Source organism: Elaeis guineensis, chromosome 13 (genome assembly GCF_000442705.2).
Source record: "Elaeis guineensis isolate ETL-2024a chromosome 13, EG11, whole genome shotgun sequence".
Taxonomy (NCBI): domain Eukaryota; kingdom Viridiplantae; phylum Streptophyta; class Magnoliopsida; order Arecales; family Arecaceae; genus Elaeis; species Elaeis guineensis.
The window spans coordinates 6,665,250-6,737,338 of NC_026005.2; the positions used below are offsets into that span (position 1 = coordinate 6,665,250).

At 38.9% G+C, this 72,089-nt stretch overlaps 5 protein-coding genes across 14 annotated transcripts in view; all 5 read right to left on the reverse strand.

Annotated features, from left to right (window-relative positions):
• The window catches only part of LOC105056828 (protein LNK1), a 16,644-nt gene extending 3,091 nt beyond the window's left edge, over positions 1 to 13,553 (reverse strand). Inside the window, exons 1-8 of one of the 3 annotated variants that reach the window (XM_073247532.1) lie at positions 13,353 to 13,553; positions 13,154 to 13,231; positions 8,351 to 8,687; positions 8,060 to 8,168; positions 7,642 to 7,936; positions 7,438 to 7,530; positions 1,567 to 2,292; positions 1,065 to 1,204 (exon numbers count right to left, since the gene is read on the reverse strand). In XM_073247532.1, the coding sequence (XP_073103633.1) occupies positions 1,065 to 1,204; positions 1,567 to 2,292; positions 7,438 to 7,530; positions 7,642 to 7,936; positions 8,060 to 8,168; positions 8,351 to 8,687; positions 13,154 to 13,168 (1,715 nt within the window). In that variant the 5' untranslated portion in view covers positions 13,169 to 13,231; positions 13,353 to 13,553. Of the gene's footprint in view, positions 1 to 1,064; positions 1,205 to 1,566; positions 2,293 to 7,437; positions 7,531 to 7,641; positions 7,937 to 8,059; positions 8,169 to 8,350; positions 8,739 to 13,153; positions 13,232 to 13,326 lie in introns of those variants that run through there. The other 2 variants (XM_010939155.2, XM_073247531.1) reach the window with 2 other exon arrangements.
• Positions 13,554 to 17,146: 3,593 nt separating this feature from the next.
• On the reverse strand, positions 17,147 to 41,232 carry LOC105056829 (ubiquitin carboxyl-terminal hydrolase 4). The gene is given in 9 exon segments (XM_073247344.1): positions 17,147 to 17,934; positions 18,501 to 18,682; positions 18,797 to 18,985; positions 19,740 to 19,838; positions 22,816 to 22,932; positions 23,938 to 24,080; positions 24,083 to 24,410; positions 26,036 to 26,120; positions 41,213 to 41,232. Coding segments are annotated over 9 exon segments (1,548 nt in total). The 5' UTR covers positions 41,218 to 41,232; the 3' UTR covers positions 17,147 to 17,534.
• Positions 41,233 to 41,823: 591 nt separating this feature from the next.
• On the reverse strand, positions 41,824 to 44,097 carry LOC105056858 (putative pentatricopeptide repeat-containing protein At2g01510). Its single transcript, XM_029268030.2, has one exon. The coding sequence runs from the start codon at positions 44,095 to 44,097 to the stop codon at positions 41,824 to 41,826; it is 2,274 nt and encodes a 757-aa protein (XP_029123863.1).
• A 6,927-nt stretch (positions 44,098 to 51,024) lies between these two features.
• Positions 51,025 to 55,161, reverse strand: LOC105056830 (uncharacterized). 2 transcript variants are annotated; one of them, XM_010939159.4, is made up of 3 exons: positions 54,445 to 55,161; positions 51,503 to 54,364; positions 51,025 to 51,369 (listed from the first exon to the last, which is right to left on the reverse strand). In XM_010939159.4, the coding sequence occupies exons 2-3, from the start codon at positions 51,908 to 51,910 to the stop codon at positions 51,217 to 51,219; spliced, it is 561 nt and encodes a 186-aa protein (XP_010937461.1). In that variant the 5' UTR covers positions 51,911 to 54,364; positions 54,445 to 55,161; the 3' UTR covers positions 51,025 to 51,216. The 2 variants fall into 2 exon arrangements, with proteins under 2 accessions (XP_010937461.1, XP_010937460.1); XM_010939158.4 differs by having other exon boundaries at positions 51,025 to 51,372.
• A 2,956-nt stretch (positions 55,162 to 58,117) lies between these two features.
• LOC105056831 (cyclin-dependent kinase C-2) lies at positions 58,118 to 68,689 on the reverse strand. Of its 7 annotated transcripts, none has more exons than XR_012136218.1 (16): positions 68,561 to 68,689; positions 68,161 to 68,317; positions 67,193 to 67,274; positions 67,000 to 67,090; positions 66,882 to 66,911; positions 66,607 to 66,716; positions 66,446 to 66,518; positions 66,232 to 66,352; positions 65,985 to 66,102; positions 62,583 to 62,722; positions 62,383 to 62,440; positions 60,296 to 60,366; positions 59,506 to 60,099; positions 59,345 to 59,430; positions 58,942 to 59,097; positions 58,118 to 58,842 (listed from the first exon to the last, which is right to left on the reverse strand). XR_012136218.1 is itself a non-coding variant. In XM_029268031.2 (14 exons), the coding sequence occupies exons 2-13, from the start codon at positions 68,268 to 68,270 to the stop codon at positions 59,541 to 59,543; spliced, it is 1,563 nt and encodes a 520-aa protein (XP_029123864.1). In that variant the 5' UTR covers positions 68,271 to 68,317; positions 68,561 to 68,689; the 3' UTR covers positions 59,198 to 59,430; positions 59,506 to 59,540. The 7 variants fall into 7 exon arrangements, 2 of the variants coding, with proteins under 2 accessions (XP_029123864.1, XP_010937462.1); XR_012136217.1 differs by having other exon boundaries at positions 58,118 to 58,698; positions 58,808 to 58,842; positions 59,345 to 60,099; XR_012136216.1 differs by having other exon boundaries at positions 59,345 to 60,099.
• Positions 68,690 to 72,089: the final 3,400 nt, after the last annotated feature.

Genomic DNA, 72,089 nt, shown 5'->3' on the forward strand with positions numbered 1-72,089 from the left:
ATGGATCAGATGTAAAGAGAATGCACATTTACCCTCATTCCAATGATTTAAATTCCACCAGTTCGCATGGTACTGGTACAATTCAAACAGAAAAACGGTATCACTAAGGATGTGGTACATCAATTGTCTCTTGAACTGGTCCATACTGGTTGTGTATTGATAGGCCATGCCAACCATACTGGCTGCATAACAGTTGCTTCTTATTCTTGTTGATATTAATTGTCTTGGTCTGTCCTGACTCCTGACCATACTTGTACCTTACCGGTACTGTATCATTTCAAGACAAAAAAAAAAACTCCAGGCTTGGTACCAGTATCCAAAGCCCCTTGCTACATTCCATTCAAACATCTAGAGATAAACTTGAAAAGTCAGGGGACAGGATCTCAAGGCCGAACAAGAAACCAAAGAAGCTTTGAAAAGGTAAAATGCTAAAAACAACAACAAAATAACTACTTCTGCTCCCATTTCTTAGAATGAAGATAATCAAAATACTAAGGAGCTGTAGAAGTAAGTATGAGGGGTGAATAGAAATTAGTAGAAGTAGCAACAATCCCAAGGGAACAATCTGGCCAGCTTCTTGCTTTAACAATAATTAGAGATGGAGAAATATGGATGGAAGAAAAGGAGTCAATGTTAATCTAAAATTACTAGAATGAAATTCATCATGGAGTGTCATTGGAGGTCATTTTGTCACCTTTCAGAATGATTCATTTAAGAGGGATTTAATGATTATAATAGATCAAGAAACAACTAATTAATAGATATACCAAGTGAGCCCTCCATTAAGGCAGGTCTATGCAGCTTGGGACAATGCTCCCATGCAATTACTGGTATGCTTCTTCTGTGCGTTTCCCTCATTAAAACACATCTAAGCCTGACCTTTTACCGACACAACTGAAAAGGCTTCTTATTTATTTAATAAATTGATTTATTTTAGTCAACAAGAGATTTAACCAATGTGTTATAGTAACTTTTGGATTGGTTTCTGTGACCATGCAAATAATAAAATAATCCATTGGACGTAAGAACTATATATCCAGAAGCTTTAGTGGGATTGGGAAAACCTGTTTGGTTCCTCTGTATCCAAAATTCCTCCACTCTCTTTGCTGGTGTTGTTTGCAGAAGCAAAATTATATCTTTTTTCAGCACTCCTTGCTAAACGATACAAGCTATCTCTCATGCATTGTCTTGTTCCAATATCCAACTGAATTTAAAAAGTGAAAGGGAAAAAGTGAGTACCACTTGTTCATGGTGTATAACATGCTGGCAGAAGATAAAACATAGGAAATTAGAACTGATATGAAATTGTGCATTCTGGATTCGAGCATCTACACAAGCAAAGAATTGCATTGAAGCATATCTGGTAATAATGGTGAACAGATATGAAATTGTGGATTCAGATTATAAGCTTGTATGTGCCATGGGAACACATATCTATACAAGGAAAGTGTGCAAATGCTCATATACACATATATCCATTTACATGTACGAACATCCATTCCATCTGAATGTACATGTACAATGCATACAAATGATGGAAAACAGATCAAATGAGTTGAGATATACTTGAAGTATGACATCCTGAAGCTGTTGAAAGCTAATTGCTTTCAGTGAGATATTGTCAGAAAGAGCAGATGTCATGCAAGGGCTTTCTTGTACTGTTGAAGACTCTATCTCAATTGCTGGAAGTTTAAAGCTTATGTCCTCTTGTACACTGTCACCTCTAATTTCATGCTGAAATTTATGGTGCGGTTCCTGATGTGAAGTTATACTTGTTGATGAAGCCAGGTGAGCTGGATGCTTAGCAGTCGATGCAGCACATAAATTCTGTCCAAGGCATGGTTTCTCATTGATTTCCTCAGGCGTCATAGCTGCAGGCTCAGACAAAGGAACCGGCAAGTTCTCCATGCACTGTGGAAAATAATTTCTAACATGTGCAGAGACTTTATAAGAAGAGGAAGGATTATAATCACTTGTGGATAAAACACTTGGCATTGTCTGTGCAAACAGATCCTGATGCAGAGGAAGGCTTCTTTCTAGTTGTGCACAAGGACTGAAGGTGTGCATTGAGCTTGAAGAACCAGATCCCCAAATATGATTGTGCTTCAGAAGAAGTTGAGAGGAATAAGGTTGCCGAGCTGAGAAAACTGAAGAGAGATTGCCCTGATCTGCAAATTGTTGCATTTGGCCAGGGCCACAGAAAGAAGTGTTACTTGTAGATTCTGAAAGTCGTTCTTTTTCATTTCCTTCAAATAAGTATGGTCTCCCCAGCTGAGTTAAGTGCATATTAATCTGTAGACACTCAAATGAAGAAATTGCAGGATATAAAATACAGTGTGTACTAGGCAATCCATTGATGAAAAAACTCTAAGATTGCCCATTCAAATCATAAATCATTGAAAGAAAATTGAGATCATAGGTCTGAACTGACATTTAAGGGTCACATTTGGTGACAGTGATATGTCATCTCTAAATCAAATGCTTGGAAGTCTTGCCAACATGATACAAATAGACACTGACTGCATAATGTATACGCATAAACAGAATTTTTCTAGAAAATAATGTCTATAGTTTGAACGCTAGGATCCAAAACATGGCTGCCTATAACTTGCTTCAGTCCATTATACCCAATGCTTCAAGAAAGTAAAACATCCAAAAGTAAACAACTATAATAATATAATAAAACATATTTTTTGCTGGCATGCCATTTCAAGTTAATTTTTGATTGTTTGAATACACAGCATTATTTTTTATGTGGACATGAAATGGCTCCAAAACCAAGTCAACATAAAGTAAATGGTGAAATGAACAACTGGTAAATAGTAGCTATGGAATTCCACTCTCCTAATGCAAGTCCTGTTCTTTTGATCGTTTTGGTACATGGAAATGTCAGAAACATTCTCCCTTCACTTTGAAGAAGCCCTGAAGTTTCAAATGAGAAGTATGCTATGCATGAAAAAAAAAAATATTTTTTCTGTGAGATAAACTAGCATAGCCCCCATCACTTTTGGGAGATAGAAGTAGTTACTTAAGTGAGGCCAGTGGTCAGCCTGTAATATTATCATTCGTCCACTCACCCACCCTATTTCTCCCATTGAAGTCCACAAAGTCAAATGCATTGCTTAATCAAGACTGCTTCTGTAATATAGCATATATCACCATGCTGGCACGCGCCCGTATGCCAATGTGTCCATCTTATATGACTCTGTTGATGCAATGCTCTTGGTAAGTGGTACGGATAAAAAGATGCAATGTAAGGATATATGCAATGATAAAATAGCATAAAAGGATGTATACATCTCGGCAAGATTTCATGTCTGCAAGGAGAGCCAAACTAGAAGTCCACCAGCTGAAGATGATTTAGAAGTATGCATGAATCTCTGCATTTCTTCTCCAAATACATTCATAGCAGAAAAATTTCGTTTTATCAACAGAACTTTATTTTAAACTGGCAGCATCTGTATCATGACAAATTAACTCTATCTTCCTATGTTGGTTAGAGTTTTAATTTTGAAATATTTAGCTAGCTTCTCCTTGAGATTTGTGTGTAACAAGAATAGGGGAAGAGGGGAATTTTCAGGCTTTGTTATTGTTGAATACTCTTCACTTCACAACAATGCCAGCTATCTAAGGCCAGCATATTTTACTAATTTCTCAGCATCCGTATGATGACATGGAGGGATAACTGCATAAGCAATAGCCACATTGTCCTTGGTGCCTTTTTTTTGTTTATACATTTGGTTTTATTAAAACCCAATTGCCAGCCAATGAGAAAGAAAAAACAAAAAATGAATCAACCTGCACCGTAAATTTCTGTTCTCTAAGTTGTCAAGCACCAGTAAAACCTCATGTAACATATCAAGATTTGGACTGCAGGGAACTAAAATTTACTGTTGTATGAATTTCCTAGATGTTTTTTATGATTTAGTGACACATTTATGTATTGATTAATGAACTGTTAATCCATGATCTACTACCTTACATTCTGTTCTATTTAAACCTGCCCACAGATATCATGTGGAGGTGCATAGTTGGGTGGGTACTTTGAAAGGAAAAAATAAGAGGTTAGCTAAAAACATGCGGAGAACCCAAAGGAACTAGTGTCAAGACTAAAATTATTATTCAATGGACTTGATCAGCAGAACATACTAAACTTTTCAAATTTCATCAGTCTGCACTTGTCCTTGATGTGTCTTCCCTGCATCATCTCATAGTCAATAGTATCTTTGCTTTCATTGCTTAACTATTTTGTAGGTATAGCAACAGATCAAATTAGCTGTATTATTTCAGCATGTCCTTCCAGCTGAATAATCTCATTACACAATAAAACTAAAGCTCAAGTTATCAATAGCAAAAGTTAACATATTTTCCCCTTGCATGATGTATGAAAGTCTTTGATATTTCAAGAGCATTTTAAATATTATAATTCAAACTCACTTGATTGCAAGAGACTTTCCCACCAACCAAACCATTAGATTCACAACTTCCTTAGCTGCTTTAATTGCTACTATGCATCTAACTAGCAGTGTTACCTGGACACAGGATGCAGGTGTCAAGTGTCCAAGTGTGCTGAAGAATCAGACACAACAAGCTAAAAAATTTCGACACAAGGACACAACTATATAATTTAATTATTTATATATAAAATATGATCTTGGGATTTATTCAAAATTATAATGAATTTTAAGTTACTTTTGAGGGCTTCAAAATATTTAGACTATTGATAAGCAAAGGTTTTAAGTTGTAATTGATCTAAGCAACTATTTTGGGATATAATTTTGTTTGACTCCATCAACCCGTCCAATTGGAAATTATAATGGTTGTGGGTGCACCTGGTATGTTCTTTGCCCATTAACCCATCCAATTGGAATGGCAAACCCGCCACCTTCTTCTCTCTTTCTTTTTCTCTTGCTAGTCCCAATTCCCCACAAACCATAGGCCAGGAAAGAGGAGGATAGGCTGTTAGCTCAATTGTGCATTCCCTTCACCATCAAAAAGGGATCAGGAGTTTAGAGCATGGGATTTATGCCCAAGCTCTCTCCTTTAGCTCTCTCTCACACACACATCTTGTTCTTTCTTTTTCTTCCATTCCTTTGCTGGCTTCTGCGAGAGAGAGAGAGAGAGAGATGTCGTGAATGCAGAACCAATCAAACAAACCATCTCTACAGCATATGACACATGTGTCAGATATGCAGTATTGCATCCATGTCGGAACATGACAGAGAAATTAATTCTGTAATATCCATGTATCCCTGCCTAGTAGCCAGAACCATGCATCAAAGGCTCAATATCTGCTTCATGATTGGAACTAGAATAATTATTGCACTCACAAACAGTGCAGATTTCAAACATAAAATCTAGGTTAAAGGAAAAAGCAAAACTAACCTTAGTAAAAGCAAGATCTCGATCGAACAAAGCAAAAGATGATAGGTAAGCTTTTGTAGAAGGTAACAACAATCAAGGATTTAAGTGATGAAGGCATGGCAAGTTTTCCATGCCATGCCAATAAAAGAATAATAAAAAGGACTTGAAAACCATTTTTTTATTGGAAAAATATAAGGATGTCATAAGTGTCATGCCTACATAGTGTCAGGTGCTACTATTAGGGCAGCATGATATATGCCAATTGGTACAAACAGACACTTAAAAACATGATAAAGTTAAACTAAGGTGGATGTCAAATAAATAAAATAAAATTGAGTTATAAGTTCTATTATGAAGGGAAAAATTATCCTAAAGCCTCGACAAGCAAACTCAAGTCTCACCAATACCATCCCATAATGAAACCAAAGTTGGATGGCTTTCTTGCAAGGATAGATGCCTGAATCTTAGGGGCACCAACCTCACGTATGGCTTTTTCAATGTCACATTAAAAGATAGGAGACATTGAAGTCACATCACAAGTATTGTGGAGTCACATCAAAGCAATGATAGAGCCACATCATTTTTGAAGAACACTCAAGATAGCAATCAAACCGAGCTATTTTCTCAACTATTTGAGAGAAGAGGACTAGGTTGCTCCTAACTTGAATTATAATTAGACAAGTAAAACATATAATATATCCCTCTCAGTAAACTTAATAAAACTCCTATTTTCAGCAACAACCTTTCCAAATGAAGAAAAGTATGGGGAAATTCTAGAAATTAGTCAAAATTTAGGTTTAGTTTAGAGAAGGTACACAATGACAAAATTGTGAATGTCAGCACATCTTTGAGCAAAACAGTACTACACATAAAAGGCCATAACTTCTTCGCCTAACCTCCAAATAATGTAATTCAGAACATGTTGGAAAGCTGATTTGATACTGGATCTGACTAAACTAGTTTAACTTTCTAATTTCATTGGAAAATACTGGTGAAGATTTCTTTAGGATGCTACTTGTCCTTGACTAATTAAGCCTATTATTTGACTCAAAATAAGACTGGGACTTGGACCCCACTTTGGAAAGGCAGTCTTCTAACTAGATGGCCTTCTTCAAACACAAGATAGGATTTTGCTGCTGGTGCTAGTAGGTGGGAACTCCTCTACGTTCAGCAAGAATCTCTTATAAATCTCACTTCCAACCTGTCTTCATGCACTCAGTTTCAGGTCTACTGGAAAATGCAGCATCAATAAGAAGACAGGTAGTGAAGTACCAGAGCATTGTCATAAGAAGCATCTTCAAAATATGTTTCCCTTTCTAGTTTGTTATTTACAGATTGCAATGTCACTATCTTGTTTTTTCCCATTAAGTTGTCATAATTAGACCATATTTTTCTAATTCTCAATTATAAATTTCAATTTGGCTAATGGTTTTGGAATTTTGAGTGCTCGATCATTTTCTTGAGATTTCGCAGGTTGCAGAATATCAGAGCGCTTGGATCCCCTCTATTCACCTTTACTGAAACTCAACTTCTGGATGGTTTTGGGGTGGACCTGAAGTAGACCCGGCATAACCAATAGGTAATGTCATGTCGAGCCAATCTGGAGGACCTGAAAAGGGCTTTCGTTGGAAAACCATCTGCGTGCGCTCTTAAATCTCCTTGTCTTGGTCCAGGTCTACTATTTTTTCATAGATTTTACTGTTCATTCTTAGCCTTAACTCCTACTTCCTTGCTCCAAATTATTGATCAACTAAGAGTACCCAAATAATGCGTACAAATTCACTTCGTAAGTTTCCTGCTATCTAATAAACTTGTTTTATCAGACAATTTAATATAGATCCAACTTCCACCATATACACAGTTCTGAAACGAAGTGTTGATTAACCAGTGAGCCAGCAAATGCTGAAACATTTTTAAGTGCATGTCAATCAGCAAGATTTGTGGCAATTCAATAAAAACTTAAAAAATTGAGAATATGCTAATTACCATATCCAGGGCCTTGCATTCATTGAAGTTATTCTTTCTTTTAAAAAAAAATGGAAAAAAAGGAAAAAAATGAAGTATGCTGATTACCGTATTAAAATTCTCACATTCATTCAAGCTATTTTCATTGCTGACTTGCATAAGAGTTGATTTAATCTCAGTACCTCCACCCCCATCATATGCCTGCAGATATAGAAGCAAGTACTCTAAGAACTAACTTTATGTAAATGTTCTGCTTTCACTCCTATCAACCACACATAAAAATGAGTGTGCATGATGTGAATGTTTACCAACCTTTTCTTGCAGTGTACAGTCACTCTTATTTTCACCATTGCTGACCAATACAAAAGATCGATAAGAATGACTCAAGATCTTATCACTATCAGCAGCAAACAGATTGTTTTCAGGAAAAGCAGTTATTGCACCATGATGTGCTGATGTACCATTCATAACTGTTGGGTCTAAAACTGAAGATTGTGAGTCTGACTTGAAAGTATCGCCTATCCCATAGGTGCTATGTGAAGAAGATGAAAACCATGACAGCTCATCTGCAGAGTTGCTTCCTTGCCCAAATGTGGATTCACAAGTCCTCCAAAAGAGAAAAAGAAAACAAAAGGACAAATGAAAACAATTATCATGGGCTTGTGGCGGACAATTTGAAATTACTATAGAAATAAGAAGATGGTCTAGAATGTACAGCCATATGAGCTACCTAAGCATTCTATCAATATCCTCGAAACTGCCAATATCAGGCAAATCATGATATAAAAGATCATTTTCTCTCTCCATGTGTTGATTTTCCACATAAGCAAGTCTAGCATCTGCAGTGGAATTATAAAGAAGTGAGAAGTGGAAGCCTTTACTCTCCCTTGCAGCAATCCTGGATTTAACAATAGGATTCTGATTTTCTCAAAAAGAAAAAAAAAAAAAAGGATTCTGATGCAAAATGTCTTGTTTTCTGTATACATATTGCATTATTTGAAACAATAGTTTTGGAATTTACCTTCTTGGGAAGCCAAAGAATTGAAGTCATCGAAGGAATAAGGATCATAAAATGCTGGAGCTACTTTTCTTGTTGCATGAGACCATAAGTCCTCTGGTACAGTGGAGCTTCCACCCTTTGGAGAAGGGAAAAAGGCTCTCTCTTCTTTTTCCCGAAGAACTTTTTTATTCTTAGATCCTATGCTGCTTGTGCTCTTTCCAGCATTATTTCCTACTTCATACTGTGGCTTCGCGAGAAAATCACCTGATGCTACAGGTTCATTAACCTTTTTACAGCCTTGATGATGCACTATACAGTGACCGCTCTCATCAAATTCCAACCAAGTAGCATTTTCAGTCTGGACAAACCGATTAATAACTAGGTTACACAACATTGCTTAGAAGCGATAAATTTATAATTATTTATATATAAGAACAATTTAAATCTGATAGTATCCAATATTAATAACCCAATAATTATATAATACACTGAAAAGACTGGATGGAATGTATATTGAATTTGAAATGAACAGAAAGCATCAAAATTGTTGAGCATCAGATATAGATGGCCAATTTTTTTAACCATTATCGAACAGAAGATGGTCTGAAATGATATAATCCGTTTTTTGGTTTGTATTTTTCTGTTGAGTGGAAACAAGTACAGAAATATATATATATTTTTACTGCATTGAATTTTCTGAAGATATAAAAAAAATACATCTTTTAGTAATTAATTCATATGTCATAACGGATGTCCTTGCGCCCTTTATCTTCATGGTAAAGGTAAAAAGTGTATTTGTGGAATACCATTTCAATATGTAATCAATAGCACCCTTGCTCAGAAATAAGTGAGTGAAAGCATCAATTAGCAGAGATCCTCTCAGAGTGTAGTTAGATTACAGTGGCCACTGTTACTAGATTTCTATCAAAAAATAAGAAAAAATAAAACTAAATTGGTACTGCTATTGTTTTCTTATATGGACTCATGTCGCTGATCCAAACTAGTTTGGGATTAAGGCTTAGTTTAGTTGAGTTCAGTTGAGTTCGTGCCAATTGCTATTGTTCTAGAATGAACTGACATCAGTTGTCACCATCTTCACTCAACATTGCAAATATTGGTTTTGTTGGGCAAAATAAAGACTAACTGAGAAGATGAAAATTACCTCAAGTTCTTTTCTTTCCCTAAGAAAGTCCCAGTTGTCAGATGTCTGCCACCTCATCCTCACTCAAATTTGAGAATTATGTTAGAGGGGGCTTTAGGGCCTGGCTTTCATGCATGACCCAGCAGTCCACCAGCCCAACAAATCAAGAACGCAGTCAGAAATACATATAATGAAAACAAAAAGGGAAGGAAGCCTTGTAATCTGATGAATTAGGTTGGCATGAGATGGTTAAGATGTCATGTGATGAAACATGGGTTCAAGTGGCAAAAACTGATAAGGATAGGAGAATTTAGCTTGTTCTAGCCAGATTAGCAGAGATGTAATTGGAAGAAGAAAGGATAATTCACTTCTTTGGTATTGAAGAATGGAATTGCTATTAGAAAAGGTATAAAGAGACAATATGGTGCTTGCTGAAGTGATCCAATCTCATACCATGCTGGATGATAGCGCATAAATCATCAATGTGATATGTGCCAATATGGCCAAAAGCTCTTCACTCTTACAAGCAACTAGATATCCAATATTTGATATTAAGAACCTGAGAATTTTCTAAATCTAGTGATTTGTTTTGTGACCAATTAGGACTAGATTATTTAATACCACTGAACATACTATAGTAAGGGTCCATACTAGTACAACATCCAATCAGTGGAGATCAACAGCAGTATCAGTTAAATTTCCATGATAGTCAAAGCATTAGCAACAATCATGATAGTAATATGTCCCAAGGAGATGATTTTGGTGCTCTAATACAATGAAACTTGAGGAGCAAGGCTGAATGTTGCATTGAAGTTCAGCAAACCTTTAGAGCACCACATGTAGTATTTTAATTGCTCTAATGGACTATGGTTCTGCATGTAGCATGTTGTCACACATATAAAGAACTGTATATAATAGCATGTACACGTTTAGAAACTGTGAACACCACCAGGTTCTTAAAGTTACTCATCTGCTGAGATTTCCAGCCAATTTATGATCTATTTTTTGCTGAACTCGATGTGATGACAACCTGCCTTCCTAACTGCACATAGAAACTACTATTATACAATAAAAGGAAGTCCTTTTGACAAATCATCATTTTGCACTTAATAGGGTCTCTGTACGAAAATAATCAAGTGTCAAGAAGAGTACAGCACAGAAACCTTTGAGAAGATCAACATCTGTATCTTATAATTGTGCATGTAAATATGAAGCCATGAATGGACTTTGCATAAAATGTATAACCAGACCACTTGGACAATTTTATAAATATGATATCTGTTACTATATATTATGGTATACTGACAATTTTCTGTTGAAGTTTTGCATACAGATGGATCTAGGAGATGATATATTGACTTGGCAAGTTTTTAAGTGTCTTGAAGTGTCCCTTGTGTCCAAGAATCTGATATCTCAAGAAACACAAAATTTGAAGTGTCCAAGCATCAAGATACCTTAGTGCCATTGCACCACAACCAGCAACTATGAGTTATACAGACAAATGCCCCCATTTTTTCTTCTTGTTGCAATTACCACCACTCCCAAGATACTTCTCTATGTTATACCTACATTCCATGATTGGGATCATAAAAGGGTAGATATCAATCTTGTTTCCTATGACCGACAGTCCAACTATTGATGGCATATCCATTCTAGTTTTCTCCACTTGATTTGAACCCACCTTTTTTCATAGGTTGTGCAAGACCCTAAATGATGTGATGTGAATCACAAATAGAATGAGAAATTGCAAGGAGGATTGGCAAAGTTGTGATGTCGATCTTTCAATGAAGCAGCCATAAGCACAGTTGGAAGATTGACTCTACCTCTCCTTGCAATCAGACAGAACAAGCTCTATGTTCTCACTCTTCAGTCAACAGTCAACTTGGATTTTCACCTCTCTGCTGATGCATGATAATCCCATGGATGTAAAGGGGTATATTGATGGGTCTATTGACTGTGGTAAAGCTCGCATGCTACTAACTGGACAGAATTTTTGTTCTGAGACATTTCTTGATAATAACACAGATTGGCATATAAAGGGTGTTGCAGTGCATGAGGCTCCTCCTGTTGTAGGGTCTAGGAAGGGTCAGGTGTATGCAGCTTTACCCTATGTTCGGAAAGGCTGCTTCCATGTTTCAAACCCATGGTACCCAGATCATAGCAGAGCAATCTTACTGTTGCACCAAGGCCCACCCTTGGATACCATAGGCATACGCATCATTTAAATATGCATAGTGCCTTTTACGGCAATTAGACTAGAAGTCTCACCCCTCTTCACCAGCACAGGTTCCTCCAGATAAGGGAGGATAAGTATCCATTAACCATACGGATAACATTATGTTCTGAAAGAGACTCCTTGAATCTGGATTTGGGACATCATTCTGCAAACATGCAAAGTTGAAGACAGATATGACAGCACACACCAAGCTCATTCAAAGTTTATGATGTCACTGGTTACATTGATAAGATTGTAGCACCAGTAACAACATTCATTCTATCAATCCCTTCAAGAACTTCATCATCAGTTCTGCACGAAAGATTTTGACACACTGATATAGCATCTAGATTGCTCAGGTATTTGCCTCTAATAGTGCCAATGAACAATAGAAATTATGGATGACATAAGATTATCTGGATCATACACCATGATTTATCGTAACAAAAAAAACACTATTGACTTTGATGAAAGGTAACCCTCAGTCAGGACCACTCTAAATCTTCAGTCAATTTATAAGAAAATCAAGAAAGAAACATCATAAAGTTGCTCTTGAGTGCCACAAAAGGTCTGTCACATGATTACATTTAACACAGTTCATGCTCACAAATAACTTGACCAAGCTGCAAGCCTTCTGTGATTCTCATTGGTCCATGCATCCTAACAAGATAATTCACCATCAAATAACACATCATGCTTGTGACCTGCTCCAGTTTCTTGTAAGAAAAACAACTAGCTCCCGCTCCTTAGACAAGATGGATTTCTGCGTTATGGCTTCCATAAGCCATGAGATCACTCTCACTATTTCCTTCATATTTTAGATGTTATTTATTCTCAACAAGCTCAGCTTCTTTCTGTAAAAATCATGCTAACATTACATGATGCTGCCAGCATGGTATATCATAAGCTCTTGAAACCTATAGAACTTGATGACCATACCAATAGTGAGAAAGTATATGTCCTGCTACTAATCATATCTAACATTTGATCCAACATCAGCTTATAGATGCTTTCACCAGACCAAAGTGCAAGAAGCAGCTTCGTCATTTAAATGACAAGATGTACGTTGGACATCAAACACCAGATTGAGAGGAGCACTAGGGAAAACCATGTCAAATGTCATAAAATATATCTAATTGCTAAACCACAGTACTGTAATTGTGATAGAGGAAGCTCACTAGCATACATATGTATAACCTCATGATTCGGGGTTCAAAATCACGAAGAAATCCATAACTAAATTTACACAACCTAATGAAATTTTTTCAAAGTTCGCTAAATAAAATTTTTCATGATGCTATCCATAAAAGAAAATGCCAACTAGACGTAGTGAGAACTTCTTTGCTTCTAGAAACAATAACAATTAAACTTCAAATATAAAATTAAAAATCCAAATATAAACAAGAAAGCTCCGAACGTCCAAAATTTGACTTTTTTCAAGAATCCTCAAATTGTAAAGCAAATATACCTCATGATCTGACATCCCTCCAGATACTTTATCCCGGACCAAAGCTATAAAATACGGTCGAATCCGATCTCATATTTACTGCAATGACAAAAATACAGCCAAATTACTACAGTTTCAACTAAAAACAAATATTTAAGCAAAAAGACACTAAGAAAGAACGAAAAAAAGCCAACCATAAATCTTCCAAACTCCTCAAAACCTCGGAGCTCCAGACTTCGACCCGATCCTCCCACAGAATCAGCTGGAGAACTCCGAGAGAAACACCTCCGAACCACAACCGATCGATCCGAGAAGCCGGAAACTAGAAACTCTGACCCTAGTTCTCGATGGCGAGGGAAATCACTGTCCGCCCAGCTTTCTCCAGAGCCTTCTCCTCCCACTGCCGTCGTCTCCCAGACCGAAATTTTTTAGAAAAATAAGACGTTTCTCCCTGAATTTTTTTATTTTAAACGGGGGCGGAGCTCCGGGGCCGAGACCGACGCGTGGCGGCGGGACCCGCCCAACTCTTTACTCGTGGTCGAGAGGAGAAGTACTGGATCCGATCTATTCCCGGTCGCCAATTGGCCTAGAGCCGTCGGGGCCCGCTAATTAACCGGCACGTGGCGGTGGACCGATTGGGGGAGAAGTGAGAGGGGCCGGGCCCGTTCTGGTGAGGCGGCGGTGGAGTTTAGTCTTGACTGGTGGTCTTTTTCTGGCTTTCGATGTTGCCGTTTTGGGGGCTTGCGTGGGGGGATACGTACAGGAATAAATGTTGCCGCGGTGCATCTTGGGAGTTGGATGGTAGGGATATGGGACAATTGGTTCGGTAGACCTAACATTTAGGTGAATCTAACTGATCTGGACCTGATGTTGGATAAGGGTATGGGCCAGGGTCCCTCAAGATGTCAATCTTGGTCATGTAACGCTGTCATGGCCAATGGCTATAGCCAGAAATTGTTACCACCGTTATGCCAATTATACAGTCCGTTATTTGACTAAAACATTCATTGATGCCTATAATTAAAAACATTATATTACGGTAGAATTTCATCTCAAGATCAGATTAACTGAAGTTGGACGGTGGCGGCAGATCGGCGACAATAAAACTTGCAAGAAAAGTCTCTGATCGGAGGTGGCTCCGACGGAACCCTCCAATGCTTAAATTAGAATTTTGGACAACAGAGAGGAGGAGTAAACGTGTTGAAAGAAAGAAAATTTCATATCTTGGAGATCCTCTGTGGCCTTTATTTATAGGCGAGGCTAAAGAGCTCGTGAGAAGGATCGAAGAAGAATCAAACGGCTAGCTTTGCTTTATCTGAAGAGGTATTCTTCCTTCTCTAAAGAGATTTGTTTGTTATTTCTTTCTTATCTGTTCTACGATCAGCTGTCATCTCATGATCATTTAAATTTTGAAAGAGATACTGAATTTTCAGATCAGGTTGGATCCGACAAGGGAGACCAAGGATCGGCCGAAGATTGTATCTATAGCCAAGTAGGGGTTAAAGTTACCGAGGTAGGCGAATTAGGAGGGGCTGATCGAGCTTGAGGTACTTATATGCCTCATGTTTTCGGTTAGTACGAAATTACCCCTAACATAAGCCCTTCTACTTCTGAGTCCGAGTTAGAATTGGATCGAATGAAGGGAGTACTTCAACTTTGTCGAAGACATGTCATGTCTGTAGTTTTCGATGAAGCGAAGGGTCACATCACTCCGATGTTTATAACTTCTTAGTTGTTAAGATCTTCATCGTCTTCTCGTTGAATAGCGAGGGATCTTTGAGGATTTTGTAGCTTATTCTTCATTTGTTGCTGAAGTCAGTGGATTGAAGGTCTTTATAGGTTAGCCTCTGCTTCTCGTATGTCTAGAATTTTTATAATTCCGATCCCTAATGGGTGTACCACTAGACCTACCTTGAGAAACTCCTCAGGGTCCTCGACGGCGAGATCTCTAATGAATTCGAGGTTTGATCCTCCTCTTCGGTCCCTAAACTTTCTTCCTTTTTTGCTATTTTCCGGCTGTTGGTTTGGATTGAGATTTGAATGATTTGAGGGCAAAGGACGGTGCTGTTTTGGATGCTGGTTCAGGCGGAGAGTGACTCCGTGGCTGGCGAATGAGGCGGTGAGGAAGTGGCACCCCGAGATTCGGGTGTTGATCGAGATAGCCTGTGCGAGGATCCGGAGAGCTGTTTGCGGTGAGGCAGGCGTACCATGCACAATTTAACAGATCGCTTGAGGAGGATGCGGCAGCCCACACCACAGGGGATTTCCGTAAGGTAATCGCAAAGGGTTAGTAATGGATCTGTTTTGATCGTCTGTTTTGGTGCTTGATTTGTGAACTGGGTTTGGTTCCCAGATGGAGATTTTTGTTTCGTAATAGTTTAGTTTTGGTTTTGATATTCTTTTTAAAAAAATATTTTGCGTTAAAACGGTTAACTCGGCATTTTTGGACAACAGTGTATAAGTCACATTTTTATTTTATTTATTTGAAATACGTTAGGTTCAATCAAAATACATGACAAGTACAATATTAGTTACTTATTACACCTTATGGCATCTAGTGTATATATTGTAAAATAAACTTTATACATGTGTATATCACATGCAATCAATAATACGTTGAAGAGAGAACAGTAGTGCTTAACATATATTGCACATCCTCACCTTTCAAATTTGGGGTGCCTAAAACAATTAACTTAAGTGTGCAAAATCAATTTGTTATTTAAGTGGAACCTTGATAAAACATCCAACAAGTTATAAAATTGAGGAAAAAAGAAAAAGAAACATGATATGGGTGTGAAATTTAAAATCTTGCTTGGTTGTAAAGTTCTAATAGAATACATTAACACAAGAACCTAAAATAAATAATTTATGTAGAAATTGTTTGTTTATAAATTATTTGTTTGATTGCTTTCTGTAGAACTAATCTTATAAAAGCTAGTAGATCATACAACTTATAAGATAAGTTTTATAAAATAACTTATAAGACTAATTTTATTTTATTTTTTTTTCATAAAACTTGTTTTATGAAAAATTAAGTCCATCCCATTCCAATCACCCCTCCAACGACCTCCTCTCCTCCCGCCCCAACCTCCCTCTCCCCTTCGTCCTCCCCCATTCCCATCACGGCCCCCCATCCCCACTCCGATATCCCTCCTCCGCCCGACCCCCTCCTCCTCTCAACCCCATCCCCTCCTCCCACATTTCTCTCTTCCTCCTCTCTTGATCAGCTAGTTTATGATGAGTCTTAATCTTATTTGTAGCCTTGTCAACGTGGTTGGTCGAGAAGAATGTCAGCGCCCCCGGCAACGTGCGCGTCGTCCCCGCCTCACTACTGCCTCTCGAGATCACCGGCAGCGACCGTAACATCCTCTTCGGGGTCCTCCCTCTCCCCAGCCTGCGAGGTGTTCAGCTTCCTAAAGATCTGCCTTTAGCTGCTACAAGTTTTTGATTGGGGGAAAGACTTCAAATATTTTGATCCTTTCATAAACATTTTGATCCTTTCATGAGAGAGTTCGAAATGCCTTGAGCTCTGTGCTACTCTTCCACATGTCACCTACCACACCTGATGGGTTCTTGTGGAGAATGATGGGGGGTGTCCATTGTTAGAGAAGTGTAATGTGATTGTTAAAGAGTAATGTGATTCTCGAGGTCATTGAGTCTAATATGATTCGCAACCAAAAAAAACTTTATCAAGGGACAAAATTGTGGTGTTTGGTAAATGATAACATCAACAATGATGAATCAACCAATTCTTTGCAGCTTGCAGCATGTGAGAGTGGATGGATTGCGTGGCAATTGCATTGGATTCCATTTTATGCCAAAGCTAGCAAGAAAATTTATGTGGCTTCCTTAATTCATCTGCCTGCTCTTGTATTGAAAATACTTTGACAGCATATGGAAACATCTAGCAGTTCTACTACATGCTAATGAAGCATATGCTGATGACCCTAGTCGTCTTAGATCCATGTATTTGGAACCACAAGGCATTCAAGAGAAAGAAAATAGCAAAGCAAATGATATAAAGTACCAATTGTCATAGAAATAAATTTTAAAAATTAATCCAACGACTCAATTTAATTACATCCACAACTATCTGCAGGTTAATTTTCCATCTCGGTTTTCTTCATTTGCCAAAATTTGATAAAAAATGCTGCAATGCAAGAAAAGGTCCTAGAGCTCGCACGAAATACTTTCTGGTGAAGATTAAACTTTCTAGTTTATTGTTGAAGAAACAGAGAGTGCAGTTCCACCATCCACCGTATGCTGTACCACCCAAAGACCGCATATTTCACATCTCATCTCACAAACGTCCAAGAACTTATACTTGGCCCTTGGAGGGGAGAATAATGGAGGTAACAAGGGCCAGGACAGCTGATAACTTCATCGGAAGAAAACCACTCTCTCAACTTCTTCCACCAAGGCTCTCATAGAATAAGATGTACCCATGATCCGTGTTGCCTGAGTACTCCTGTGCAGACCCAAAGAATGTCTGCACAGTGGACTCATCTGTCATCTCCACATTTTCATCATCAAAGAACAACCAGTGGTTATGGCTTTTAACAAGGCTGACATAGTGTCCATGGTTTGTACCGCTTCCAACATGGACCACAACCGCAAAGAGAGAGTACTCCGAGTCTGCACCATCAACTGTGTCATTGAGCTTCAATTCCATGGGAAACACAACCCGGTAAGATAGTTTCTTGTTTCGGCCAAGCTGCTCAATATACTTGAAGCGCTTGAGATGAATCACCAGGACATGTGGAGGCTTCTTGATCTTCATCCTCTTCTGGGCTTCCTGCAAACTGCATGTAGTAATAAAAGTTCCAAATTTTAGCAAAGGTTGCCATTTGATAGGCCAGTATGCAAAAGGCAAAATAGAAAGGCCCGATGATATGTGGGGAGAAAAATTTTGAGACCTGAACCTGACATTCTCATGACCATTATAGTCTCATTGACCTCGTTTAATTTAACAATCAACTGCAATTCTAAGAAATGGTTAACATTTTTGGGAGTACAATTTTAGATGATTATGCAGTTCAGGGAAAAAAAAAATGACAGCATCAAAACCATACTCATGAAGCGCATGATTGAGAGACATTAGACAAACTCAGCACACAAAAAAGGAAGCAACTTTTTGCCTGGTTAATTGTATCGAGAAAAGAAAAATAGTAGAAGAAAATTCACATTAGATTTTGAGAATTATGGTTAGTTTCTTATATTTTTCACTAGTTAAAAAGTAAATGCATTAAAAGAAAAGAAATACGAAGCATTATAACAAAGTCCACAATTTTAATCTTTAATGGCAACTAAATGGTTAGTTTCACTGTACAACCCATGAACTAGGAAAAGAAAAGGATGACATAGACACCTGCAGCACTTGTCACAGAAGAACTTGTCTTCAGCATTTAAAGTCTCTGTTGAACTGAAGTTTTTGAGGCAGCTAGTGATAGAACTATTTTGCTCGATGTCAAGGCTTAAGTCAAAAAAAGCTTCATCCCTTGCGGTGACTGTTTCACACTGTAAGCATCTAGTTTCATTGGTCAGTATACCCTGCAAGAAAAAAAATAAAAAAATTAAATTAGCACCGCAAAATATCAGCTTTCCAGCTCCCCACACATCACATTGAACAGAAGGTGAAGAGTAAATTTGGGCTATCTAATTCACCTGAAAGCTCTTATGGACCCAAGTAACAAGTGGCTCTTTACTGACACCATTTGCTAGAGGGTGGCGTGCTGCATTAGTAATCTTTTCTGATGGTGATGAGGTTCCAGGGGAGCCTTCTGCAGCGTCAGACTCTTTCTCAAGAACTTCAACAAGTTCATTTAGCAAGAAATTCAAAAACTCATGAGCATCCTACAATATAGACATGAAGACGAGAAGAAAGTTCAAATCCCAGCCCCACAAAACAAATCAAATTACTAAAAGACAAGAAGCAGTAACTTGGCAATGCCACATCTAGCATGCTTAGCTTTTGATAATGAATATGTGATCAACATTAATCCTCAACATCATGAAAATATTGTAACTTTCTCTATTTAATGTTAATGAATACTCCAAGATCAGGGGAGATCCTTCTATTCATGATTCCAACATGGTAACCAACCGGACATTCAGAGAGAACCAAAATCTAAAACAATCATGTGGTTATTCCACTCTGAACCACAGTGATTCCATACATATATCTTCAAATTCAGATAGCATACTAGTTGGCCACTTAGCAAATAAACTAGTGTGCAAGGATGCAAGTTATCTGATGACTGAATGTCAAATAAGCCATTGCACTTCTTCCAATGACATTAGGAAATCACAGAAGGCAGTTCATCAGAAGCAATAAAACAACCAATTATTTGGCAATGAATCTGCAACAGTCCTTATGCACCTTGCATCTCAGATTAGCTAAACTTGTTTCTGATCACCACATGCCAAAAATTATTCACCATAGATGATATACTCTAAATTGATGAATCACTACGGAAGATAAACCACATTGTTAGAAAACAAAATTTGCATTAAGGCTGCTTCTTTGCCAATAGATTCTGAAAACTGATACTGCATTGCATATAATGTCTGTCAACTAACAATGCACAACAAGGTGGAGATCAAATACCTGGTGCATGTAACTACGGAAATACTCATTCTGTTTCTTCACTCTCTGCACAAAACGCTTTGGAGAAATAACACCAGTTTTTTTCTTTTGGGAACTTATCTGCACAGTTTAGCACCAATATGTTATTTATAGAAAAGAAAAGAATGCATTTGCCAAAACTTGCAATAACCCATTAATGCATGGATATAAATATACTAGACAAATATGACAGGATATGGATACGTCAATTGTGACAAATTTTTGAAGAATAGGATATGATTGGTGTAAAAAAGCATCCAGAAACCATAATGGATTAACACAATAAAATAGTCAATAACCCATCATCAATATTCACAACCTCCGTTTATCATCATTTAAATCTAGTAGCCCATAGTCCATACTACATGGTAACATTAAATTCACAAACTCTAATAGCACAAATTAGCTACCAGATCTTAATCCAATGGCTCCAAAGTTCAACCACTAGAGACTTTAGATCATAATCTAGCAGCTACCAGTGAATCATTTTTAAATAAAGTTTGTTGATATATATAACAATTGAATTCTATTTATAAATTAACGAATAGAATGAATTTCTTTAAGGTCCTTATGACTGAGGCTCCTGTCGCCATAGGGTTTGGGAGGGTTAGATGTGTGCAATATTACCCCTACGTGCGAACATGCCATTTCCATGAACCAAAAAACATGAATGAAGTTTTATATATATTAGGAAAAATGCAGAGACAGCCCTCCAAGTTTGAGCCATTTCTACTTAAACCCCAAAAGTTAAAAAAATGTCAATTAGCCACCAAAACTTTAAATTTGTTACAATATGTCCAACCATCTAACTTTGATGCATAACTTTATCATGTGAGGATCGCATGATAAATATTTAAAAAAAAAAAAATCAGAACTGCTGTTCCTACTCAACAAGAGACTTTTGTTTTGGTAAGAATTGAAGGGAAGGAGAGGGAGAGTAATGCTTTAAGATCTACATCAGTAGATGAATGACAAAGGATAGAGTGCAGTGACATCCGTGCAGTTAGATGAATAGTAGAGGCTAGAGCACTTTGAGATCTATATTGGAATGGATGATATAAGTGCTTTGAGATCTATGTAGAAGGATGGATGATAGAGGATGGAGTGCTTAGATCTGTAAAAGATAGATGGATGATAGAGGATAAATCACTATGAGATTTGTGCAAGCAGATGGATGATAAAGGATGGAACACTTCAAAATCCATATGGGTAGATAAATGATAGAGGATGATGTGCTTTGAGTTCGTGCAAGCATATGATAATAGAGGATGGAAAGCTGAAAATTTGTGCATGCAGATGAATGATAGAGGATAGAGTGCTTTAAAATCTTTGCAAGTGGATAGATGATAGAGGATAGAGTGGTTTGAGATTTGTGTAGGCGAATGGATGATAGAAGATGAAGCACTTTGAGATCTTTGTAGGTAGGCAAATAATAGAGAATGCAATACTTTGAGATCTATATAGGTGGACGGATGATAGATGGAGAGCTTTAAAATCTGTGCAGGTGGATGGATTACAAAAGTGGAGTATTTTGAGATCCGCACAAGTAGATGAATGACAAAGGACCTCTTTGAATCAAAGATATTTTTGTTTTTTTCTTCACTCTGTAATGGTGTTAGGATCTAAACAAATGGCTAGGCCACATTGCAACAAATTTGAAGTTTGGTGGCTAGTTGATACATTTTAAACTTTTGGGGTCAAACTTGAAGGATTGCCCTATAATTTTCCTTATATCGCATTTACAATATGAGCTATATGCAGCAAAATAGGAGCACACAAGGTCTAGTTCGCATTCAATTTTTCATTTTTTGACCTCAATATTGAAGCTCATGTTTAGCTTGTTTACTAATTGAGCAAGCTAATTTTGAACTGAATTATAAGCTAAACATGAGCTGCCAACTAACAGCTTCCTCACTCGACAATGCTATCTATATCCATGCAACACTGTGCAGTCCTATCATGCAGAAAAATACATATAAGGTCCACCTGTAAAATATGAATAATGCAGTTCAATCTTAGCTGAGATATCCAGATATCAATATGTCAGTCATATCGGCCGATATATCCACAGAACTGGTTATACAGATGTTTCTGAGAAACAAAATTATTTTTTATTTCATCCCATATGAAGAATGGTATTTGCTAATATCATCACATACTGGTTTTACTTTCACCTACATTTGCTTCTGTGTCAAGATATCTTGGCCAATATGTTGAATATGTACAAACATAAAACTAAGACTTGAAGAAACTAAGAAAAGCACTGATTCAAAAGGTCAAAGTACCATGTCCCAAGGAGACATTTCGAAACGAATTCTTGAAAATGCAAGATCATCCTCTCTAGAGCATGTAAGAAAGAACGAAAGAAAATACGCATTTAAATAGAGAGATGTTCAACGAAGAACCTAAATGGCCAATCATTTTAAAGGTTATGCTAACTATCTACCTGATGATATAAAATTCATGCAAAAAGTCACAACGACACTAAATATTTATCTGATGATATAAAATTCATGCAAAAGTCTCAAAGGCTTATATATATGCATATATATCTCATGGGACATTACCATGTCACTAGTCTGACACACTCAGATGGAAACAACTTGACTGGTCAACAATCTAAGCTACTCGCCAGCACAAATGGAATATCCTAATCTTGATCACTGAAACAATGTTACTAATTAAAAAGGGGCCGAGAGATAACTATCATAAGATAGACAACAAGCACCTACAAACAGGACTTTAAATATGCAGACCAATGCTAACATGCAAAGATCTAGTAAGTTGATCATTAGTATATTTGCTAACACCTAATAACATAAAGACATCCTATGTAAATACAGTATGCAATGAAGAATTCAGTATGACCCAAAAAAAAGAAAAAAAAAAAACAGAGAGAAGTAAAAGGTAAAGAGAACCTTATTACAAAAATACAGCAGCCAAATATTCCACTATTCCACAATAAAATAAGAAGGATACAACAACTTCATGGTAAAAGAATAAGACCAGTAAAGTTAAGGAGTGATAAGATATTGCAATTAAGAAGTAGATCGGTCACCTGAGTGAACAAATCTGCCAAACATATCAAAAGGTTCTCCTCTGTCTCTCTTATGTTCTTGTTATTTGCATAATACTCCAGTAATTGCTCCCTGAATGGTACACAAAAATATAATGCCTGCATATGAAATATAATGATAATGTTAGAGCTAAAATTAAGTCAGAGATGTTCAGCTTACAACATAAGCACCCAAAAAACAATGCAGAACCAATGGAACTATGCTTCACCAATTTAATTACTTCATAAATGAATATGTTAGGAACAAACTTGTACTCACTGAGAAAGTATCCTCATAAGGGCTGACACTTACAGAAGTGGAATATAGAGCAACGAAATGAGGATAGCAGGAAATTTATGTTTATTCACTAAACAATTAAACATTATAAAAATGCAACTCACTAGCTACAAGATATGATTAATTTCATCCATGGTACTCATACAACTGAATAGCTATAAAAATATGACCGGGGTCAGATGGTTGGCAAGGGCAGGGCACTTTCAGCCTTCAGGTTTTTTTGGTTAGACCAGATTACCCCAAAAAATTTCAAATAAAAACTGAACTGCAACATAGGAGAAAGAATACTACCAGAGTTCAATAGAAAACAAAATTTCTGGAAATTACTATAAGAACACTTTTCCCTTCCCACAACACAAATCATTGTTTCCAATGAACTTCTCACTTCATTATCACAATGGTTCTTCTGACGCATGACCCAAGCAATATTCAAATTCCAAACTCATTCATGATAAGTCCTGGCATCCAAAAATTTGAGTCCATCAACAACGATCATATGGAGGTCAAGTTCCAAAGTTCCACCACCTGTAACCCTCTCAGTACACACAGAGACATTGAGGACAAGAGGTAAAAGCCCCCGGCACAACATCCTGTTATAATACCAACCTACGACAGCCTATTACTTTGCTAAGAAAGTGAAAAATTTACCATTTCTAATAAGGACCCAGAAAAAAGATACAAAATATACATAATTACAACATACCAGCTTATGCCATTAAACTGATATCAAGAATTCAAGGAGATACTTCGCATGCAAAGATGAGATCAAGGACAAGAAATTACAATAAAGAAACGAGAAAAAATTTAGAATCTTAAAGAGGGAAAACCTGCAAGACGCTGTTACAGTAGCAAGTGTTGCCGAAGTTCTCGAGGCCGAAGTACCGCTCACCTTCGGGGAACTGGTCTCCAAGAGACCTCTCGAGCTTGGAACCCGCGGTTCCCATAACCATCCACTTCTCCCACCACCCCCAGCGACCCCGGCCAGATACCTCAGCCCAGTCCACAAGCCCGCAACCGCCGACGATTTCCCCCTCTCCGCCCCTCCTTCCGCGACCACCGCCGGGCGCTTCCCGTCCGCCGCAGGCCTTCTAAGGTTTGAAGCCGGCTTCTTGGGAAGGAAGAGGAGGCAATGGAGCCGGAGGGTTTCGAGTTCGGGCCTCCGACCGTCGCGCCAGGGGCTGAGGGAGCGACGAAGAAACGAGCGACGGAGCGATGGAGAGGCGTTGATGGATTTATCGCCAGCTCCTTCTCTTTCTTCGATCTCGGTGATCGCTTCCGTTGACTCCGCAGACCGCAGACTCTGCAGCCATGTTTTAGTGGGAAACGGGTTACGGGAGCCCCGGATTCCGGGCCCCCCTGGGGGAGTGTGCATGAATGAATAAGAGGTGGGTAGTTAAAAAAAAGAAACGCGTTACGGGAGCCCTGGATACCGTTTCCCGTTGGGGGAGTGTGCTTGAATGAATGAGAAGTGGGTAGTTTAAAAAAAAAAAAAAATTTTGATGATGATCCGACGGCCGATATTGATAGTAGAGATTGTTACTATTAATTTAAATTCGAAAGCAAATTCATCTCAAAAGAGAGAGGCCCCACCAACCGGTCAAAACGACCTGAGAGCATGGGTGGGCATGAATTATGTACAGCAAGAATACAGATGCGGAACAACCGAGATTAGAACTGTCCATAATTCAATTTTTAACCAAAAATCGATTCGAATCAAATCAAAAAATTGAATCCAATATAATCTGATTTATTTTTTAATTTTTATTTTTAAAAATTTTTATTTTCAATTCAATTTGATTAAAAATCAAAAAATTCAAAAATCAAATCGAAAATCAAAATTATAATTTAAATTTATATTATTTAATATTTTAAAAATTTGGTTACATGGATGGATGATTGAATATTAGATTTGATCTATTATTATAATTTATTGTGATGCTTGATTGTTTATTTGTATTGTAGATAATGTGATTTTTGATATGTTATATTTTATTTATTATCGATTTATTATTTATCAATTATCAATGTATCATTATTTATTAATTTTTAATTTTTAATATAAAAAAATATCAAATAATAAATTTAATAAATTTTAAATTTAATTAAATATAATATAACAAACTAACAATGAATCAATAATAATTATTTGAATATGTTGTATTAAAATTAGATAATTAAAAATAAAAAATTATAAAAAAAATCGAATAATCGAACTGAACCGAACCAAAATTCTCGATTTGGTTTCGGTTCGGTTCCTATCTTATTCGGATCGATTTTTGCTTGTCATTTTTCTGTTATTCAATTTTTGGATTAGATCGATTCAATGCGAATCAGATCGGATCAATTAAAATCGAATAAACAATCCTAACTGAGATTGCAAGCTATCTATCATATCATGAGATGAGTTGTAGAATCTCTATACCCATTGAATAGATAGGAGAGAAAAAAAATTAGAGCTCCCTCCAAAATTAAAAAAATAAAAAAATAAGAAGAAAAAAAAAATCATACAACTTGAACTCTTATTAAATTTTTTATATAAAAACACTGGACTCTTATTGAGTATTTGGATTTCCATAAAAACCAAACCACCAATAATTCTCATCTAACAAAAAAGAATAACAACCCTACTTCCACGTGAAAATCCATCCATTCCCTCAATGCCCAATTTCAGACTTTGGGGATTATTCTGTTCTCAATTTACCCTTCACCATTATCATGCAAACTTAGACCATTATGACTCAGAATACTTGTAAAATGTTTAAAAGGTGTGGAATTATAATGGTTTAATTGTTACCTAAGGCCTGAACTAAATTTGCTACCTTATTATATCAACATTAAAAGGTTGAGACATTATAATGTTTTTTATGTAACAATAATAATGGATGTTATCATTTATGACAATGTTTGACAATATTAATTTCTTACCTTCCTTTGACATATAGTACAATTATTTAAGGAAAACATAACTGTTACGGTCAACTCCTCGTCGTCTGTCATCGGGAACGAACACCTGCAAAACAGCATCCACGCATATCGGATTTGTATTCGACGGAGACCCTCCGATGCCTAAATCAGAAAGAAAAATTGGTGAACAGAAGTTGAATGTAAGCAATAGCAGAGTTTTGGCCCAGAGTTGGCTTACCAGCCCCGTTTCCCTTACCTTCTTTTATAGATGAAGTTTTCGTAACCGTCGGACGTGGTCCCATATTTTATGGTGCTAAATCATCGAGCCATAATCATATAGTGAATCATTAATTTCCATTGATCGCACTGTGATATGCGACCGGTAACCGTTCGTGATGGTTATAGTATATCTGAGTTGACTGACCGACCATATATCGACAGAACCGATAATATGTCGGTAGAATCCATGAGCGACCGTCGACTAGTAGTTCTATTATGTCGATAGTCTAAGTCGTCTGCTGTCGATCGGTAGTAGTTGAATCATTAGTCGGTCAGCCGGCAATAGATCGGTGCGGTTTGCTCAATTGATCGATGAACAGTCGGAACCGCATAATCAGCCGATGTAGAGTCGATCGGAGTTGTATATCTGGTCGGTCGGTTGTTGTTGAGTTGAAGTCGGTAGTTGGTTGATCTGAGTTGGAGGTCGATTGACTTATCCCAATAGTTGCCCCTTACTCCCAAGTCCAAGATGAGTCGACGTGTATATTATCGCGTAGTTTGTCACGTTGGATGAAGGGAGTTATTTTTTGTCATATCGAATCTCGAATTTGATGCCATTTTTTTCGAGATACGGATGATCGGCTATTTTGTTATGTTGGTAGGTACAATTATTTGTCACACTGATCGAATGATTCGGTATCAGTTGTCAGTGTCAGGCGTCATTTCAAAAAGTCGATTCGACGTCTGATGATATGATTCTGACAAGTAGATTTGTTCTACGTATCCGAATGTTATTGGATCGGAATTGTTCACGCGGATAGAGGTGATGTGGCTCAATCTGGGGCAAGTGCGTCCAACTGTCCGATCAATGGTGGATCCAGATATTGCCATGTGTCATCATCTGATAGATCTTCGATTTGACCGTCTTCATCTCGACCGTTGAAAGATCCTATATATAGGGTCACTCTCAGCCAAATTTTCACTTTTCACTATTTTTAGTGCTGGGACTCTATCAGATTGTTGCTCCAACACTCAAGATTATCGTTCCCAACTTTCAGGTCAACTTCGACTTTCTTTCGAGTCCTTTCCTCTAAAGTCTCTGTCTTCTTCAAAGTTGTTCTCATGGCCATGGCTTCTCCTTCTCGGGAAGATCGATCGGAGAATCCGACTGATGAATCCTAGTCGAGTCTGAATGTAGAGGCCTTTTCACTTTCGGAACCGAATGTTGAACGGCTCTGGGAGCAGTTTTGTATCCCGGAGTAGTTTTAAACTTTCGCCTCTGAGGCCAATAGTCGGATGAATAACCCACCTCGGGCCAGGTGGCCTTCTACGTTGAAGATCTTCGGACGGATCTTCGATTTTCGATCCTGAAATTTATTTGAAATATTTTGGATTATTATGGACTTTGCCCGGCTCAGCTGGCACCAAACTCGATCCGACTGATAATTAGCTTTGCTTTGCTGTGTCGGATATTGCCGACCATGCCCCGTTTTTCTCTTTTTCGGGCTTTCTTCGTCTTCCGACCTCATCCGAAGGTCCGAGGGTGGTGGTTCTTCAACCTCCGAAAAGGTCTTTCCTTTATTATCAATCTTCTATCATCCATTCATGGATGGAAGAACTAGTTTTTTTTTTTACTTTTTCTTCCCTTCCTTGGGATTTTCTTTCTTGTTAGGATGATCCACGAACCGATCTCAACGACAACAGTCGAGTAGAGGTCGACGATCAGGAGAACTTTCACCGGCTGAAAGACATGTCGGTGCCGAAACAGAAAGAGCTTGTAACCGAACAGGCCCTTTATGACATCGGCCTTAGTTTGATTCCTCGTCTAGGTATAGTATAGTTGGTCAGTTATTTCTGACTTTCCTTTTACTTACTGAATTATGCTGACCTCCGTTGTAATTACAACCATGCAGCAGAGGGTGCGAGTGTTGAATACCGACATTCATCAGCATGCTACCAAGAAGAGGGCAGCATCTGAGGTCGGGCCTTCACGACCGCTGAAGAGGCATTAAGCACCAGCTCCAATCGATGTTTCAACGTCGGCCGTGGAACTTGATGCCCCATCGGCATCGGTTCCCGAACTAGTCTTGGCACTATCAGCTCCGACAGTGCTCCCTGCGACGTCGTCCGAGGAAAGGGCGGTGAGGGAAACTACCAAAACAATATTGGTAGTCCCATCACCTGAGGAGGTTCAGGCCGAAGCAAGAGAGCCCGAACAATCTGCGGCTGCATCGGTTGCTCCTTCAGTTGGGGCACAGTCAAGCTCAAGCTTCTCCTCGCTTTCAAACATTGGGCCACCGACAACAGATCGGAGTAAAGCTTCGATGGCATCGATAGATGATGTAGCATCGAAGGGCCATGTGGTGCACTTTGACCTCCAAGTGCCCATCGATGAATCGGCCCTGGTTAATTCTGTATTGGCCAAACGACTCTTCTTCCGACTGATTGGGAGCGTCGGAGGAAATGGTCGGTGATCGAGGTGTTTTCATCTTTTTATCCGACAATCATCGGGGTAGGTCTCTTTAGTAAATTTTTTTTTCTTAAACCTGACTTATCCTCTGTCTGCAGTTGATTCACGACATTCTGATCTAGAGGCCGGCTACACAAAGTTCACCAACATCCGTAGTGCATGGAAGAATAAGGTGGCAGTCATCGGTGCTGAGAAAGCGGCTGTATTTGAACAATTTAAGTCGGCGGCAGAGCAGGAAGCCAAACTTCAGGAGGAGGTTTCCCGACTAACGGATGACTTGGCATCCTCGAGGGTCGAACTTAAGTCGGCTCATGGGGCTATTTCGGCTCTTGAGTCACAAGTCAAGAACAAAAAGCATTTTATCCACCGACTTCGACGAGAGCGAGACGGATGCATCGAAGAAGTCAAAGCCGAACATGGATGTCATCGGACCAGCCTGGAAAGGTTGGCATTGGCCGAAGAAGAATTATCCTCTGCTCGAGCCGATGCTGATTTGGCCAAGGCGAAAGTAGAATTGACAAAAGAAGCACTGGGTCGGGCAATCGAAGATTTTTGAAATTCAGAAGAATACAGGGAAGAGATCCTCAAAAATGACTTCGCTTCGTACTGTGTCGGATATGAAGATGGTCAAGATGCGGTCGAAAAATTATATTCGAACCTCGACTTGAGCAGCATCGTCCCTCCAAGATCAGAAGATGAAGTTGTTGAAGAAGAAGCTGCTCCGCCTCAAGAAGAAGCACCGACTGGATCCGAAATTGTTCAAGTTGACGATGCTACACCCGAGCAAGGGGACAGGAACGATGACGAAGCTTAGTCGGTGTATTCTTTTTTTTTTATTTTTTTTGTAATCTGATACTTGTAGTCGGACTTCGATCCAATTTTGTAACTTCTTTTTTGACAGTGAATGAAAATATTCTCCTTTTAAGTTTAGGCTCTTGTTTTACTTGTTCATAATGCTTGCAATGTAGAATAACCACCGGACATTAATTGATGACCCGATCATTCGGTAGGACTTGTAGAATATCCATCAGTCGCGTAGTCATTTTGACATATTTAATAGAAATTAGGATAACGATTGTAGGTCGAATATCCCATGCCCGACATTTAGTCGGACTTGTATGTTGAATTATCTGATAATCGATGGCAAGCTGAATATCCCTCGACTGACCGTAGCCTAGTCGGTATAATTTCAATCCGACCTTGATCATTTTGATATTTTTCGTTCCGCTTAGTTGGGATTAAGTCAGCATATTAGTCTTTCGATGATAGTCAGCTTTTACAATAGAGAGCCAACTTTGAGAATCGAGTATAATCGATGATTAGACTTTTACGGTAAAAGCCTGTGTAGTCGATGTCGATTGAGATTGCAGTCGGTATGTCAGTTTTTACATGAGAACCGAAATACAGTTGTTATCGAAACAGTTGATTCTTTGATATTTATAGTGGAGGCTAAGATAAACTTTGTGTCAAAGTACAGTAGATAGCTCGACTTTAGCAATGGAAGCCGACATATAGTCAGTAATTAATAAAACTTATCAAAGGCTTGCGATTCTGAAATTCTAATTATATTTTAAATAATATACATATCGATGATTTTATTGATAATACATCTTCATATTGTCAGCATTCCATGTTCGAAGAATCGCCGACCCTTCGAGAGTTTCTAATCGATATGTGTCCGATCTAAGGGTTTCGAATATTTTGTAAAGTCCTTCCTAGTTCGGAAATAATTTTTCTTGATCCAAGGATTTTGAGACTTCTGCTTTTCTTAAGACCAAATCTCCTGGTCGAAAGATCTTCGGCTTGACTCTTGCATTGTAATATCGGGCTATCCTTTACCGATATACAGCCATCCGAACTTGAGCTTGCTGTCGAAGTTCTGAAAAAAGATCTAAGTCGGCTCTCCGATATTCAGAGTTGCTCGACTCACTATATTGCTCCACTCTTGTTGACGGCAGTCCATCTCAAGTGGTATCATTGCTTCTGTCCCATAAACTAGGTTGAAAGAAGATTCTCCAGTCGGTATGCGAGGAATCGTTCAATACGCCCATAAGATAGGATATAATTCTTCTATCCAGAGGCATTTGGCTTCATTCAGTCAAATTTTTAGCCCGTGTAAGATTATCCGGTTGGTTACTTCTATCTCACCATTTGATTGTGGATGGCCGACCGACGTGAATTTGTACGTAATATGAAACTTCATAAAATTTTTTTTGAAATTTTGGTTGTCAAATTATTGACCATTGTCGATGATGATGATGTATGGCAAACCAAATCTATAAATGATAAATTTTTGAATAAAGTCTTCCATCTTGTTTTTAGTGATTTGCGCCAAAGGTTCGGCTTCTACTCATTTGGTAAAGTAGTCGATGGCAATCACTATAAATTTCTCTGACCAGATGCCGGAAAAAAAGGACCAAGTATGTCAATCCCCCATTGTACAAAGGGCCATGGTGCTACAATCGACGTCAGCTGACTAGTCGATTGATATTGTATATTTACATATTTTTGACATGGTTCACACCTTCGGATGAGTTCAGCTGAATCTTTTTTCATAATGGGCCAATAATATCATTATCGCAGAACTTTATAAGCTAGAGACTTGCCCCCCAAGTAATTTTCGTAAATCCCTTCGTGCACTTCTCTAAGTGCATAATCGGCATCTGTAGGTCCTAAATACTTCAGCAAGGGGAGAGAGAATGACTTTTTGTAAAGATAACCATTCATTATTACGTATTGAGAGCCGTCCATCGGAGTCGTTTAGCCTCTGAAGAGTCCGTAGGAAGGGTCTCATCGGTCAGATATTGAACGATCAGATTCATTCAGCTTGGTTCGATAGTGAGCTACAATACCTCATCGACTTTATCAATACTCGACTGTTCGAGGTATTCAACAAATATCCGACCCAGCAAGTTGAAAGCGATAGTAGCCAGTAGTGAAAGTACGTCGGCTCGAGCATTTTCGATTCTGGGAATGTGAAAGATCTCGAAATATTTCAAGCTTGTCGTAAAATCTTTCACCTTCTGAAGGTACTTCATCATAATGGGGTTGTGAGCCTCAAATTCATTTTTGACCTATCCAGCGATCAGTTGTGAGTCGGTGAAGACCTTCAAGCTGTAAATCTCAAGCTTCTTGGCTATCTTCAAGCCAGTCAAAAGTGCTTTATCTTCGGCTTGATTATTTGATGCTTTAAAGTTGAACTGAAGGACGTACTCAATGATTACCCCTTCAGAATTCATGAGTATAAGGCCAGCTCCACTACCTTGTGCATTAGATGCTCCATCAATGTGCAACACTTAGATCGACTTTAAGTCAGATTTGGGAGTTGTAGCCTCTTTTATTGTGTTGTCATTTGTATCTTCTGGCTTATTGTCAAATACAGTATATTCAGCGATAAAATCGGCTAGGACTTGCACCTTCATGGACGGTTATGGGCGATATTGAATGTCGAACTCGCCAAGCTTCACTGCCCACTTTGCTATCCGACCTGACGTGTCAGGTTGATATAAGATTGCCTTCAATGGCTGATCTGTCATAACTACAATCGGATGGACTTGAAAATATGGATGAAATCGTTATGTCGATATGATTAGAACGTAGATCATTTTTTTCTCCCTTGAATATTGAACTTCGGCATTGTGAAGTACTTTACTGGTGTAGTAGATTGATCGATGGATTCGGTTCTAATCCTTCTGGACGAACATCGAATTAACTACTTTTGCTGAAGTTACCAAATAGAGATACAATGTCTCTCCGACCTTTAGTTTTGTGAGCAAAGATGAAGAAGCCAAGTATTGTTTCAAGTCTTCGAAAGATTGTCGGCATTCATCCGACCATAAAAAATTTTTTGTCTGTCACAAAATTTTGAAAAATGATAAGTATCTCTTGACTGACCTAGAAATAAATCGACGGAGCGCGACAATCCTTCCGTTGAGTTGCTGTATCTGTTTCTTTGAACTCGGATGCTTTATATTGATAATGACTTTAATTTTTTCAGGATTAGCCTCGATTCCTCGTGAAACAAAAAATTCAAAGAATTTTTTGGAGGTTACCCCAAATGCACACTCAGTCAGATTTAATTTTATCTGATGCTGTCGGAGTGTGTCGAAAGCTTCCTCCAGGTCTTCAACATGATCTAAAGTTTGGAGACTCTTTACCAGCATGTCGTCCACATATACTTCCATATTTCATCCGATCTGTGTCTTGAAAATCTTGTTGACGAGCTGTTGATAGGTAGTGCCGGTATTTTTCAGACCAAAAGACATTACTTTGCAGCAGTATATATCTTTGTCGATCACAAAAGCTGTATGCTCTTCATCTTCTGGTGCCATGCAGATTTGATTATATCTAGCAAAGGTATCCATAAAACTCAGAAGTCAATGGTCAAAAGTCGCATCAACCAATTGGTCAATCTTCGGCAATGAAAAGCTGTCTTTCGGACAAGCTACATTTAGATCAGTATAATCGATGCAGATCCTCCACTTCCCATTGGCTTTTCTTACCATTACTACATTGGCAAGCTAGTCGGGATATATAGCTTCTCTGATGAAGCCTGCTGCGAGGAGTTTGTCGACTTCTTCATTAATGACCTTTTGTCTTTCAAGAGCAAAAGGTCGCTTCTTCTATTTCAGTGGCTTAACATTTGGGTTGATGTTAAGACGGTGAGTTATTATTTCTGAAAGAATCCCGGACATATCGGTGGCCGATCAAGCAAAAATATCGACATTGGCTCTAAGCAATTTTATTAGTTGTTGCTGCTCTGAGTCAGGTAATTGTGATCCAATTTGGACCGTTTTCTCAAAATCTTCTTTTAACGGGATGGAAACCAGTTGTTCAGCCCGTTCACCCCTCTCCTGATTTTCTCTTTGGTCTAATTTGTTAACAGACAAAGAGTCTTCAGATTTATTATTTTGGATGGAGATAAGGAAGCAACATCGGACGAGTTGTTGATCTCCACACATCTCTCCGACTCCATATCTTGTCGGGAATCGAACTAACAAATGGTATGTCGAAACCACTGCTCTTAGAGCGTTAAGCCCAGATCATCCGAATATGACATTATAAGCCGAAGGTACTCGAACCACCATGAACATTATGAAACAGTGCTCTGTTGTGGTTCGATCTCAGTGATTAAGGGGAGAGAAATTTCTCCCTCCACTGTGACAGCATCTCCTGTGAAACCGACCAGTGGCGTTGAGACTCTTCTGAGTCGGTCAGTCGATAGTCGCATTCGGAAGAAAGTCAAATAAAACAAAACATCAGTTGAACTTTCATTATCTACAAGAATTTTTTTTACATCATAGTTCGCTATTGTTGCCGAAACAACAATAACATCATGGGGAGTCTGAATTCTCCGAATATCTTCTTCTGAAAAAGTTATTACATTGTCGAGTCGTCGTCGCTTTGCCGACTCATCTTCGAAAGTTGTCCCTCTATCCAGTCATCTGGAGATCATGTTAATCACTCCTGCAGTCGGTTGATTATTTATAGCTTTCTCAGTTTACAGTTGAGGTCGTCGATCAGCAGGAGGTTGAGTCGACGGATCTCTCCGATATTTTTCGAAGTAGCCTCGTCGAATCAGAGCTTCTATCTCATCTTTGAGTTGGATGCATTGTTCGGTATCATGACTGTGATCACGATGGAACCGACAATACTTCCTCGGATCACGGCTCCTCGATAATGCTTTCATCAGTGGGGGGTATCGTAGATATTTCGCTCCTTCGATCTCCATAAGGATCTACGCACGAGAAGCAAAAAGAGGAGTATATGAGTCATACCTACCGTAACCCGATCTTGGACTTCGTCGTCGGGGTGAAGCTCGCTTATTGGACGGTGGCCAACTTGATTCAGCCGGAGCTCCTCCCTTCTTCTGTTTCTTCTTCTTCTGACTTTTACCTTCTGTCTGACGCCTGTCAAAAGCTCCTTCGTCTGCGTGCATATATTTGTATGCACGCTTCAGAAGTTTGGCATAAGTCCGAGGGAGAGTTTTATCCAAAGAATATGTGAATCGAGATCCCTTCAGATCTCTTTTCATGGTCGAGATAGCCATGTTTTCATTGAAGTCTTTGACCTCAAGTGTGGTCGCATTAAAACGAGCCATGAAATCCCAAAGTATTTCGGTCTCTCCTTAATCGAGAAGAGACTATCAGTAGTTCGTGGCGGCCTTCGACTGTTGCTGAAGTGAGCCACGAAAGAATGTTCTAACTGTCCGAAAGAATATATACTTCCCGACTGAAATTCGGAGTACCGAGCTCGAGCAATTTTTCGAAGAGTTGTCGGAAAGCCGACACATAAGAGGACGTCAGTCACCCTCTGAATCGTTATGAGAGCCTTGTAGCTTTCAAAATGGTCGATCGGATCGGTGGATCCATCGTATGGCTCCACCTGAGGTATCTTGAATCGAGATGGGATCGGTTAGTCCAAGACGTACTGAAAAATGGCTGGATGATGTGAAAGTCGTAGTCATTGGAGGACTTCCGACGTTCCACTTGAAGCTGAGCGAGTTGAAGATTGATCTCCTGAAATTTACGTTCATAATGATCGAATCGCTGTTGGAAAACTCCGGAGGTAGAACCACCCGATGAGTTTGAAGGAGATACGGAGGGCGTTCGCGGTCGTTTCCCCTTCCTAATACTATTGAGATGGGAAGGAGAGGAAAAATACCGGGAATGATGAGTGACACACCGAGAGTATCGAGAATGTCGTTGTTTGTCTCGATCGGGAAGCCGAGATGGTCGCTTCGGAGAAAGAGACGATGATCACTGTGGATGATGGTGATTGTGCCTGGATGGAACCGATTGTGCCATTGGTTGCTCCACCGATGGCTGTTGCTGTTGGAGGCTTTTGACTGCTTCCGTGAGGACATTCATCTGCTGCACGAGTGCAGCAATCTGGACGTCCGTGGTGATCACAAGACGTGAAGAACTAGGCTCTGCTACTGGAGGAGGGGGAGGAACCTCTTTCCGACGGGAAGAGTGTCTCGTCGATCCTGTTGCTAGGCCCTAATTTTTGCCATAGCGAATATAATTGCTTTCCCCCTACCTAGCGCATCAATCTGTTGCGGCCAACTCTCCGTCACCTGTCGTCGGGAACGAATACCTGCAAAACAGCATCCATATAGACCGAATTTATGTCCGACGGAGACCCTCCGATGCCTAAGTCAAAGAAGAAAGTTGGTGAACAGGAGTTGAATGTAAGCAATAGCAGAGTTTTGGCCCAGAGTTGGCTTACCTGGCCCAGAGTTGGCTTACCCCTTTTATAGATGAGATTTTCGTAACCGTCGGATATGGTCTCGTATTTTATAGTACTAAATCATCGGACCATAATCACGTAGTGAATCGTTAATTCTCACTGATCGCGCCATGATATGCGGTGACCGTTCGTGATGGTTATGGTATATCTAGATTGACTGGCCAATCATATATCGGTAGAACGGACCATATGTCAGTAGAATCTATGAACGACCGTCGACTAGTAGTTCTGTTATGCCGATGGTCTTAATCGTCCGCTATCGATCGATAGTAGTCGAATCATTAATTGATCAGCCAGCAATAGATCGGTGTGGTTTGCTCAGTTGGTCGATGAAGAATCGGAACCGTATAATCAGCTGATATGGAGTCGGTCGGGGTTGTATATCTGATCGATCAGCTATTGTTGAGTTAAAATCGATAGTTGGTTGACCTGAGTCGGGGATCGATTAATTTATCCCAACAATAACTATCCATAATGTTACTATTTTCATGCTATAAATTGTTATCAGTAGAATAGCGATACAGACATTTGGATTTTTAACTAAATGATTAATTGACTTACTCTTATACATAATTATAACAGGTCACACCATGCCATGTATCGATCATTTAGTCAAATTCAGGTTATCAACACCATATAATAAAATAATCATTGCATAAGTAGGAAAGCCATCTAAAGATTGTTAACATATAGATTAATTATGCAAAAAGTCTTGAACCATTTAGAACTTTCCAATTTCCTTCTAAACTTAAATTTAGTGGAATCAAACCATCCAACTTTCAAATTTGTTTAATTTAAATCCTAGCTATGAATTCTGTTTGATTGATGTGATGGAATTATCATATAGTATTATATGACATGCTTACGTGGTAGAATGGGATGATGTAGAAGATAACATCGTAGAATAATTTTATCACATCAGATAAGATCTATGACTCAAGTTTGAATTGAATGAATTTAAAAATTGAATAATCTGATTATACTAAATTGAAGTTTATAATGGAATTGAAAACTCTTAATAATTAAATTTTTTTTTGCATAACTAAACCTTAAAATATTAAACCTACTTTTATTTTTTTAATCTGTGAAAGTAGAGATTTCAACTGCTCCAGTTGTGGATTGCCTACGCATTTTTATAAGTGTGCACATCCGAGGGCTTAGGCCTGCATCCAAGGTTGTCTTAGGCCGAGGTATATGGTCCAAATGAAAGTTGAGGATGAGACTCAACTTGCATAACATCTTTTGAACTGGGTTTTCTATTCATCATCGGCAATCCTTCACCAATAAAAAAATTCAACGGTCTAGCTTTTAATGTACCTTAAAAAGTACATAAATTCTAGAATCTTAGATGAGATCATACGTAGAGAAAAAGAGGTAAATAATGAAGAGAATATGGTTCCACAAGACTAGGATGGTGATCCTATGTTACAGCCAAAACCATAACATCTATGATCCTATGTCAACTCTTCCACATACCTGGATTCCTACCGAGATATACCGTAGAGAACTTTGCCCATGGCCTGCCGATACTTAACCATGGCTTCCATATGGCACTTTGGTGTTTAAGTTAACAAAAGGAAGATGTTTTCTTTTTGTAAAAGTATCTTGTGATACAAGTTTTTCACTGTTGAAAATTTTTGCTAAGAATATTGTTGGGTAATGTGTGCATATATACCTAATGTGTTATTTAGCATGTACACATATATCTAATGTGTTATTTAGCATGTGCATTTATATATTTACAGTTAAATAAATAGAAAGTCACTTGACAAGCATTTATTTTTTTCAACATAAGATATTGTCCTAGCTATTAGTCTATCGGACACAAGCCCCGAGTTATAATAATACATAATATCATAATGAGCATTAATTGACAAGATACTTCCTTCAATAATTTAACGTTGTTTTTACACGCACATAAATATACATATAATCGCTAAAATTTAAACTTTCAATTACAATATTTTCATTCTATCATGATTAGTCATTATACAATATTATTTTTACTCCCTCTCTCTCCCTCCCTCTTCAACCATTGGTGCTGCCACACTTCCTCTCTTCCTCTCTCCATTCACCTCTATCATTGTGTAGGAGATATCTGCTTATAGACTTTGGTGTCCTATAGGAGATATCTAATGAAAAACCTGGATAAATTAATTAACTAAGTATAACTTTTCTCCCCAATAATCCTTATGTCAAAGTGATGGTAAATAATTTATGTAATTCTCAATTATATTGGATAATTATTCCCTCGGATGCTCTGATCAAATACAGTGCAAAATTCGATTCATTCAAAATATGTCAATTTTATTGTATTAATGATTCATGATAGTTTTAAATATCAGGTTAATTGACCATACTTTTTATTCTTTTACTTGTTAAATGTGCATTTGCAGTTGCACGTTTCCTATTTGAAAAAATGGAAAAAACAGTACCTAGAATTTAAAATCAACGTATAGAACTCAAATATGAAACAACTAAGACGGCAAACATTTTAGAATATCATTACATCAACAAGGTATCATTTAAAGTTGTGGTTGAAAGTTCCGACATCTCTTATTCAACCTTCAGTCTTTCATGAAAGTTTAAGCCTTTAAAATTTATGACCATCGAGATGCCAATTGCACCATCAAATGGTCCAATAAGCATCAGACCTACCCTAAATTCTAAAAGTAGCACCTCATCAGCATACTCCAAAGTCTTTTTTATGTTGGCTCCACAGGCTACACGATAAAGAGTGGAAAAAAAGAAACAGTGGAGTCGCGGACAATGAGAGACAGCTCCCAAACAAAAACATCAGAGAATAAGTACTCAACTATGGTGATTTATAAAGCTAAGAGTTCGTGGATAATTTGTCCTAAAATGCAAACTTTTGATGTCATCTGGTTCCATAAAAGTCTCTTGATCACAGCTAATAAGTTTCTATTAAAATAATAATATAGTAGATAATTAAAAAATTCAGATGAGTTTCTATAATCCCTTCAACAAACTTTAATAGCGACTTTAGTAGAAGTTCAAAGTCATCAATATTGGCATTAATATCGACGTCCATATGGTAAGCAGAGAACTCTACACAAGTTGTGCTTTCGTGGAAAAATTCTTGCCATTAATACCTACATCGCAAATGCTGGCTTTGTCTCTTTTCCAGCTATTCCTAAAATGTAATATAACAATATAATAAGTTATAATAGGTAGAAGGCTTCAATAGCCAAGTTCTATAAGTAATGAGCTTTAATGATGACCGAATATAAACTTCGGTCATTGATATCAACCTCCACATTGATGAATGAAGAACTCTAGACAAAAGCCTCCAAGTAGAAATCTCTCATTAATATTGGAATCAATAATATTGACCCTATGTGATGCACATCATCTCTCCCACCTGAAGCTTCAGATTTAGAAAAGAATCTCATTATTGAATGTTCTAATATTGGATCTCAATATGGCATAATCAAAACATCAAGTGGGTTATCTTCCAATAGTAGTACTGGCTCCACTTAGGATATGAACCTTGCAGTTCTTTTTTTTTTAATTAAAAAAAAAATCATATGCAAAATAGTAGGATAGCAAACTCTTCAAAGTTAATTACAACATATAATTCCATAACACAGCAAACTTGTGCGACTTTCCCCTAGGGCAAAATTCCCGGTCCATCATACTGGTTGAGTTGCAACACATGAAAAGTATCATGAGATCCACTATATCTGGCAGTACACACATGAAGAAAAGTTGTTTCTGTATGTGCTTGTGCCTTTATATCAGAAAGCAAGGATCCACCCAAAGGTAGATATCCTTTAGGAAGACCTGCCCGCACATCTAATAAACCTTAGGATTTACTGTTATAGGTGATTGCTTGCTTGAATTCTAAGGTTTAAACTACATATACTTCTTCATTCTATCGGACCGTAAAACATTACTTGTTTGCTCAAACTCTTTCACCTAATATGTCAGCTGTAAGCAATTAAACAGCATCATAAATGGCTGTGAACAATTGGATCTATTTTCAATGTCATCAAGTTCCTCCTCGTAAACTCAGCATTTTCCATATTTCCCTAACCAAAAATCAAGCTAAAAGCCTGCTTAATCTAGATCAATTATACGCCTAATCAATTACCTTTCCTTTGTCGTGGTTTTCCTTTTATTGGGAGATGGAGGTGGTGTTGGGGGCATGGTTATTACAACTTCTAAGAAGCAGCGCTATAATATTTATTTAACCATGACCCAGAAATCCTCTCTCTGGCACTTCTTGGACAGCTTACCTAAATCTAAATGAAAATTGTATTCAGAAAGCATATGATGTTTCCAAACTGAGATTCATTTCCTTTTTCTTCTGGTGAGTGCTGAGATCCATTTCCTTCAGTAATTAATCATATTAAAAACTTCTTCTATTGATCCTCACCATTATCTTCCCTTGTCTTTCGTTTACTACACATGCTTTCTTAAATTGCATTTTCAGTTACCCATTATAATGTCTTCATCTATTAGCATGGTAATTCACTTGTGTCAACAAAAATTCTCCAAGCCATTTGCAACATCATAAGACTTCCTCTAGATATCACAGGATTAATTTTATTAAGAACATCGTTTACCTCCAAAAGATTCCAAGTGAAAATAAGTTATACAAAGTTCTACCAAACCTATAAGCCCTAAGAATCTCCAAAGTTTCCCATAGTCAGACAAAAGCACACAAAACATAGTTATGACATTTGCTTGCAGATGTCTATATAACCCAAGGTTTTATGTCCGATGGGCCAGAAGGCGTCCCGACCGTCCCATTTCATTCCTATGAGAAAATGGGACCGAAATGGAGTTCAGAACTCCAAAACCCATCCATGCAGAGAGAGAAAAAGAAAGAGGAAAGAAGGAAGGGAAGGAATGATAAAGAAAAGGAAAAAATAAAAGAAAAGAAGAAGCAAAATGAAAAAAAGAGAGAGAAAGAAAAAGAAAAGACAAGAAAGGAAAGTAGAGGAAAAGAAAGAAAAGAAGAAAAAAGAAGAAAGAAAAAAAAAAAGGAAAGAAGAAGGGAAGAAAGATGGAGGATATTTATTGGGATGCATAACCAAGATTATTGTCGGAACGAAACAGAACAGTAGGGCATCCCGTTCTATGGAGAAATTGGAACACCTTTGTCTCATGGGATTTCAAACCTTGGTATAACCCCTTATGAACATAAGAACCAAATAGACATAATATGAACCAAAAGAAATAAGACCACTACAAAGAAAGAACCTGCAAAGATTCACACAGAAGCAGAATACCTCATTCTTCCCAGCAAGTTTCCGATGGAGAAGTTCCACTAAGATACCAACTGACAGACAACATGTCAGCACCAGGACCATAATCTGTAGTTCCAAGCAGCGAAATGGAGGTCTGTCACCAAAAACACAATGAAACTTAACCAGCTAGGCATGGAGAGTGGTGTATTTTGTTGAACCAGCAAGAACAAAAGTGATATGCATATGGAAATCAACACTGTCTTTGAAGGCTAATGAAGAACAGAAAATATTTACCTCTACGACAAAGTGATCACACGATATGTTAGGTTTCCACTGTGATAGCTGGAGAATGTTCGTGCAAGGCCAAAATCAGCAAGTTTCAGATTTCTCTAGTTAGTTTTACATCTCCATATTTCTCATTCAAACTTGAATCACGTCCTTGTTTTTTTCCTCCACATTTACTTATGATTGATTAACTCACCAATAACCTCCACAAGAACAAAACTCATCCTTAAAATGAAGGAACCTGCTTGAATCTCACACAATAAACACCCTTCTTACAATCTTGGATATCACTTTCATTGCAGCATCGCAGTCTGTGCATGCTTGAAGGTTTTGCATCACCTGTATCAGTGTCCTTGGTGGCATATTCATCAAGCAAATGCAATTGCCAGTCCCTCACTGTGATATTTTAATGACTCTAACTTCAGTTCCTCATCTACCAAATGAAATGCACACCCAGTGTCAGGCTTGTAGCCTTCCTTCTCCATCTCCTCACTCAAGTTCTGCAACACTGCCCTTATCTCACTTATCTGTGGGTTGGTGGAATCATTGGCTGAAAATGTGTACACTTTTTGCTTGATTTCAACCCAACTATAAGCAGGCTCCTTCCTCACTCCTCGGTCCCTCATCATCTTCTTCACCTTTGCAGCATCTTCCCATTGGCCTGCCCTAGCATAGACATTGGATGTTATAACATAAGGAGCAGCATCTCTGAGCTCCATACTAAACAGCTTCTCAGCTGCTCGTCTCGCTAACTCTTGATTCTTGTGAATCCTACATGAACTCAGAATCGAATTCCATATAATCTGATCAGCTTCAAAGGGGATCTGATCCACTAACCTCTCAACTTCATCCAAACAACCGACCCGACCCAACAAATCTATTACACAAGCATAGTGTTCCTTCTTTGGTTTTAGCTTGTAATACTCTGTCATAGAATTAAAGAATCGCAGGCCCTCATCTATGAGGCCACTGTGACTGCAAGCAGAGAGAACACTGAGGAAGGTGACTGAATCTGGTTCCACACCCCAGCGAAGCATGCCTTGAAATAGATTGACAGCCTTCATCCCTTGCCCATTTTGGGCATATGCCGAGATCATAGCATTCCATGAGATTATGTTCTGGTAGGGCATTTCCTCAAATATGCAAAGAGTTTCATCCAAGCACCCACACTTTGCATACATGTCAAGAAGGGCACACCCTGAGAACACATTCGACATGTACCCTGATCTAATTATATAGGAATGCAGCTGCTTTCCTAGCCCAAGCAAAGCAAGGCCTGCTGAAGCTCTCAGAATACTAGAAAGTGTTGCACAGTCTGGGCTCAAACCATCCCTTTTCATCTCATGGAAAAGCTCCAAAGCCTCTTCATAGCGTCCATGCTGAATGTAGCCTGAGATCATTGCTGTCCATGAGATGGTGTTCCTATCAGTTTTATGCATAAAAATCATCTCTGCCGTCTCCAAATGACCACATTTTGAGTACATATCAATGAGGGCATTCCCTACAAGATCATTGGATGCTGCATCTGTTTCTATTACTTTAGCATGGATCTGTCTCCCCATTTTGAGATTGGGGACTGCTCCAGCAACACTAAGTAGACTAGCAAAAGGGAACTGACTCTGATCAAAACCTATGAACTGCAACTCCCGAAAGAGATTTAAAAGCTCTTTGGTTTGCCCATTCCATGCATAGGCTGAGATCATCACATTATAAGAAACATTGTCTCTCTCCAGCATCTCATCAAAAAGTACTCTTGCTTCTTCCAAGCAATCACATTTCGAGTAGAAATCCAACAGTGAGTTGTTCACAAACACATTCCAGCCAAAATTTGTTCTGATCACCAGACCATGGATTTGCTGGCCAAGACCGAGATCACCTAATCCTGTCGCAGCAGTTAGAACACCAGAGAAAGTGAACTGTGATGGCTTCAATCCCAAGGCTCGCATTTCAGTCAAGAGCTCCAACACCTCAAAGTAGAACCCTTCCTTCGAGTATCCCATTACCATTGCGTTATAAGTGACCAAATCCCTCTCTGGCATCTCAACAAAATGCCTTCGGCCCATTTCAAGGAGTCCACACTTGCAGTAAGAGTCCACTAAGGTGTTGCACACCATAAGAGTGGCTCCCAAACCCAACTTGATAGCATAAGCATGAGCTTGTACCACCCAGCTAGACAGCTCTGGGCAATCGCAGGCATTTAGAAGCGTGGCTATAGTCACATGGTCAGGTTTGATGCCTGAACAGCACATCGCACTGAAAAGGAAGAAGGCTTCCTGAGGGCGGCCAGACTGGGCATAGGCATCGACCATGATCGTCCATGTGACGCAATTGCGGTCTTCGGTGCAGTCAAACAGGCGACGGGCCTCGTCTAGTTCGCCAGACTTGGCGTAGCCAGAGATCATGCGGTTGGAGGTGAAGATGTTCCTAATGGGCATTTCATCGAAAAGTTGGCGTGCCTTCGATAGTTCTCCATTGCTAAGGAAAGTCTGTAGGAGGTGGTTTGTGTGGTAAATCTGGAGATCGAAGCCAGTTTTGATCATTTGGGCGTCCACACGGTTCTGCAGTGGGCGTATGTGGTATTCGAAGGCTTTAAAAGGGAGGGAGGTGATGGCGGGAAGTCCCCTGGTTTTGAATGCTTTCATTAGTCATAGAAGGCGCCGCTTCTCTTGGCGATGTAATAGGAATAAGGTGGGTGGCTGTTCCAGCTAGTTTAAGGACTGGGTAGAGGAGAGACGAGAATAGGAGAGGCGCAGCGACGAGGCTGCCCCTCGACGCGGTGCCCCACGAGGGTAGGAGTGTCAGGGCGCCGCTAAGGATATAAACCCTGGCCCCGTTTGCTTTGGGTTTTAAATCTTCCCGACTTATCCCGGATAGATGGTCAAACGGGCTATCGAGGCACTGGTCTTGCGGAACCTGTTACCAAAAATCAGGTGCTGATGGGACCCGGCACGCGGGTGTCCGCCAGAACGCAGAACAAAAATATCACTGGTCAAACGCACAGAGCCGGACATATAAAAATAATATTTTTTTTAAATTTAAACAGATTAAAAAAATTATATTAAAATAATAAAAAATATTTATTTAAATTTTTAAAATTATTTCATATTTTTAACTATCTATATAAATAAATTTTAATTATAAAAATATAATAATAATATACTTGAATGTGAAGAAGTGTTCTTCTCAGGTGACACAAAAAAACTCATTTGAGAAGCTGAATTGGTAACATTTTAATACTTTTTTACAGAATATTATTTTATATAATATATATATATAATATGGAGCGATCTTTATAGCGTGTCACATTACTTTTAATATTAATCTTAAAAAATAATTTTAAAAATTAAATATTTTTTCTACCAATGGAGTTATTAGTCCCATAATTAAGTTATTCTCTTTCTTCTTCGTTTTCAGCATATAATGATGCATATTATATCATCATATGATATACACTAAAATATATAGTCAGACGATACATACTGTAAGCTTTTTTGATATATAACCAGCAATGATCCAATACACATCTACAGCTAAATTGATACATAATTTGTCAAGTTTTTTTTATACATATCCAGTAATGATGCAATATACACTTATAACTAAATTGATATATAGTTTATCAAACTTAATTTCATCAGTACAGAGTAGTTGATAAATACCTGATAAAATATTCATCCAATATCTCAATATATTTTTAGATAAAATAATACATAATTTTTAAAAAATAGTATTTATCAGTATACAGTATATAAACAAATGATATAGATTAGATGGTTTATTGATACATACTATCAACATTTTTAATACACACCCAGTAACGATCTAATATACACCTACACATAAATTGATATATAGTTTATCGAACTTAGTATTCACTGGTACACAGTATATGTTCAATTGATATATACTTAGCAAAATATTCATCTGATGTCTTAATACACACCTCTAGGTAAAACAATATATAGATTTCATAAACTTTTAGATACAAAGATCTTATAAAAGAAGAGAGATTTAGAAAAAGAGAAAGAACTTTGAGATATGTATTGAGTCATTGCTGGGTGTGTATCAAAAAAGCTTAGTATGTATCAATAAGTCATCTTTTATATATATATATATTTCATGAACTTTTAGATACAAAGATCTTATAAAAGAAGAGGGATTTAGAAAAAGAGAAAGAACTTTGAGATATGTATTGAGTTATTGCTGGGTGTGTATCAAAAAAGCTTATAGTATGTATCAATAAGTCATCTTATATATATATATATATATATATATATATATATATATATATCATTTGCTCATATGCTACGTGCTAATGAATATTATATTTTGAAAATTATGTATCGTTTTACTAAAAATGTGTATTGAGATATTGGATAAATATTTTGCTAAGTATGTATCAACTAGCCATGCACTCTGTATCGATGAAATTAAGTTCGGTAAACTATATATCAATTTAGTTGTAGATGTGTATTGGATCGTTGTCGAGTATGTATCAAAAAAGCTTACAATATGTATTATCTGACTATATATTTAGTATGCATTATATGATTATATAGTATGTATCGTTATATGTTGAAAACGAGGATGAAAGAAAATATCTTAATTACGAGACTAATAACTCTGTTAGTAGAAAAAATATTTAACTTTTAGATTTATTCTTTAAGATTAGTATTGAAAAAAATATGGTATACTATAAAATCCGCCCCATATGATATTTTATAGTGCTCGCCTCATAAGATTTTTGTTTTAGAATGCGTGTATGAGGTATTGTTTTGTTAATTCTTCTAAATGAGATTTTTTTTGGTAAAAGATTCTTCTAAACAAGATTAATGGGAGAGAAAAAGATGATTAGTGCCTTTCTCTTCTCCATCGCTCCCTTTCCTTCATACATATTATATTATAAAAATATATAATAATAATAATATAATGTATCACAATAATATAATAGTAGTGCATAATAATACATTAGTTTATGATAATAATGTACAGGAACATACTATTTTAGTTTTTGTTTGTAAAAATTTATGATTAAAATAGACTTAATTTCTCTCTCCAAAAACAAGTTGCTTCAACAAATGCCTATATTTACACCTTGGTTTGCTATTCACGCGGTCTTTTAAGTCCTAAGCATCTAAAGTAATTGGACTCTATTTAAAAAAAATATCTCTATTAGATGAGAGTGTCAATAGTTGCATTTTGTTAAAATTTTATTTACATCGAGTAGATTTGGATAAGATCGATCGGATTTGAATACAGAACCAATCAAATCAAAACTGGTAAGTGAAAGTCCTACATCAATAATTCAAGCTTTTAAATATGATCTAGTATCTCAAAATTGCTTGTATACAAAAAATTATATGATTTGAAGATCCCTAACCTATATATCGAGTCATCAAAAAAATATATTTAACTTAATTTTATTTAGACTGTCCAATTTTTGACTATTTGATGCATAGGCTAAGAGTTTACAAATCATATGATTTTTTCGTGTGTAAACAATTTTGAGGTAGTAAATCATATTTAATGACTTGGATTATTAATGTAAAATCTCTATTATAGAGTTTTAACCTGACCAAATCTAGTAGATTCAGTCCATTTGATTTTAGTCTGGCTCTTATTTATATTATGGTATTCATTTATCTTTTTTGCAAAAAATTTGAGAATCATTTTAAGCATCTATCCTTTTTATTCATTTTGTCATTTTAAAAATAGCTTTTGAGTTTGTTAGTCAAATATACAACAAAAATTGCTTTACCTTGAAACAGATGTTGATCTCAATATACAGCTATTACCAAAAATTGCTTTTTTGCTAAAAATTATAGCTATTATCCAAATAGACCTCTTATCTATATCTTCAACTAAATAATTTTTTTTTAAATAAAAATAAACAAAATATCAATTATCTTTATTTAAGCTATTTATTATGTCTCCCTTATTTTGCAATTCCTTGAAATTTTTTTATTATTTTTTAGCATGTGTTGCATGTGTCCATTGGTAGCATAGAATATAGTCTATATTTTGTTAAAAGATTATATAATAAATATAATATACTAATTAAATAGAGAGTACCATCATATTACTATGGCAAACATCATTTTCATAAACTATACTATTGTAATACTATAATGTGCTTATTATCAAACTACTACTCTAATTAGTGTATGTCATTTGCTATAAAATAAGTTTTATTATTATGAATTGTTGGTGCAAAAATCTGCTTGCGCCGGAGAAGCTGGAGTTGGGGAAGCCGCCGTCGCCGCCGGGACCTGCAAAGAAAGTCTAAACCGGAGGTGGGGTTGCTCCGACAAGACCCTCCGACGCTCAAGTCAGTTCTCTGCCTCAACAAGAATGGAGTGCTCGAACGGAGAATTTAGTAGAATTTTGAGAAAGGAAATGAGCTTATCGAATAACATATCTGGATCCCCCTTTTATAGGCGGAGGAAGCAACGAATTGATGGCGACGTTTGTAACCGTCTGGCAGTGGACTGCCCAGGGTCAGGCGGAGTTTGCTGCGAAGCGTAGTGGAACGGACCCGTGGCTATCGCTGGGGCGTGCCACGTGGAGTCTGCCGCATGAAGTGGGGAGGCGTTTTGCCGTCGTGACTTGCCAGTGGATGGGAGAATCGCGCAGTATCCGTTGCAGGAGGTGGAGCAGGATCGTGGTCGTTTATCGTGGCTGGTCAGGTAGTAATGGAGCCGCGCGGGATCCGTCATGGGGAGTGGAGCAGTGCTGCGATCGTTACTGCGGCCTGTCAGGGAGTGGTGGAGCTGCACGGAATCCGTCGCAGGAAATGTAGTAGAATCGTGGCCGCGATCGTGGCCTGGGAGTGCTGATCTGTCGGCTGAAGCTCGGCAGTGGTCAGAGTCCGGCCACCGTAGAGGTCCGGACGAAGACTGTCTGCAGTCGTTGGAATCGAGGACGGAGCCCGGCTCTCACAGGAGTTTGGGCGAAGTCTTCCTGCAATCAAGGTTAAAGGCGAAGTCCGGCTCCCGTCGGAGTTCGGTCAAGGCTTACCAGCAATTAACGTTGAGGACGGAGCCCGGCTCCCGTGGGAGTCCGGGCGGAGTCTGCTCGCAGCTGAAGTTATCGGCGGAGTCCGGCTCCCGTAGGAGTCCGTCCGGCTCCCGTAGGAGTCCGGTCGCAGTCTGCCTTGCAGCCGTTGGAGTCGAGGACGGAGCTCGGCTCCCGTAGGAGTCCGGGCGAAGTTTTCCTGCAGTCAAGGTTAAAGGCGAAGTCCGGCTCCCGTCAGAGTTCGGTCAAGGCTTACCAGCAATTAACGTTGAGGACGGAGCCCGGCTCCCGTGGGAGTCCGGGCGGAGCTGTCCTGTAGTCGATGTCGGCGGCGGAGCCTGGCTCCCGTAGGAATCCGGGCGGAGTCTGCTTGCGGCTGAAGTTGTTGGCGTCAAGGATGAAGCCCGGCTCCCATAAGAGTCCGGGCGAAGTCTCCCTGCAATTAAAATCAGAGTGGAGGTCCGGCTCCCGTAGGAGTCCGGACGAGGCCTACCAGCGGTTGATGCTGAGGACGGAGCCCGGCTCCCTTAGGAGTCCGGGTGGAGCTGTCCTGTAGTCGATGTCGGCGGCGGAGCCCGGCTCCCGTAGGAGTCCGGGCGGAGTCTGCTTGCGGCTGAAGTTGTTGGCGTCGAGGATGAAGCCCGGCTCCCATAAGAGTCCGGACGAAGTCTCCCTGCAATTAAAGTCAGAGGGGAGGTCCGGCTCCCGTAGGAGTCCGGACGAGGCCTACCAGCGGTTGATGCTGAGGACGGTGCCCGGCTCCCGTAGGAGTCCGGGTGGAGCTGTCCTGTAGTCGATGTCGGCGGCGGAGCCCGGCTCCCGTAGGAGTCCGGGCGGAGTCTGCTTGCGGCTGAAGCTGTTGGAGTTCTCGGTGACGGAGCCCGGCTCCCGTAGGAGTCCGGACGAAGTTGTCGTGTAGTCGATTCCACTGAGGACTTCGGCTGTGGGTATTTTATATCCAACATGAATGATTAAATTAATTTTAGGAAACATTGCAGTTTGATCTTCTCAACTTTACTCGTGTTGCAGGGCGCCCCTTTGACTTCAATTTTTTTTTAATTAGTTTCCTGAAGCTGCACTCCAAATATAATATGATCCATCCATCTCCCGTATAATGCTATAGGCGGCCATCAGCAAATGATAGCAGTTCCCTCCCTATCAGCGCCCTTTTCCCACTGGAAGCGCGCATCCACCCACATCTAGCCTTCCCTGATCTCGGTCCATGGTTGGATGGCTTAGGTTCCATCACTAGAGTTTTTGTGCACCTATTTTGCACCACATATGATCATGCATGATTAGATAAACAACAGTCGTCCATCTCGAAGATAGATGGATTTTGTCCATTTATCAATGCCTGCTTTGTATACATTATTCTGTTTGTCAACTTGATCAACTTATTATGTTAATAAACATGCTTATGACATTAACATCCATTAGAACAGATAAAATAATTATCGCCAAGTGATAAAAGCAGGCATAAATGACAATGCATAACTTTCTATTGACCGAGCAAGTTCAATCACCGAGCTGTTCAATTTTTAACAAATATATCTTTGTTCACTAAAACAGCAAAATACAAATCATTAACTAAAAGTCAGAAGTACATACATCTTACCAGCTGTAGGAATTATGACTGTAGTTTAGATGGTTGAGAAAGGCATTTCAACCTTGGAGATTTTAGGTTTTAATCCCAGGTATAAAAAGAAAGTAGCGATTGAACTATAAAAGACAAAATACTGGCCGAACTTGAGAAAAAACAAAAACATCAAAAAAACAATAATAATAGTAAAAAAAGCTGAAGGGGATTAATTATAATAAGAACACATATCCTTCCCGAATATAAATTATTCTTCACATTAGAGTTCCCACTTGATGTTTTGCAAAGGTTATCCGGATATATGATCTGAACAATATGCAAGTCAAATTGGAGGTAAATAAACTTATTTAAAAAGCATGGAATCTTCATGATGCAATCCTAAAATCTGGAAACCAGAATCCACCAACAATGATCATATGGATGCTGAATTCAAAATGCCCACCATTCAAAAGTTTGCTATGAATTCAAAATGCCCATCACTGGTAACTTCGCTATGAAACAACATATCCACTCTCAGCCCCAGCTTTCAACCAACCTATTATTTCGTTATGGAAGTAAAATATTACATTTCTATCCAGAACTCTGATGAACAGAGATAAAATCTTCATGAATCACTCAATACCAAGAAAGGAGATAGCTGATACATGCCTGAATTTCATATCAACAACAGACTGCGTAGAATAAAAAAAAAAAAAAATTCAGAATTCCGATCTTTTTCTGAAAAGGGAAATTAAGATGCCTCTATTCGCGTTTAGTTTAACTTAATGCATCCGACTTACCCGAAAAAAGAAAAGAAAGAAAGATGCCAAACCTGCATTTCCGAAGTTCTTGAGGCTGAGGAACCTCTGACCTTCATACTACCTGACCCAATTGATCACACATCTGAAGGCATTCAATTCATCGATCATTCTTTTATCATACTAAAACAATTAGTGAGAGATACACAAAAATTCCACGTTCAAGAATCGAGAAGACTTCACACGGTACACCATAGCAAGTGATGGTTTCTCCATAAGAATTGAATCTGTTATGAATCTTATAAAATAATCAATCAGCTCAACTCTATCGTGTCTACAATTGTATTAAATTCACCACATAACACAATAACAAGGCTGATAAACTTAACATCTCTCTGTCTCTCTCTCTGACTCTAGTGAGAGTCGGTTGGAGTAAAAACCACTGCCTTGGAGGTACCACACTTGCAGCACTTGAAGCTGACCTTGATTTCCACTTCTCCGGATACCTTTGTCATCTCTTTCCTCTCTTTCTCTCCCTCTTTCAATTCCTTCGCCCCTTCTTCATCCTGCTACAATAAATTCAGAAAAATACCCAAAGAATCAGATTAAGTGAAAGAGATTGATGGGATTAGAAAGAAGAAAGATGAAAGGAAGGAAAAGAAAGAGAAAAGATTAGAAAAAGACTAGGAGGAAATTAACCTTCTTCTCCTTGACTTCTTGTTTTGCCTCCGATGTCGCTGGAGATGCGACGGCCACGGCCGGCGTGGCGATCGAGGTGGTCGGAGGCGTCGGATCGGGGCGAGAATCCGGAGGCAGCGGCAGTGGAGGTGCTCTGGGGAGGTTCTCGGACGGGGCTGGGGCTGAGAGGTCGGAAGAGGTCGATGCCGGAGCGAGCGGAGCTGGCGACACCGGAGTGGGACCGGCACGGGTGGCGGTGGCTAAGGCGACGGCGGAGGGAGAAGGGGCGGAGGCGGAGCGCGCGAACTTGCCGGGCCGCGGGGATGGGGCGGTGGCGGAGTAGGAGGCTGGGGACGAATCCCAGCGCTCCAAGGCCGGCCGCCGCCGCTTGTTGCCGCAGCACGGGCATGGTTCGCTGTATCCCACCATCTCTATTTCTTCTTTAGCTCTCTCTTTCTCTCGCTAGAATTTGGGAGGCTTCTCGGCTTTCTTGAAAGGAGGAATAGGAGTAGCGAAGACTGACTGGAATCGGAGTTCGGTGGATTTATAGAGAGAGAGAAGAGGGGAGAGCCGGGTGGTGGCCGTTGGGTAAAATGAAGGGAAGCGGTTTGGTGGAGGGGTACGAAGCCGTTACCGTAACTGTACGGTGAGGAGTCTATAAGCAGCTTAATGTCGATGCGCAGGATATCGTAAGATCAGAACCGTGTAGTGGTTCGTCTTTTAGCGAGGTAATCCTAAAGGACTCTTCCGGACGGCCCTGATTGATTTCTAGCAACAACTGTTAATTAACAAGCATCAACTTGGAAGTGAAAGGAGTCAGAGGATATTTGGTTCACAATCAAAATTAAAATTATAATAAAAATTTAAATTTTTAATATAAAATAAAAATTAAATTTTAAATAGATTGAATCATTTTTATTTTACTCCAGAATCAAAATCCTTCTCAATCGTTATAACTAGAGCCATCCATTTTTATTTAGATTTAAGACACCAACTCTCTCCAACCAAATATCTACTTAATTGATTCTTAATTTTTAGAACTAAAATCAAACCAATAAATGATAAAATAATCAAATCGAGCCAATGCGTGCAATAGAACTCGTTAAGCATAAGAACATGTAGCAAGTTATGACCTCCATGGAATTTTTGGTCAAGGTTCTCCTAATCAAAACATATCTGGTCGGACATGGATAACACGACTAACTTCGCAAAATTTTCACCAATGATTAACCTTAAATCGACTTCGGATGAAGTAATTTTGGCAAAAGATTCAACTTCGGATGACTCCAAATCACCAAACTCCACACCATGTTGACACCAGACAAAGGCCCGACTTAATGCCAAATTCACTTCGGATTTAGAGCCGAAATGAATGACTTCAGATATTTATCCAAGCTAATGACCTCTACTTTGAGTTCAACTCAGATGATTCACCAAGCCGGCAAATTCTAGGTCGAACTATTCTACGACCTTAGAATCTCGAATAAATTAATAAGTAACCATATCGTAATATAGGGAGAAAAGTTTGTTTCATTGATGCAAAAGTTTATTACATGAAAAAAAATAAAGTACAAAAAAAAGATGAAGTCACAGAGCATCTTCTGGGGCAGCCTTGGCAGCAGGCTCGGTGGTGGGCTTAGCAGCGGGCTTGATGGTGGGCTTGGCAATAGGCTTGGCAATAAATTTCATCATGGCTCTATAATAGTTGTAGCCACAATCGAGGAGGCTTAACTTTGATGATGGGTGGCGGTGTGACTTGATCTTCCTCTTTGGACTCGTCATCATTGCTGGCCTTGGGGTCGAGACGATCAATATTGACTCCCAAGAATAACTAGGTGATCTGCACCTTGCAAGCCTCAAACTCGTACCTGTAGGCCATCGAGGAGCCTTTGGTGATCTCAACTTCAAAGGCGACAGAGGGTTTGTACTCATTCATGATCTTGAACTTTGTCTCGGCAACTATCTTTAACCTCTCCACCTTCGCCTAAGCCTCAATCAGTTTCTCCTTCTTTTCGGCAACCTTGATCGCTGCCTCGCCAAGCTCCAATGCCTCTTCGAGCTCAGCAACCTATGATGCATCTTAGTGATGCCATGCTCCACTGTAATAAAGCCCTCGAGGGCTTCAATCCTCTCCCAAGCTGCTAAGAGCTTGGATCTGGCTCGGGAGGTCTCTTCAGCTTCTTTCTTTTCCTTCTCAGCGGCCTTCGCCTAAGCCTTAGCGGTTCAAAGTTTCTCCTCAAGCAAGAGCTTCACTTAGTTAAAATCGATGAGGCCCTCGCTAAGAACACTAACATTGTGGACCAACTGAGGCAGAAAAAGACAAGTTAAAAAAGCTTAATCAGATAAAAAAACAAATTCGAGTAAGGTTAAAGCTTATCTCGAGGAAATCAGCATAGGAGGCATCCACGACCTTGTCTAATGGATGAGACTTTCTTCTCCTTCCAATCGAATAGAAGAAGCAGCATCTTCATTAGCTCTTGGGTGAGTTGATGATTGCGAAAAGTGGCGTTGACACTCTGCACCTTCTTCGCCGAAGTAATGAACCCCTCGCATCAAATCTTATCGATGAAGTTAGTGCCAATGGAGATAGGAGCAGCAATGTCGGACGAGGCGAAGATGAGGTCCGCTTGGGAAGAAGCGGAGTCAAAGCCCAAATCGACTTTGGAGTAGTTAGAGTCAATTGCAGTAGCATACTAACAATGACCTCAGCCTCGTCAATTATCTCTAATGGGACCGTGCTTAATGTCCTTGTTGATGGGGTAGTGACTAGGGAGGAAGTCATCGGCTTCGACTTCCTTTGCTTCTTGGATGAAGGCTCCCTCCTAGAGGAGCCCAACCTCTTCTTCATGGCCGCCTTGATCAAATCCAAAGAAGGCCTCATTGCTACAAAATCGAGGAGGGATTATTAGTACAAATCGGGCAACAAGATAAAATTTTTCAAGTTAAAAAGGAATCGATCATACCCCGAGGTAGCTGCGGTCCTTTGATATCGAGTAAAGCTTGATAGTCTTCATCGTCCTCAGGAAGAATCGACTTATCTTTATTTGGAGAAAGCCAAGGATTACCCCAGATTTAATTGAAGCCCTAGGATAGATCCGAATAGACAAAAAAGAAACGGCTTTTCCCATCATGAATCAAAGAGGGAAGTTCTGTGATGAACTTGTATCTAGTTCGGAAAGAAAAATACCACCATCCTTTCTCATGTGAATATTGCTTCAAGATGAACATCATTCTAAAGAGTAAGCACCTCAGAGAAGTACCAAGCTAACTATAGAAAATGATGAAAATTACGATTACCTAAGTAGAGTTCGAAGTGATATGGGTAAGAAGAATCTTATATAAATCTAAAATATTATTAATGAAAGGGTGGAGAGAAAGATGAAAATCAGCTCGCAGCGACATCTCGTAGAAAGAGACTGGTCTCTTCGGAGCACTAATGACTCAATCGTTCCAACCTGAAACCTCCAGTCGGAAAAATGAAGGGATTGGTATTGAGCCTGAAATTTTTCTAGATTGAACTCAGTAATGCTGGACTCCTTGTTACTGAGGCATCAAAAGTCTCCGAGTCTATGCACGAGACTAACCAAGCCCTGGGATTTAGAAGACTGGTGTCTAGATAAGGAGCCAGCTTCGATGGTGGCTCGAGGAATTTCCTTAGACCTGGCCTGGGGAGGAGGCTATGGAGGACCTCAGCCGCGCCGATGTTTTTCACCCCTCACTTTGTCGATGTCGGAAGCCACGGAAGAGGGAAGAAGGAAAAGATTTATAGGGAAATGCAAAAGCTAATGCTAGAAACGAAGCAAAAAACTAAATGAAATGTGAAGAATAAGGAAAAAGAAAAAAAATGAAAGGATGGAACAAAGACCAACCGAAAAAAAAAAGCTTTAAAGGCTGAAAAGTTGCTAGAACTAGAGAAGATGATGGGGGTGACAATAGCGAGTTTTTCTCCAACAGTTGTAGTAGCAAATTGTGGCGGCAGAATTTGACTAAGCAAATAGAAAGAAAGAAGTTAGAAGTAGCTTGTTTATGCTACACATTAATAGATTGGATTAAAATGCTAAACCGTTAGACTCTACTATGTGGCACGCATCAGAACCATCGAATTGGATGGCTCTTTGTTTCATCTCCCCAAAATTGAGCTATGAAACCGATCTACAAGAGGTATAGTGAAGCCTGCCAACGATCAACACATGGCAAATTATGATAGGCTTGAATACAACTGCCAAATCCCTTTTTTTTATCATTATACCACTTTGTCTTACACTGCCCATCCCTTATAATTGCAGGATTCATGCAGCAATGTATTAATATGGCTCCGAAATTCTCTATGCCAAATAGTGAGAATTAAATGGTTTGATTTGAAAGTTGGACCAAAAGTCGAGGTTTAATCCTGAAATCAACTACTTCCTTCATTCGAAGTAATTACTCCAAGCTCAGAAGTGGAGAACAAATATGTGGAGGAAATTTACCACCCGATCTCGACCTTCCCTCCATCAAGTTATGACCGAATACACTCTTCAGATCTAGTATCGATGACTTTAATATGGTCGAAAGATCCTCTCAGGGACCGAAATAAAAGATTGGACGATCGACTCAACATTGACCGTGAACTGATTTCTAGCTTGGACCTCCGACCTTGAGGTCGGAACTATGCCGATGACAAGAGACAAACCCCTATGCCTTATAGAAATAAAGATCGCCCTAAAAAAATCTCCTAAAACTCGGACGATTTTATTTAATTACGGGCACATGAGCTACATCACATAAATAATACTTATAACCTACGACCCACAATCTTCGTGATCGTAAACATTAATTCTCTGTTACCATTATCGAATTAGGAGGTAACAGGCAACTATCCCTTTCTATATAAAGGGAGGCACGGGGGACTCTCAGGTAAGTTTTTCAAATCCATTTTCTCTCATTCTCTTTCATCTATTATTCTTAAGTTTCGACTAATTTAAATATCAGAGAATCTCCATCAAAAAATCTTCGATAAATGAGGACTTTCTTTTTAGGTTCCGCTTAGGAGTCCTTGTCCTCGGATTAGCACCAACCTTTAGATCAAAAGGAGGCCGGCCACAGCAACTCACCTTGGATCGAAGTCTTGCAGCTGGTTTAACAGGGTGATCCTCTATTCTCATTTCTTTATGTATTCAGTTTGGATGTATCAACAATCACACTGAACAAAGCCAGAAATCCGGGCCTTATCAACAGGAGAAATTATTGCCTGCACCAGGTGCAAGCGAACACCATTTGCAAGGGAACGAGGGCAAATCCGGAAGCATATGCACGGTCGAGAGAGCAAATCGGGAATTGGTGACATACAAGGGGTAATGTGGCGTGTTATCCACCGTGGGATTTGACGTGGACCACTTGGACCTGGTGCATGCAATACGGAGGCCCATTGAGCCATCAATGGGATATACCTCCTTCGAAATCATGCAGGAATAAGTGTTTTACTCCTATACCCAGCTGCATGTTAAAAAAGTGCGTATTAAAATATTTGAGTCTACCTCTGGACGATAGGAAGGTTGTGAACGAGCATTGGACAAAATTGACAGAAGGATTTGATAGCAAACTCTGGCTGGAAGGGTAACTTATTGTCTATAGCCGGCAAGTTCTGTTCTAACTAGCTTCACATTTATATGTCCCTCTTTAAGCTTCCAGCCTGGGTACTCAGGTGCACTAACAGAATTAGAAAAGTATTCCTCTAGGAAGGAGAATCACAAGATCTAGTGAATTGGGAAATGGTTTGCAAAGCAAAATCTGAAGGTGAATTGAGAATTAAGAACTTAGAAGATTAGCAAAATGGGGAGGTTTATCACTCAAATACATAATGTCCTTGACAAAACATTATCTAACAAGCATTTTACAACGAGAGAAGATTTGGCATCAGAAGAAGTCCTAGATCACTGTCTCCTTTATTGAACTGTCTTTCCAAAGTCTTGCAGCCTTTTTGGTGTCAGCTGGCATTTATTTTAGGGCAAGGAAAAAATATCAGACTTTGGAGAGATTGCTAGCTGGATAATTAGCCCGTAGCAAAGTTTTTCCAATGTTCCATTAGGCTACTACAACATACAATTTGACTTAGCTTGGGTGGTATCAAGAGTCTAACGTCTCATACTCTTTGGGCCGCAGCAACTCCCAAAAAGATGAGAGCATTGTTGTGGTTGGCCATCAAGAGTGGGTTACACACAGGTGAACTGCTTACAAGAAAGCGATGGTAGATCAGTTCTGGATGTAGTTTCTGCAGCAACACTCAAGATACTCTAAACCAAAAGAAAAAATCATCTTCTTTTAAACTGTCCATTTGCTAAAAAAATTTGGGGGTCCGGGGGAGAGGGGATTAAAGATGCAATTAAATTCTGCAGATTTCCTCCATCCCTTATTTAATGTGGACAAAATAAGGACAAAAAAATCAAGAGCTATTTAAGAAAGACATGGGATAAATTGGTGCTAGCCCCAACATGATCAATATGGACGGTAAGAAATGCAGAACATTTCTGCATACAAGCGGCTTCACAGTCTGTTATTGAAGCTCTACATCTTTCAAGGGCTGCATCAACCTGGGTAATGAGGGCTGCAGAAACCTGGGTAATGAGAAAGGCAGACCACAGATTATGGAATTCACTCTTGGCGATTCTTCCTTCGTGATATTTCAATTCCTTTCAAAACTGGGTAAGATTTTTCCCTTCCCTTGTGTTACAAAATGTCAACCAACTTCAAAGCTAAGTTGAAGCAGAAATTGGACAACACAATCAACTTTTCTGGCCTCCAGCTCGAGCAAAGGTAAACTTACATTTTACAATTAATCTCCCAGCTAAGTTTGAACCTTTCCTGAATCACCCAAGCCCAACTCAAGTTATGTTCAGGTTTTACATAATAATTGAGTTTACCGTTAGGTGACGTATTTTAGATTGGGGTTTTGTTGGTCTTTAACCCAACCAGACCCTGCCTGAGTTGCACCAGCGGCCGTGACTTGTTTTCTGCAATGACAATATTGCTGGCATAACTCAGGTAAATGTGTTTCTCATACTGTTGGATTTCATTGCTGATGTTCCTACACTCGGATTTTGTTTGTGATGCAAATGAAGACTGACCAAAGTTCTTAGCTCTTCTATTTTGCCTTCTGAAATTTCCATCTCGTAACACACCTCAGTGAGGCTTGCATTCCAGCCCAAGGTGGGCTGGTCTCACCACCCACAGCTAAACCTCTGTCACTTGAAATTTCTTTGACGAATGAGTGAATAAAACAAAAAATTCTCTTTTTTTCAAAACAAACCTGGTCGCACTGAAACAGCATTTCCAAAAGCAATCACCCACCTTCATTTGAAGCCCACCTGCACAACTCCCTAGCCCTGTCAGAAAAAGATAACCAAGACTTGATCAGGACATCAATATAACGAGCAATCCATATTGCACAAATTTGAATGGATCTGCAGATTAGGGTCACTTGCCCATCTATACAATTAGAAATGACTCCAAGACATTAACACAGGTCTTGAAAGGTAAATATAGCTCCAACAATAGAATTGGAGGACCCTAATTCCAGAAGGTGCTCTAATGATGCCTCCAACAACTGAGGTGACCAGAGATGGGCATCATTCTGCAAACTAACCACAAAAACAAATTTAACAGAGTCGTACTTCAAATGATATAGAAGACATACCTTAAACAAAACACTAGAAAAGAACCATAATAATGATGAAAGAATTTCTCAAACTGGCGCCCAACAACACTTCCATATACCCAACTCCAGTTTAAAACAACCTGGGAAATATTTGAGAACGTAACCACATTACTTGGTACTGACTTCTAATGATCACATCCATGTAATTAACATAGCAGTCAGAAGAACACCTAATAGAGCAGTCGGCAAATGCTGAACTCCTAAATTCCAAATTGCAAGCTCATCAGATATAATGCAGCTTCCACACCGACATAACCTACCCATGACAACAGGTTACTTCCAAGTAAATGACTCAACAAAGCCAAAAATCCTTCTTCGTTAGAAGACAAACCCGAAAATCTAAACATGAAATGGTACGTAATTCTACTACTGCCAGCCACCATACTGCTGCTGGTGCTGCTGATTGCGATTCCCACCCATCATATTGGGGCCTCGTCCTGCACCTGAAGCACCATACGGACCCCCTTGGGGGTAATTTGGGGCACCTACTCCATACCCACTGCCGCCACCACCTCTAGGACCACCGGCACCAGGCATACCACTCCCACCATAAGGAGGTCCACGTCCTTGCTGGGGATACGGACCGCTGCCATAACCACCACCTTGACCACCACGATTTGGGTTATATCCACCACTTGGATTTCCACCTTGTGGGTATCTGCTTGGCCCTCCAGAAGGGCCCCGTGGCTTGCCATAGTGATGGCTTGGGCCAGCAGCCATGGGAGGTGGTGCATTGTGCATAGGCTGGCTGGGACCAGGTCTGATCTGAGGGTGTGGTTGCCCAGTTTGCTGAATGGGTGGTAGACGGGCATGTGGTGGTGGATGCTGTATTTTCTGTCGCTTTGCTGCTTCCTCTTGCTGCTGTCGTTGCTGTTGACGCTTCTTCTTTGTCTGGAACTCATGTGAGGACTCATACTTCGGTAAGCTGTATGGCCAAGAAATAGACACAGGACAATGAATTGAAGGTGAGTAATTTATTCTTAAAAGGATAAGTAATTTGCACAAAGGGCTACATAAATGATAGATTGGATCAAGGGAGATGGCTTAGCCAAGATTGAGGAGCAAAGAAGTGCAGGAAAAAGAGACATATTTGGTTTCTGAAGTTAAGGAGAAAAACACACCTTTTAGGATCACAAGGTAGAGGATCATTCCAAAAGTACTCCGCATCCAGTGCATCTTTTGCAGAAATCCTCTGAAATATTCGAACAAATACCACAACAAAAAAAGAAAGAAAATGTCAAACTTGTATCAACATGAAATGATGCATAGACACAGTGTCAGCTCAAAAGTTTTACAGGCAAGGCACAGAGAAACAGAAACAAACTCACTTGAGAAGAGCAAAACATAAGAACTTTTCATCATCCAAATTGGATATTCATATGGAACATACACAAAATCTCGATCAAAGAATTATAACCATTAAAAATATTCCCTCCAAGGCTCATTCTGATCAGAATCCATTTTGCCTAAATGAGGCATTCATTGGCAGCTGACAACCAATTAGAGGTTCCAAGCCATCCAATTAGAATTTTCTTCCCTCTAACATGTCTGCTTTCCATTAAACAACTTTGCCTGAGTGGAGTATGGACTGATACCAGCAAATGCCCAACAGTGAAATCTTCTTCATAAAAATTTGCCAAAATAATTGAAAAAATTGACATTATGTAGCTGTGAGCCTAAAAATATGAGTTTGATGCAAAAGAAGACATTCAATACAGAAATTTATAAAGCCACTATATAAATACAAATTGAGCAGGAGAGTAGAATATGAAAACTAAATCAAAAAAAAAAAAAAAGGAAGTTGGGGGTGCCAACTTATGATACTCATTATTATTTGATAAAACATGCCAATAATGTTTTGATGACAAAAATAGCCCCAATTGGAAGTTGACATCAGACTTTCTAGCCAACCAAAGCCTCACAGACTCCTAAAGGCTCATCCCTGTCTATGCAAAGAACACCAGCACATGCAAATAAAGAAAGACAATTGCTAATGATAGGATAGAGGAAGTGAAGCAGCACCAAGCAAACATTTATTAACAGTCCAATTATCTAAAATTTACAGGAAGGGAATAGAAAGTAGTAGAGTTCTGCATGTCTGACTGCAAAGAATTCTCACACAATTAGAACAATCACTCACTCTCACTCTCTCTCCCCCCATTTTGATGAAAATCCATCATCACATATGATGTTTATGACGGACATTGGGTTTATCCCTTGAGGGCATGCGATTATCAGATGACAATAATGCCATAATTTACATTGCGATGTTGCTATGCAAGAGTGCAATCCTTGCATGACTTGTCCCCATAACACAATAGTAAACGATGATTGTTATCACAACTCTTCCCAAAAGGAAAGCTCCTATATACTCTAGTGTAAGCCTCTCATTTAGTCTACTAGTCCGACTAGGAAATCATACCCAGCTTTATCCCATATAGTCACAGTAACCTGAACACACTAATAGAGCACCATACAAGGATGTCAACTATAAGAAAATCCCATCTTCTGGTCCTGACTAACAAAATTTGCCTATATGGCTTTCAATATACATATATATGAACTAGATGTGTTGGATAACCGTAAAAGCTCATCATTTCCCATGCCTGATGCAAATTATCATACACCACCAGTTACATATGTACATGAGGAATTTAGAGAACCAGTCTCATGGTTCCATTATCTGCTTGCTGCCATATGTCCCGTACCATGCAATAATCAAGCAAAAGCTCATGCACCACTCAGTATAACCTCTACAACTAGTTTATATCCTAACTTTCAAGGAGATTGTTTATAGGTTGTTACCTCATTCATGTAAACTTTGTTTCCACGACAACAGCATGTTCTGCTTCCACTTCATACTCAAATTATAATGCTACATTAATGTATTGATGAGTTTCAACATCTGATATATTGGCATCAAATTTTTCTTCTCACATGTTGTAGGAACAAAAAGAGGATAATTTTGATCCAGTTCTGCTAGGTTAAAATAATAAAATACAAGAGCATGCAAAACCAGTATGAAAAATTAACACTTAAGAATGAAGCTACACAAATAAAATCAAGCATGACATTAACTTATGATATTAGACTAACACTTTGTATGAAGTCGATTATGATAATGTCAAAATAATTCAGGTTGCATTCATTTGGTCTTTGTGATTAAGTTTTTCTAAATACATTAGAGGTAATATATTGATGAAATTACCTGGGATGGATCCAATGTTAACATTCTCTCTAGCAAGTCCAAAGCATGACGGTCAAAACTGCCAAATCAACAAAATAATATCCAGAATTTCAAAACTTCATAGCCGCTCATCAAAATATTGCTTATCAAAAAAAAAAAAAAAAAATGCCAGAACTGAGAACGTGGATGAAAAAAAGAGCAAAAGATACCAAGTTACTTACTGCTTGAAAACCTCCCTGAGCCGTCTCTTCATCGGCCGGGAAGGCTTAAAATTGTTATACCAGGGAATTTTAGAAACACCAGGCCAGTTGACCTCATCCGGAGTTCCACAGAGTTCAAATATCTTAGTTAGTTGCTCTGGCTGCAGGAAAGTCAGTAACATGGTATCATATTCATCTAGGAGAGTTTTAAACAAGGAAAGAATTTAAAACAAGACAAAAGAGACTTATATGAATTCTGTATATACTATAAAGAAAATAGTCAGACTGCAGAAAACAAAACAAGGACTTGAATAACAAGTCAAGACAGATTTATTTCAAAGTTGTATGTCCTATAAAGAAAATAGTTAGTTGCATCAAACAAATTGGTACAACCATTTGTTTAGCTGATTATAAACAGAGCCCTAATGATAATCCACATCCTACTTCGAACTAAAAACTAATCCCCTTTTAGCATAACCTTTAAAATTAATTCAAAACCCTAAAGTCCACTAAAAGAAAAGGGTGACTATAGTCAGCAAAGATAAAAGAGTCAACTTTTAAACACTGTTTTGCATAGTTGACTGTATGAGTACCATACCATACCATACTTGTAGGAAACTGGTGTGGTACCCTACCAAATGGCATAGTGGCTCCATAGAGTACTGTACCACCATGTGGTACGGGTGCTGTCCCAACATAGCCCATTTTGCAATGTGTTGGTATGGCGGTGTAACAGACCAGACCCCGAGACATAAAATCTTGATTCTAAATACTAAACAATCAATTGAATATTATAGGCAACTTATTTCACCATGACAATCTTGGAGAAGTTAAATTTCAGGGATGGTTCTAATTTATGATTCTCATAGACCAAAAATATTTATAGAAAACAATCTTACAACATGATGTATGAAACTAAGTAATCGGTATATGACAAGACTTCCTACAATTTGAAAACTATGATCATTTATGCTTTCTGTAACAAATGAAAACTGCAGTCCATTTTCGAGCATTTGTATCCATGAAGACCATCCTAATAAGCTCTTTATACACAACTGCATGTACAATAAAAGTATTAACAAAAAACAGCACTCAAAATATTAAGCAACAAATCAAGGATTCCAAATGTTAGGTTTGACATGCATAAAATAGTTTTCACTTTTTCATGAACATAACTAAAGCTCATCACTAAATATACCCTTTTGTTTACGAGTGCATGCATGAGATCTACTGGTGAATATGCTTCTTGACATGTGTAAGAAGGAGATCGAACTGCCCAGTTCAGGGGGTGCCGAAGCGGTACTAGTAGCCAACCAGGATGGTTCCAACATTCAAAACGACACACCACCAAGGACAGATGAGGGAGAAGGAAAGAGGAAAAAAGAGAGAAACGGGGGGAGGGAAGAAGAGGGAAAGGCTGAGGAGGTTGTTGAAGGCTATCAGAGGCCCGTCGAGGCCATTGAGGCCTCTTGAGCTCCTCCCTCCTTTGGAGAGAGGAAGAGAGAGACAGAGAAAGAGAGAGAGGGAGAGAGCGGAGAGGCCAGCGATGGTTGCTAGAGGACCATAGAAGCCCCCGAATGGTTGGATCTTCTTTTCTGCCCTTTGTCAGATTTAAATAGGGTGTGAAGTCAGCAATAGGATTGCCGATTTCACTGTGACTAAGCCAAAAAAAAAATAATCGTGACTAAAGCAGAGACACCCTATTTCAGTATGGTGGAGGGCGGGAAGAAAAATTTGACAATCTAGGGTCTCAGCCCTCTGGCAGCCATCACCGACCTCCTTGCCCTCTCCTTCCCTCCCTCCCTCTCTCTTCCTTTGTCCTATTCTCCCTCTCCACTGCTCCTCTGATCATTTGGGGGCCACCACTAGCCTCCCACCCTCTCCCTCTCCTTCCCTCCTCCCTCACTCACTTCCTCTCTCCCACTGCTATGTTAGTTCGGGCCCAGCATGAAACAACATAGGGGTGTACTAAGGCACCGGTTGATTGGTACAAGACCCGATACCTGCACAGCCAGCCTTGGTAAGACACAACACTACGCCCCCTTCCCCCCAAATTAAAATTAACTATTTGAAATATAAGTTGTCATTCTATCTAATTATTTTTGCTTCTTGTGATTTGTTATTGTTAATATTATTGCAATCATAATTGTCGTTGTTAATTATCAGTGATCCAATGCACAGATGCAGAGATCGGTTTTTGTTGCTTGTATCAGTGGAAGCACCCATCTATCACTTAAATCTTTACTTACTTTCCTTTATGAAGTGACAAAAAAGCATCAGTTGGTAAGAAAGCTCTAGGCCATCTTGAACTACCTAAAAATGATAACATGATTCAGGCTTTGTGGTGCTTTGATGTGATGCAGCCTATGGATACCCTCATTTTCCTCCTTTGTACCCCTATAAAATGGACAAAGCCCTAATCCTTGGAACTCAAAAGCTTAGACTCCGATTCTTCCTAAGACACCTTCAAATTTTTTTTACTTACCTCCCTGATAAATTGCTTATTAAAACTCTTAAGCATTTCTCTTACCTCTCTGATAAATTGATGCACAAAAAATGTGCATTCGAATATGCCCATTTGATATAGAATTCACATGCCAGGGACTCATCCAATATCTCTAACAGAAGTATGTTTTTTAATTATAAATGGATGTCAACATCAGGATGAATTTTTGATTCCTGCATTTTCCATATTTCTGAAAAAATAAAATTAAAAGCATGCTTGACCTAGACTAACTAAAACCCTAATCAAGGGGATGGGGCCGTGGGGGGACCAAAATAACATGGTTTTTCACACCTAGAAAACACCGTTATAGTACCATAAAATCATAATCCAGAATCCTTGCTCCTGCTCTTCTTGGTCGGCTTCTTTGGATGTAGATGAAAATTATGGAGCCTTTTCTCAGAAAAGGCTGCACTGTTCCCAAATCAAGATTCATTTCCTTCAGTGATTAATCATATTAAAATCTCCATACCCTGCTCCATCACCTGTGATTATTTTAATTCACATGCTCTTAAATTTCATTTCAGCTAGTCATTATACTGTGTCTCTATCTATTGATAATAGCATGTAGACAAATTTTTCCTCTACTTATTGTTTTTGTGTCCCAACAAAAAATTCTGAACACCATCTGCAACACCATAAGACTTCCTCTAGACATTTTATGCTCAATTTTGCTGAGAACGTCATTCACATTTGAAAAGGTTCACTGTGAAAATAAGTAATACAACACCTACCGAAACTGTGTCCTAAGAAACTTCAGACTGCCTCCTACAGTCATACAAGCACACAGACCATAATAATTACACTTGCTTGTACATGTATTTACAAGCCCTAGGTCATGAATGAACATGAAGACCAATATGAACTAGAAGAAATAAGACCACTATAAAAGAAATAATATGTAAAGATTCACATAATACCTCATTCTTTCCTGGCAAGATTGGTTTCCCATGCAGAAGTTCTGCAAAGATGCAACCAACAGACCACATGTCAACAGCTGGACCATACTTTGTAGTTCCAAGCAGCAACTCTGGAGGCCTGTCACCAAAAATGCCATGAAACATAACCAGTTAGATGCCGAGAGTGGTGCATTTGTTGAACCAGGAGAAAAAATTACAAGTACGGAAATCAGCATTGCATTCAAAGGTTGATGAAGATAGTATTTACCTGTACCACAATGTGATCACACGATTTGTTAGGTTTCCATTGTGATCACTGGAGAATGATCGTGCAAGGCCAAAATCAGCAAGTTTTAGATTTCCCTCATTATCAATTAGAAGATTAGAACCTGCACCAGGAACCATAATTCATCAGATCAGCAGCAAAATCAACGTTGAAAACAAAATTTCTGCCACATTGCATATGCAATACTTTAAACTACCTTTAATGTCACGATGGAGCACTTGATTTACATGACAATAATGAAGACCTGTTAGCAGCTGCCTCATGTAGCACTGATTGGGCATGACCAAACAGCAGTAGACAATCAGTAGGTGGTAAAATGAATAGTGAACACAAAATTATGGAGGCCTGATTTAATACCTTAATTTGGGGTACGGTGAATCTCATCCCAGGACGATCTGCTAGGCCAGTCAAATCATGATCCATGTACTCAAAAACCATGTAGATGTTTCCTTTATACTTGTTACCATCTGCAGCACTCAACAATTTGAACAACGTCAGTGTTCCTTTTGAGAAAAGAGGGCTAGGGAGAAAAAAAAGAAAATAAAATTGAATTCATAATTGGTGAAATATATGATTTTTAATCGAGACTTTCAAAGTGAAACTAGGTAGCTAAGGTACTGAACAAAACTCACCTGGCTTTCCTTGCTCATCCTTTTCAGGACCTGGTTATGTTTAACCCCCAAAAAAAAAATTAATGATATGACAAACTTGACATGTATGAAGAGGAGCTCATATGCAACATGAAAAAACCTGGAGAGGTCACAATCTCTTTCAATTGAATAACATTTTCATGATGCAGCTTCTTCAGAATTTTGATTTCGCGTATCGCTGTTATAGGAAACTGCAAGACTAATAAAATTTTAGCCTAGGTGGAGGATGAATATGTCAGCCATTCAATTCAAAGAACTTCCAATAAGCATATAGATGGAACATAAATGCATACTCCTTCTCTTTCATTGTCCATTCTAATTTTCTTCAGGGCCACTATTTCCCCTGTTTTTATTTCTCTGGCCATATAGACTTGCCTGCAGTCATTGTAGCAATGCAAAAAAAAAAAGAAAAAAAAAAGAAAAGATACTCTTCAGGAATCAAACCAATAAACATGTCACTAATAAGTCATAGATGTAGTAGAAACATATTAATATGTTGCATCCACCATTGAGGGATCAAACCAATAAACATGTCACTAATAAGTCATAGATGTTAGTAGAAACATATTAATATGTTGCATCCACCATTGTGTGCTGCTGATATTACACAAACGATACAAAAACCTCTAGATGCAATTCAGAAGGCCTAAGACAATAAAAAGAAAAGAAGCTTGAACAAATTCCATCAAACCCCCAAACATTTATATAAATAAGAGGATGTCGACATGTGTATCTGTATCACACACTGATGAAGCATTGAAAAAATAAATCCACCACCAAAACAACCACGATGAAGTGTGATGCATTACAAACCATATAACACTACATTCTGTGCAATTCTAAGTAACAAAAGGCAAAAAATAGATAAATTTATTCATAATTTCATCGAATTTTCGGGACATATTTTCTTAAGAAGATTATTAAATCCAGCCTAATTCGCCAACTGACACTTTACAAAACCTCCCACTAAACCAAACCAACATCTATATGAACATGATTCCCGAGAGTACTAGGATTTCTGAACCAATGCAGGCTTAGAGCTTGTTATGACTGGCTATATCAATATATTAGTCGGCAGATACTACAAACAGGCAAGAAAAAGATGCAACCTTTCTACTAGAATTCAGCATTAACTCAAAAGAAAAGGAGAATATCTTATGGACAACATATATCAAGCATCCAGGAACACAAATGAAATCAGTACAGGAATCAACACAACCGAGTAATTAAACAGAGAACTTTGACCGGTTATTGCACTCACCCGTATGTGCCTTCACCAATCTGCTCCAATTTCTCGAAGCAGTCGACGCTCCGAGACCCCCACGACGGGGGCTCCTCGAGATTCAGCTGCCCGGGAGCAGCAACAGTCATCCTCCACCTCTACTGCAATTCCTCGAAAGGTTTGAAAGCGAAAAACCCTAGCAGAAGAGATAACGCAAGATCAATGACTAATTCGACGCAGTTTCCCAAAACAAGAAGGGGCGTGTTCGTTCCAAGAAATCCGATGAACATCGATTTAATTAAACCAAAAGAATCAACGAATTCGGGAAGAAATCGGGTCTTAGGGTATTGGCGGCTGAAGAAGAATAGGGCGGGGAAAATGGAGAAAACTTGGGGAAAGCGGAAAACAAGGGGAGAGGAGGAGTAGGTGAGGGCTTTACCTCCGATCGAGGGCGCGGCGGCGGGAGAACCTTGGCGTCCCCTTCGAGGAGGAGAGGAAGACGACTCGCTGGCGGAACGAGCTGGGAATCGGTGGGGTGGGTTAGCATTTTATCCGTGTGCGTGCCGGATCGATTCGGTGGGGTGAATCCGAAACTTATCCGATTTATCCGACGTTCTCCAAAATAAAATTTGCATTACATCCAAAACAAAAAAAAAAAAAAAAAAGGAAAATTTGCATAAATTACTTGTTCTATAAAATATTTTTCTTGCATAATTGATCGTATTTTATGTTCTTAATCGAATTGTTCCTTAGTCAATCAGCATTTATTCAATAATTAAATTTTGTATTTTAGAATATATGTATGGGTTAGAAAAAATATGTAGCTTAGAGGATCATATATTAATCTATATGCATTGGTTATATTGTATCAAGATGTTTGTTTGTATGTATTATATATTGTCTACCTTTCTATCTATGTAAAGTAGATAGTTTAAATGAATATAAATGACATTTATATGGCATCAAGATGTCCAAATGTATATATTATATACGGTTTATCTTTTTATCTATGTATACTAGATAGTTTAAACTCATGCAACCGGTTAAACATGCTTAGTTAGAATGTGTACACAAGTTAAATCTAAATGTTTGTGAACTATATAATACATGCACAAGTCCTCTTTACTCTATACATCATATAATACAAGACTCAAGGTAGCTCAATCTAAAAAAGAAGTAAAATCAATTTTATAAAAATTAAAGTTAATATTTTGTAAAATCTAAAAATATGACTAATTATTTTTACATCTACCTGATGTATAACTTAGAGACTATCAAAAATATATTATTTTTTATTTTTAGATTATTTTAATAATATAAATCATGACCAATGATGTGGATCTTTAAATTAGATACTTGCAAGAACCTATATTGTTAACAGATGTATAAATCTCACCTCTAGGCAATAATGTAATTATATTTGTTTAGTGACATAGGTTTTGTTATGAATATCCACCTCGGCCTCAGCCCTAACTGAAGACACTGGAGATCGAACTTTGACGAGCATGAAGAATGCTCCTAAACAAGTAAAGGGCATTAGATATATGCCTTAAAACTAGAATGAATTCACAGGGAACTATGAATGGTAGCTTAGACCTCAGACTCTTTTTGAGGTGGTCACCTTGGCCTTTGATGAAGTACTTTAAGGTTAGCCTAAGCTGACATTGAACTAAATCTTACAGTTTTCTCCGTTGATAGCATTCGCCCTTCTTCCAACTCAGGAATATCCAGATAAGAAAGAATATCTCCGTGATTGAATCACGCCATGAATGGAAATAACTATTGCCAGTTTAATCCACGCATGATATCCGAAAATCAGTTGGACTCCAAGACATGTACGACTCTAATCCCCCTTCTATAAATAGAAGGATGCGGGATCCCTAGGGTAAGCTCTCGAATTTCATTATTTTTTTCTCATTATTTTCCTTCTAATTTGAGCGTCGAAGGATCTTTGTTAGAAAACTCACCGGCGAGGCCTTTTTGCATGTTTCCAAGCTGGAGCTCAGGCATCGTCCCTCATTACTCCATCATCACAGCAGTCAGACCTCAGGCATGGGAGTTGGCGGCAACCGATTCTAAACCATAAAAAGATTTTTTCAAAATTGCAGAAGGCTCACAGTTTTCACAAATTATACTCACTAACAATGAGGAGATCCTGAACTATCCATATCAGAAAGGTATATCCATTAGAAGCATTCAAAATTCTATTTGTATTATTGAGTTTGATGTATTTTGCTCGATGACTACATCCTTAATCTGATTGTAGCTCCATATTATCATTTCACCAAATGTTCCTCTTCCAAACAATAGCTATTAAGAATTTGTCTAATTACTTTTGGACCAACATCATAACATGCACATCTACTTAAACTTTGTGTTTATATCAATTCATGCTAAATTACTCCACAGTATGCATAATAAGAAAATCATAGCATTGTGGAAGCTTCTCTCTTGTAGAATCTCTCTTCTTGCATTACAATAAGTGGGAACCATGTTCGTGATTTCATATACAGAACGTCAGGTAGGTCACAGACGTACAATAATTCCAGCCACATTTATTACGTGCAAACAAAAGGTTTACAAAGGCCACAATCCTTCCAAACATTCAATAGCAATTCACCTCCTGCAGATCTCTCAAAGAATTGAGGCATTAATGTTAGCATATACACCGTAGAGTAGGATAGAAGCATGCAGTTATACCTTAACCTCCTTGACCTCAAAGACTTTAGGTTGCGTTTGGTGAAGACATGAATTGCTGAAAGTTTTAGAAGCTGAACTCGACCCATTCAACCTTTTAAACAAAATCTTTTTTTTCAAAAAACTATATAAATATTTGAGCATAATCTATCCTGACATGGAAATTATCTCAAGTGCAACATGTGCATCTGATGCAAATAAAAAACATTAAATACAAGTAAAAGGGTAGGAAGCTCATAGATCTTCATCCAAGTATAGCGCAAAATGACAACCCCCACACAGGCCAAGAAATCAATGGAGCACAAGGTGAAATAATGATTAGCACCTACAAGGTCCAACAGTTAGACCATGACTCGGTGTTTCAGTTCGGTAGTGAAGAAAAGGAAACTGGAGTTGCGAAAATTCTCTCTCTTAACCCGTGCCAGTGAAGAAATCTACGTACCCTTTTATAGTCTACATTTTTATACAATTGCATACGATGATAATAGATACAAGAATGAAAATATATGACAATAAACCTCAAGAATATGTTGCAGAAATCTATATGATCTTGAAGATTCTATAAATTTCTCAAGAATATACTATGGCAATCCCTTAATAAAAAATATACAATAATAGATTTCAGAAAAAAAATATGTTTTGATAATTTTTTGAATATCCTTTGATAATTTTTTGAATATTTGACTGCATGATCTTGGAGATTCTTAAAGATTTGTATGGTCAAGAGTTGGGCTAGTATCCCACCTCAAGCGAATATAGTACTGTTGTGGGATACCGACCGACCGACCGATCGGCTGACCGACTGACTGACCGTCTCCGACTGGCCGACCGACCGACTGACGGGCATATCGACCGATTGACGGTCGGAGTGCCCCGACTGAAAGCCGGGAGTGCCCGACTAACGGACGCTACCGACGGCTTTTCAATGGCCCATCGCCGACTGGAGGTATGTCGGGCGTATCCATCCCGACCGACCAAACCCAGAGGACGACTCACATGAAACTCGCCGACTGACGGAGGAACCCGACGCCACTCTGCTGGCCGCCGACCAAGGGTCGGCCGTCTCCTCCCATCGCCGTACAGCCGCCAGACCTTGTCAGCTCTGACACGGACATGCGGCACAGTCACCCAGGGGCATTGTCCCGCCGAGAGCCGGGTCAACCCTGGTGATTAGACGGCTACACGGCGACATGACATTTTCACGGCGGCTCTGACAGTCTACAGTGAGTTGACAGTTCCTCACTCGTCCGCGCCATTAATGACGGCGCCAT

Coding starts and splice junctions, on each gene's coding strand:
- LOC105056858 (XM_029268030.2), bottom strand. CDS start 44,097: ATGAAAGCATTCAAAACCAGGGGACTTCCCGCCATCACCTCCCTCCCT.
- LOC105056830 (XM_010939158.4), bottom strand. CDS start 51,910: ATGGTGGGATACAGCGAACCATGCCCGTGCTGCGGCAACAAGCGGCGG. Junction 51,373..51,502: donor AAGAAGTCAAGGAGAAGAAG/GTTAATTTCCTC, acceptor AATTTATTGTAG/CAGGATGAAGAAGGGGCGAA.
- LOC105056831 (XM_029268031.2), bottom strand. CDS start 68,270: ATGACTGTTGCTGCTCCCGGGCAGCTGAATCTCGAGGAGCCCCCGTCG. Junction 67,275..68,160: donor ATTGGTGAAGGCACATACGG/GTGAGTGCAATA, acceptor CAATGACTGCAG/GCAAGTCTATATGGCCAGAG. Junction 66,353..66,445: donor GCTCCATCGTGACATTAAAG/GTAGTTTAAAGT, acceptor TTCCTGGTGCAG/GTTCTAATCTTCTAATTGAT.